This window comes from Haematobia irritans, chromosome 1, assembly GCF_050003625.1.
Source record: "Haematobia irritans isolate KBUSLIRL chromosome 1, ASM5000362v1, whole genome shotgun sequence".
NCBI classification, from domain to species: Eukaryota; Metazoa; Arthropoda; class Insecta; order Diptera; family Muscidae; genus Haematobia; species Haematobia irritans.
The window spans coordinates 98432486-98504574 of record NC_134397.1 but is presented as its reverse complement, the minus strand read 5'-3'; the positions used below and the strand labels follow the sequence as shown (position 1 = coordinate 98504574).

The following is a 72089-nucleotide window of genomic DNA, read 5'->3' as shown; positions in this document are numbered from 1 at the left end:
CACATTTGCATTTAGATAAATCTAAATCTTATGTTAGCTAATATGGCTGATGTTTTGCACTTCTACAACAAGAAAAAAGTGAACCTGCCATAAAAGGTTGTAAGAGGAAAGAAACACATTCCTGATTTACAGAAATAGTATTTAAATTAAGGAAGATATTCAATTTTTGTATTTAATCCTAGCTCTGGCACTATAAACAAATGTAAACTGTTGCCATTTCAAAAATTTTTATCCGATTTTCAGTGCCCAATATTTCGTGCTCATTCATAAAATTTATATTAAGCAATATTCTTTTTACAATATAGCAGTTTTCGATAGCTTTTTGAATTGTTTTATTTACATATGTAAATATATGTGATATAAGAAACTTTTTTAATTATTTCATTTTTGGAATTATTTCATATGAAAACTAGAAAACTCGGCGAATTCCATTCGCCGGTTTTGCTAGTTTAATTTTACGTAACATTTCGTTTGGTGATTAAAAAAAAGAAGATTTTTTTTTTATTTTGCTTTATATTTGAAAAGGAACAATTTTATTTCATTTCACAACAGTAATGAATTTATTTCGATTGCAAAAATGAAGTGTTATTTAAACGGAAGATCAGTGGGAATCATTAACCAAACATAGTTCTGATAATTCTCACTAATGTTTGGGAAAACATTTTCAATAAGAGCCAAAAACAATGGAAGATGAAGATGGGAAAATGGCAGCAGAGGGTATCAAACCATTGACGGCGTTCGATGCAAACGTGTCGTTTATGATTTTTTGTTCCACAAATTAAACTAAGAATAAAAAGAAATTTATATCAGGGAATGACGTAGAACAATCGGTCAAAAGTTTCTCATTATTATTTACACAAAATTTAACATCATTTGTGAGTTTTTAACAAAAAATATTGCAAATTAAAAATGAGCGAACGTGTATGTATCGAACACCGTAAATGCAACTTTTGGTATGACGTCGCCCATTTTCCAATCTTCCTTTTCTATTGTTTTTGATAAGAGCTAATTGAGAGTCTACAAATCAACACAAGTAGTTTGTATGTAACAGTAATTAATCCAAATGTCGCATCAACCGGGACTTTTCCATTTCCAACAGTTAACAATTATTTGGAAAATTCTGCAGCACTTTGATCATTCTGAAGTTGAACACTCATATTAGTGGTTAGCGATAATGTTTTTACGTTATTCCAGAAAGGCAAGCATTCAATTCACATGCAGGCGTTCCACGGGGAATTAATGGCAACGTCTGCCTTAAATCGTCTGTCAATAATATTATCAAGCCGCCAAAGATGTTACTTCGCCGATGATACTTCAGTGTGAAGTTAAGTGCTTGAAGTGATTTCTTATGTACCATTATGCACTCATCCCAAACAATGAGCTTGCATTGCGTCAACAATTTTCCCATTGCGTTGGATCGGGAAATATTGCATGTTGGAGTATCAATTGTGTTTAAATTGAGTGGTAATTTGAGCGCAGAATGTGCAGTAGACCGCCATTTAAAAGAGTCGCCGCAATTCCAGATGATGCTAACGTCACATCTTGATCGAATAGTGGCCAAAATCAATGAAATGACATATGTTTTCCAGGAAGCATAGACCACCAGTATTATTGTCCACCGCTTGCATTAATGATTCGTATACTTGTTTTTGCTGTGGAGCTATCATTCCTACTTCATTCAGTAGCTTGTTTGCAGTAGTCATACATTGATCCTCAATCAGAATCAATCCTTTATTGTAGATTTCATCGGCGATTTGGATGTCAGGATTATTCGATTGAATGCGCACGCGATGCAAGATATCTTCACATATGTCGTCTTTGTTTTTGTTCCATAACTGAATTGGTTGTGAGGGAAAACATGTGGAGATGATAATTGCAAACAGCGTTCGTATTTGGTGAGCATTTGATGAATCAACTGAATCCACAAGTGTTAAATCCTGATGAGAATCGTTCTCCAGCAAACCCAATAGTTTACATGATACTCGATATGTTTGGCATTGGTGGCCATTCACAGTCTTCAAATGCGCGAATGATTTTGGTCCACTTACATTTACCAACACAAGTTGCAAATAAAAACATTCATCATTTCTAAGATGAATAGTATATATGGGCCTAGTGCATCAGTGGAAAACACCTGAGGCCATTCTGGAGCGCGCACACTCACGACGGAAAAATCTTACTCACGCACGATATTGTTTGGTAGGACTCACGCACACTCACGAAACGAAAATTTATACTCACGCACGAAAATGTCGTGACTCACGAACAATCTCTTGAGTAATTTGTCTTAGCGACGTGTCTGAAAACATGAGCATTATTAAAATCGAGATCGTTATTACACCCTTCACATCCAAGGTGTCACTAAAATTGTAAAGAATTTAACTCTTAAGCGTTTTGTTGGTGAGCGGGATTTTTTTTCGCGAGCATAAATCTTTACTCACGTAAACTCACGAAGATAATATTTTCGTGACTCATGCTCACGCACGACATTTGGATTCGTTAACCACGCTCACGCTAACTCAGGCCGTTGCCATGAACGTGAGTCACGACAATTTCGTGTCACGTGCACACCTCTAGTGTAATACTTGGGCATTTCAACGTGCATCAGCGTCGCTGCGAATGGATCTGCTTCACACATTGCAAAGAAGCTAGTCAATGTTGTCGATGGCGGTCTCTCAGCTCGTTGTGCCGCATTAGCCCCAGTGAAGTAAACTCATTGGCCATTTTCCAAATTCACTGCTAAATGTACAACTGTGGGATATCTTTCATGAATTTTAAATAAGAATAATCGCCACAGTGCTTCATTAGTACTAACGTATCTGCCCATTTGGATCTCAATCTCTTGATTTTGAACTTTAACTTTGACAGTTCGACCATTATCATCTTTTGAACGCCGACGATAAACTGGATATCCATCGTTCCCTGTGACTGTTTCAGCAACTAACGTTCGCGGATATCGTTTTGTGCACTTTCCAACATCACTCAGCAGAGAACAATGAGAAGCTGCCAAACAATGTATGACGCCCCGGCGCCACGAACTTAAAATATTTGTATTTAAAGAAAGATTTTCCCGCTTTTCCGTTGAAACTTTTCTTAATTTTTCATCGCTATAAACTTCACGGAGCCCGAGACCTTTCCAACGAATGCAAAACCGTGGAAATTGGTTTGAGCGGTCTGGAGTTATAGAGTCAGGAAGGAAAACCTGATTTATTTTTATATAATAGAAGATAACACAAATAAGAGAAGAGTAAATTAAAACTCAAAATATTTATCTTTTAGGCAATTGTAGCATTTGGTTTGGACCCAGCTGTGCTACACACAGACTGGTTTTTTTACATTGCGCACACATTTTTCTTGCAGAAAACTTCTCTTCATCATGGTAGCACATCCCAGCAAAAACTAGGTAACCACATCTCATTACAATTACCATTACCAGGCATAATGCTGTCATTACACTTTATATTACATTGCTGTGAGTTATAATGACTAACTTTAATGACAATAATAAATACTTCTCGGTGATTTTCGAATTGTTATTCACAAATTTTTATTCGTTTCTATTCTCAGTAATGTTCATATTACAGCATTACTCGCCATATTTTGATCCATTGTAATCGGCGAGAGATGTCAATATTTTCGAGATTTGGTTGCCTGAGACAATAAGTGTCTATTTTGCAAGCTTTGGTATATCTACGAATAAGTGATTACATATTAGGTGATTATTTGCCTTACAAGCACTGCTTATTTCATGGCCGAAGGTTTGCTTGGGGAGAAATACTTTCCTCCTATGACATGCGTATGTAAATGTAATCCGGAGCGATGCTAATTAAAGTGGTTATTATTTTTTAAATAGGCTTACCAACAAAATTACCGGGTAATGAGAGTTTTTGCTGTGATATAGCAAGCGGCTTTTACTTTGAATACACGGTTTATTGACTTGTGCTTACAACGTGTACAACTATAAATAAACAAAAAATAGATTTCTTATGAGTTATATGTGATACATACATAGTCCACAAATTGGATACTCAAGTACATTTCATATGTTATATAGAGTTTTTGATTTAAATTTTTTAGAAAATATTATCACTTGTTAATAATTAGTGTTGAAAGACCGATAACAATTTTTTTATGTAATTAAAAACTTACAAAAACATTACTTTAATTTTTACAAGGATGAAAAAAATAAAAGAAAGATGGTAGGAGAGATAAAAAAGAGTATTTGGGTTAATTGATTATCCACCAGTACAAGTTCTTATTTAAATTTATTCTCGTATCCAGGTCTCTCTTGGAAAGGGAAGAATCAAATCGTAAATCATTGTTTAATATTAAATCGTTATTGATTGCCTTTATATTGGCTCTTCTATATAAATGGTAGACAATTGGAATACGGCGTTCATTTTGAATAAATCCATTTTGGTCTAAATATGGAAATGCTTCAGGAGGCACAAAACCTGTGTTCAAGTTTTGCAAATATAGTTATAGTCTGCATAGTATGGAGCTTTAATAAAGTTATTTGAGTCGCATTGAGTACTTTTTGCAATGTGATTTCTTATTAATTTGATTAAGAAATTGTCAATTCTCAGAATATCTGCCTTATTATACAGGGGGCTAATCACGGCATTCGATATCGAATTCATAATCGTATCGAAAAAAATTGTCGATACGATTAAAAGTTTGGATCACGGGATTCGATCGAAATTTGATGCAATTTCTCAAGCATTGCCAACAGCAAAAAACGAAGCAGAACAAAATGAAATGACAAAATTAAGTTAGCGTCACAAAATAGAATATAAGAAACTCATGTTTTTGAAGATTTCAAAGTAAAGTAAATTGCATTATATCTTATGGACCCATATCTCTTTCTACATTCCTCCGAATTCCTTCCTAATTGGAGGATGAGATGAATATAAAATAATTCGGCGACAAATAGGGAATAAAAGCGCACATTGTTATTGGTGTAAGTACATGGGTTTGTAATGGTATGCACTGTTAGAAAGTCACCTTTTGCAGGATCAATGGACGATTTCGGCTGACTAAGGAGGCGTTCAAATGGAAAATAATTTTTGGTGGCACGTCAATATATATATATATATATATATATATATATATATATATATATATATATATATATATATATATATATATATATATATATATATATATATATATATATATATATATATATATATATATATATATATATATATATATATATATATATATATATACACCGAGAAAAAAGTGACCCCTTCTTTAAGTTAAAATGAACTCATTGTGAAGAAAGTTGAACTTCGTATAGCGCCAAAGACATTTTTATTAGTTTGAACGATGTGATTTTCGTAGAAATTAGGAATAATGCATTCCATATATTAGTTAACATTTTCCTATATTTATATACCACTATACTACTGAATGAAAAAATTTAACTAATTTGAATTCATATATGGAATGATTTTATTGAAATTTTTTCATTCATTTCGACAAATCTTACACATTTGTGGTAAAACTTTTACTTCATAATTAGAACTGCTTACCTTCGTTTTTAAATACAATTTTATTTATTTCTATAAGCAATTTTATCTTCAATAAAAGACATGTTTTATTAATATATTGAATATATTTATTAAGAATCAACAGCATCGAATCTCTTTGAAATATCAGTTTATTATTCCACTATTTCCAATTTCCGTGTGATATTATCAACTGTAAAACGCACTTTTTCTTCTTCTTGTACTTTTCACTTTTAATAAGTTGCTGCCTAACGATTTTGTCCTCCTTTTACAATTTCAATACCTACAAATATAAAAAAAATCATAAAACATTTTTGTTGCAAAAGGTTAGCGTCACTGAATATTACCTGATAATTGAAGATTCCAAAATGAAGACAAATGAAAGGGTTGTTATTCTGCTGGTGTTTTCTTTCTTTATACACTATCACGAATATTGATAGATTTATTTAAAAAAACGAAATTTTTTCTCACTAATTTAAAACAACAAATATTTTATATATTTTATTTGTTATTTATTATAAAGGGTGATTTGTTAAGAGCTTGATAACTTTTTTTAAAAAAAAACGCATAAAATTTGCAAAATCTCATCGGTTCTTTATTTGAAACGTTAGATTGGTCCATGACATTTACTTTTTGAAGATAATTTCATTTAAATGTTGACCGCGGCTGCGTCTTAGGTGGTCCATTCGGAAAGTCCAATTTTGGGCAACTTTTTCGAGCATTTCGGCCGGAATAGCCCGAATTTCTTCGGAAATGTTGTCTTCCAAAGCTGGAATAGTTGCTGGCTTATTTCTGTAGACTTTAGACTTGACGTAGCCCCACAAAAAATAGTCTAAAGGCGTCAAATCGCATGATCTTGGTGGCCAACTTACCGGTCCATTTCTTGAGATGAATTGTTCTCCGAAGTTTTCCCTCAAAATGGCCATAGAATCGCGAGCTGTGTGGCATGTAGCGCCATCTTGTTGAAACTACATGTCAACCAAGTTCAGTTCTTCCATTTTTGGCAACAAAAAGTTTGTTAGCATCGAACGATAGCGATCGCCATTCACCGTAACGTTGCGTCCAACAGCATCTTTGAAAAAATACGGTCCAATGATTCCACCAGCGTACAAACCACACCAAACAGTGCATTTTTCGGGATGCATGGGCAGTTCTTGAACGGCTTCTGGTTGCTCTTCACTCCAAATGCGGCAATTTTGCTTATTTACGTAGCCATTCAACCAGAAATGAGCCTCATCGCTGAACAAAATTTGTCGATAAAAAAGCGGATTTTCTGCCACTGATTTTGGTAATAAAATTCAATGATTTGCAAGCGTTGCTCGTTAGTAAGTCTATTCATGATGAAATGTCAAAGCATACTGAGCATCTTTCTCTTTGACACCATGTCTGAAATCCCACGTGATCTGTCAAATACTAATGCATGAAAATCCTAACCTCAAAAGAATCACCCTTTATTATTTTACCATATTATTTTTTAACAATCTCTCCGTATACCAAAACAACGCGATTCCAACTAAAAAAACAACAGACGCGCAAATATATCGATTACACCCACGCGCAAACACATCGATTACGATGACAGGTATCGATTACAGGTAAACAATAGAAATTTAGGAAAATTTCCTACATTCTAACAAGTGTGTTTCCTTAAGTTTTGAAAGGATTGCATACTTCTTAGTACGAATGAACTAAAATATTTTTCTATGCCAAGTGTTGTTCGTATGTATGAAAAACTTTCTATTATAAAGGAAGTCGCAATTATCATTTTATAAGAAATTTTACTAATTTTGAGGAAACTTGGTTTTAGTTCGGTTTTTGTTTATTTTTACGAATGCTTTGTTATCGGTGAATAAAATTTTCTTTTTCAGTAGTAAATTCTTATACCCAGCGAAGAAAATAGGATGAGTAAAATTCCATGCCTTATTCTGGTTAATGAACTATTCCTAACTGCTTACAGTTAAGGATTTTTTTACTGAAACGAGTAAATTCTATTATTTTTCACAAAAATTTACCTTAATGGAAATAAAATGGATAAACTATATTGATGAAAATTTTTTCCTTTAGTTTCGAAGGCACTTTTTTCTGGGTGTATATATATATATAATTGTGCCCTGTTGGAGCCCATTGATCATTTTGAAATTGCGAGAACTCACATAATTCCCGTCGGTAACATGAAAGGTTCTACCGTCTCACATGTTGTACAATAGAGTCATGATGTACATAGGAAATTTGTACTTTCATAGCTTATAAATGAGTCCAGCAACCCACATACTATCGAACGCCTTTTGAAAATCTATTAAGCAAGCTCCAGTACACACTTTTTTTATTAAGGTTCCACTGAATAGATGACACTAGCGCATGGATCGCATGTATATTTAGTCAAATGACCGTGTTTGAAACCGAATTGATTATCGCTATAGATTGACTTATTCTTTATAAACTCCGTTATTCTGTTATTTAAATACATCTCAAATATCCTATATTCGGGAGGAGAGATAAAATTCGAAGATTTCTTGGGTTGCTGGAGTATTTCCCCTCTTAGAAATCATAACAATTTTGCTAATTTTCCAATGTACTGGAAAGTAGGAATTGTGTATTAAGCTGTTAAAGAGCCTACAATAGATAGTAATTAATTTCTCTGGAATGTTCGCCAGCACTATGTTTGGTATGTTGTCAATGCCAGCAGAAAACTTGCATCTTAAACTATTAAATATATGTGATAATTCGCTATTCGTTATCGGGTTATCGAAACATCCAAATACCAAGTTAACATCACAGGAGGAATCTACATTGCGGTTAAGATTGTTTGCGTATGAGTATTTTTCTTCTAAAAATCTTCTGAAACCTTCAATAACCTCCTTTTGAATCTCATTGTTCAAAAATCTTCTGAAACCTTCAATAACCTCCTTTTGAATCTCATTGTTCAAGTCAAGTTTTTTGTCTTCATACTCATCGACTGGGTTGCTAACTTCAGGGCCCAGTGGACGGGTAACGACTGAAGTTATAAATTTGGGCAGCGACCAAGAGTCAGGCCCAATTAGTCGACCTGTAGACGGGTCGACTGGCGATGACACTTTGGCAAGTCGAACCTTTTCTAAGGTGACGACATCAAAAGGAGGCAATCCCTCTCGAAAGAGATTCAAGGAACGAAGAAATGCTTTGTTTATCCTAAAGAAATTAGGATCAGTCGACCCAAGCACGTTGTCGGCTAAGCAAGGCGATTCCTTAAAATGGGCTCAAGGAATTCTTGAAGCTGGAAAAAGGGAACGATCACCGGATGAGCTGCCATCCTCTAAACGGGATCAAAGATCGTTTGCCTCAGTTGCAAAAGACAGCCTTGTGATGGCTATTATTAATAAAGGAGCATTGGACGGTATGATTCCAAGGCAAAAATGGGGGGAAATTGAGAACGCGATGTCTGGTGTCTACTCAGAGGTGCGAAAAAAGTTTCCCGGACCAAGTCCTCGACGGAAAGATGCTGGATGGTATCAAGGACGATATAAGTTAATAGCTTTTGCAGACCGGAGGTCTATGGATTGCTTTAAAGATGCATTGATGCTAATTTGTGAAGTTTGGGAAGGAGCCGCTTTGGAGTTAGTCGATAAAAAAGACATACCGGTTAAACCTAGAGCACATGCATGGATACCGGCAAACCCTCCTGATCCTGAGTCAATACTAGAGAGACTAAAAGAATGTAACCCAGATCTTCCAACCGCCGATTGGAAGGTTGGTCGTTTGGATGAGGTCGATGGACCAAGACGACATGCGGTGTTTATATTAAACATAGAGTCGCTGCCTCATCTAGCCCAGACCCAAGGACGCGTAAGTTATGGCTTTCATGATATCCATATGAAGGTATACAAAAGCGATCAGCCAAAGGATTCCGAAACGGACAAGCCTCCGGTAGAGTCAGCAGTGAAAACATCTCCTAGCGAAGCCGAAGAGACATAAAACCTGCAGACTATGGCGAAAATCATATGCGGGAAGTTTCTACAGGGCCAAGCCTCAACAAAGCTGAACCGCGGATTGTTGCGAGAGTCACCGAGATCTGTGAAGAGGAAGCCCTTGATGACGCAATTAAAGCGACTGATGTGACGGTGGTTGAAAATTTGGATGGTTCTACGGTTCCTCCAGATAAATCTTCACCATTGTAAGGCCGCTTGTGCTGCCTTAAAAGTTCTCCTGATGAAAGGAGACATAGATATAGTTCTTATTCAAGAACCATACATATATAAGAACAAGATCTGTGAATTAAGCACTCCGGGTTTCAAAAACTAAAAACAACTAAAAGATTACAAATATTTACTAAACTAATCTGGTAAATGCAACACTTAGTATGACGCAAGCCAATCTCCCATCTTCCTCAAATCTATAATCTTTGATGCTTGCAACCAAAGATTATAGAAGAGGAAGATGGGAGATTGGCTACTGCGCACATCAAACCATTTACCACATTAGTTTAATACTCGAACCAAACGCGTATACGACAAGTATTGACATAGCATTAAAATGCAAATAAAAAGGAATTAAGAGCACGAAATAAATTTCCATAAAGGGGAAAATGTAATTTTTTTTTCTTGTTGCCTAAAATTTGACATTGTTTCATTAAGAAAATTACATTTTTCATTAAAAAAAAATAAAATAAAAACGTCTAAAAGATTACAAACATGTATTAAACTAATCTGGTAAATGTAACATTTGGATATGCTTATTCAACCGTCGAACTGAACGGACGTGTTTTCTAATAGCGGAGTATTTCATCGTAATAAGTACTTATTACGAATTTCACGTGTGGTGGAAATAATAAACCACCATGCAGCGAAATTCAAAGTCATCCACTGGGTTGCTAACTTCAGGGCCCAGTGGACGGGTAACGACTGAAGTTATAAATTTGGCCAGCGACCAAGAGTCAGGCCCAATTAGTCGACCTGTAGACGGGTCGACTGGCGGTGACACTTTGGCCAGTCGAACCTTTTCTAAGGTGACGACATCAAAAGGAGGCAATCCCTCTCGAAAGAGATTCAAGGAACGAAGAAATGCTTTGTTTATCCTAAAGAAATTAGGATCAGTCGACCCAAGCACGTTGTCGGCTAAGCCATGCGATTCCTTAAAATGGGCTCAAGGAATTCTTGAAGCTGGAAAAAGGGAACGATCACCGGATGAGCTGCCATCCTCTAAACGGGATCAAAGATCGTTTGCCTCAGTTGCAAAAGACAGCCTTGTGATGGCTATTATTAATAAAGGAGCATTGGACGGTATGATTCCAAGGCAAAAATGGGGGGAAATTGAGAACGCGATGTCTGGTATCTACTCAGAGGTGCGAAAAAAGTTTCCCGGACCAAGTCCTCGACGGCAAGATGCTGGATGGTATCAAGGAGTTAATAGCTTTTGCGGACCTGAGGTCTATGGATTGCTTTAAAGCTGCATTGATGCTAATTGGTGAAGTTTGGGAAGGAGCCGCTTTGGAGTTAGTCGATAAAAAAGACATACCGGCTAAACCTAGAGCACATGCATGGATACCGGCAAACCCTCCTGATCCTGAGTCAATACTAGAGAGACTAAAAGAATGTAACCCAGATCTTCCAACCGCCGATTGGAAGGTTGGTCGTTTAGATGGGGTGGATGGACCAAGACGACATGCGGTGTATATATTAAACACAGAGTCGCTGCCACATCTAGCCCAGACCCAAGGACGTGTAAGTTATGGCTGTCATGATATCCATATGAAGGTATACAAAAGCGATCAACCAAAGGATTCCGAAACGGACAAGCCTCCGGTAGAGTCAGCAGTGAAAACATCTCCTAGCGAAGCCGAAGGAGACATAAAACCTGCAGACTATGGCGAAAATCATATGCGGGAAGTTTCTACAGGCTCAAACCTCACCAAAGCTGAACCGCGGATTGTTGCGAGAGTCACCGAGATCTGTGAAGAGGAAGCCCTTGATGACTCAATTGAAGCGGCTGATGTGACGGTGGTTGAAAATTTGGATGGTTCTACGTTCCTCCAGATAAATCTACACCATTGTAAGGCCGCTTGTGCTGCCTTAAAAGTTCTACTGATGAAAGGAGACATAGATATAGTTCTTATTCAAGAACCATACATATATAAGAACAAGATCTATGAATTAAGCACTCCGGGTTTCAAACTTTTGCATAATACCGGTAACGATACAAATCGAGCATGTATAATTGCTAAAAACGAACTAAACTTGTTTCTGCTTCCTTCATTGAGCAATATTGGGTATCTTCGGTCTACATGGGACATGATATGGAGATGCCACCCAGTGCTGTTAGGACCTTAGTTGAGGAGTCACTAAAAACAAAGACAAAACTCATTATGGGATGCGATGCAAATGCACATCATAGTATTTGGGGAAGTAGTGATACTAATGCAAGGGGAGAGTCGCTAATAGACTTTATTTTGCGTACTAACCTGGTAGTTTGCAATAAGGGAGATGCACCAACCTTCGTCACCAGAAACAGGCAAGAGGTTTTGGACGTCACGTTGACCTCTCCGGAACTGAATGATAAGATATCTGAGTGGCAAGTTTTGAGGGAACATAGCTTCTCAGATCATCGATACATCAGTTTCAGATTCTCTGTTCGTACTTCAAAGACCATATTTCCACAAAATGTTAGCAAAGCTGATTGGAATAGGTATAGGGAATCGTTCAATTTGATGATACCGGAAATGCTAGAGACAAATATGAGCACTGTGCAAGAGTTAAGTAATATGAGGAAATCCTGCAGGAAGCTCTTTAACAACGCAAAGTCCACAAGAGCTCCGGAGGATTGGGACACTTACAAGATGAATCTGAGAGCATATAAACGAGAACTGAGAAGGTCTCAACAAAACTCTTGGGATGATTACTGTAGCAGTATTGACAATACGTCAAAGGCTTCCAGACTACGGAAGGTACTAGCATCCACTAACAACGCTCCAGGTTTCATTAAAACATCGGAGGGAAATTGGACAACGTCCAGTGTGGAGACGTTGGAGGTACTTTTGGACACACACTTCCCTGGAAATCGGACGGTTGAACCATGTTCTGGTGGTGTAACAGAGGCTCAGCGGTCATTTCCTATCGAGGAAATTGTGTCGGAATCTATAATAAAATTGGCTTTAAATAGCTTTGGACCATTCAAATCCCCCGGACCTGATGGAATTACTCCAGCGGAATTACAAGCAGTGGCTGAAAGAATTATCCCCTGGTTGACGGTGATATATAAACGCTGTGTAAACTTAGCATATATTCCAGAAAAGTGGAGGGAAACAAAAGTCGTCTTCATACCTAAAGCAGGAAAGTCCTCTCACTCGAGTGCGAAGGATTTCCGACCAATCAGCTTATCCTCATTCCTACTTAAGACCCTGGAGAGGATGATAGACATGTATCTTAGAACTAGCGTGGATTCAAGTTTGCTCTCGAAACGACAGCATGCATACTCGAAGGGCAGGTCTACTGAGACCGCATTGCATGAACTAGTCAGATTTATTGAAAGCTCACTATCTGTCAAAGAATACACAATCGTGGCATTTCTAGACATCGAAGGGGCGTTCAATAATGTCCATCCGAGCTCGATATTAAATGGACTGACAACTTTGAATATTGATCCAGGTATACTTAGGCTGTTAGACGAACTTCTAACAAAGAGACGTATTTCAGCCACACTAGGGCAAGCAAACATACAAAGGTATGTGAACAGAGGCACTCCCCAAGGAGGAGTTCTATCACCTCGTCTTTGGAATGTTGCTATAAACAACCTTCTGGTTTCCCTAGAAAAAGAAAGGTGTTGGTGTAAATCCACCAAAGACGGAACTAATCATGTACTGCAAAGATCGCAAAACTCCCACGGTTAGGCCCATTTCCTTAGGGGGTACTGAAATTCCCTTTGGTGAGTGTGCAAAATACCTTGGCGTTATTTTGGACAGGAAGTTGAATTTTAGGCTTAATATTGAAGAGAGGGCGAGAAAAGCCACGGTAGCTTTGTACTCGTGCAAAAAGGCAATAGGGAAAAAGTGGGGACTAAAACCAAAAATTGTGCATTGGCTATACACGGCAGTAGTTAGACCTATAATGCTATATGGTGTTGTAGACTGGTGGCCGGCACTTCAGAAATCGACTTGTTTAGATAAAGTTCAGCGTATGGCGAGCTTATGTATCTCAGGCGCATTTAGTAAGATAGGAACAGACTCCCTTAATGTCTACATCTATTGCCTTTAGACATTTTGGCCAAATGGTCAGCTGCAACAACGGCTGTGCGGTTGCGCGAGCTATCGCTATGGTCGGAAAAAATGTACGGTCATAGTTCGGTCGTCAAAGTAATGCCAGATGTGCCTAACATAGTGGATTACACCCTGGCAAAACCACTTTTCGAAAAAAGTTTGAAACACTAATTCCCAACAGTGAGGTGTTGTGTGCACAGACCCCGAGGAATAAAATATATATAGATTTCTATACTGATGGCTCCAAATTGAATGGACAAGTGGGGTTCGGAGTATATTCTAAAGATCTGGAAATTCGAATAGCGAAAAGATTACCTAATCACTGTAGTGTTTTTCAGGCTGAAATATTGGCAATAAGAGAGGTGGTGAATTGGCTGAGAAGTAATGTTCCAACAAATATTGACATTAATATATACTCAGACAGTCAACCTGCAATAAAATCCTTGGACTCTGTGTTCCTTAACTCGAAAACGGCCATATACTGCCGCAAATCTCTCAACGAGATGTCTGAGCAGTACAATATTCACCTAATATGGGTGCCTGGCCTTAGGAACATACCGGGGAACTGCGAAGCAGATGTGTTAGCAAGGCTAGGAACTACCTTACATATTCCAGACAGTCATATTTTTCGATATTAGTTCCCCATATTTTATCACTTGGTAAATTTGCATAAACGCCATGGCGTAGTCGTAATTGTCAGCAAGCTTTGAAATTCCTAAATATATTGGAGCCTCTGAAACTTTCTCCCAAGATGGCTGCGACGATTTTATATAAAACGTAAATAATTTTGGGAATATTTTTTTTTAAACGGAAACCGAAACTCATATTTACTGGCATATTACTTTCGGGTTTGGCAAACAAACTTAAGCTCTGAGGTGACAATCGCTGCTTCTTTTGTAGTGGCTTTCGACTGGACTGGGAATTTGGATATCGCCATGGACATGGTTTTAGGTATATTTCGTATCCGAATTGGGGATTGTTATAGTGTCACTAAAGGGTCTATGGTAATCATAGGATAAAATCGAACTTTGAAATGATGGCAGGGAGCACAAACTTGACTTATAATTTGTTAAAATGCATTTTGCAGAAAAACGTGAATTAGATATTTGCGTATATTTTTTTTTACATTTACTACTCAAGTGACAGCTGATGATTTTGATTTTTTTCTCAAAGTAGTGAGATTAAATGAAATGGTACAAAATCGGACAAACAAATGTACATTTAAAATGTATGAAAATCCAAAACCAAAAATATTTTTGAAAGCGATTTAATTTTAGATCGTTTTCATTTTTAAGAAATGTAAAAAAAAAATTAATATATATGCCTTGAGTAATTGAAATTCGGGGATATTTGGTAAATTTTGTGAAAGATCCGGGACACTTCCTAGAGACGAAATTCCGGGACAATCCAGGCGAATCCCGGCCATCTGGCAAGCCTAGCTGACCTGGAAAACGTTAACTTAAGCAGTTTGTTAATGTTTTTGGAGCAATCTGGTTGGTTCCACAAAAGTAAATAATAGAGAAGGTTCAGTGGTTAAGACTAGAAGTGCCCATATGTAAAAGGTACTTTTAGTTAAATGTGGTATCACAATGGACTGAATAGTCTAAGTGAGCCTGAAATTTAATCGGGCTGCCACTTTAACCTAACCTAACCTAACCTACTCAGATTCAAGAAACGCACTCACAGTGTTAAGAATTCGAATCTTATTCCTAATGATAAAAAACTTCCTTCCACGCATCAAAATCTAATTTATTGGCATCAATATTAGCTCTTTCGAGAAATAAACAATCATCTTGTGAGACACGTATTTCCTCAATACCCGACGAAACATCATCTCGATAAAGTCTACGAGCTTCCGTTAGTTAGATTTTTTAATTTCCTACAATGATACTCATTCATCTTTTTATTAATATTCTCCTGAATTAGCTTGCGAACCAATTTCAGTTTAGCCTTTTGGGTAGCGAGATCCGACCCTGAGACAAAAGTCTGAAATCTATTGTGCTTTTTAATGACAGAGAGTAGTTTATTCTTCTCTTTATATAGTTTCTTGAGAATAGATGAATTGAGGGACATCTTCGATAGATCGTAAAATTATATCATCTATTTTCTTCAAGCAGATATCAATATCATCTGTAGTATGATTTGTCTCATCTGGGATAACTAACTCATCGATGGATTCATTTACCTTTCTTTTAACTAACTTCCATTTGGTATTTCTATAATTAAATTTACCGTTTTCTTCAGCCCTATACATGCGAAAAGGTGCATTATCTGAAATCTTCGATGCGAATATTTGAACTGCTAGATGATCACTATCGTATGGAAGAGTATTAAGACAATTTACAGAAGAATTGTGACGATTGATTTGTATACGATTATCGGCCAAACAAATGTCAATAAAGGACCACTTCGCGGAAATGATGGAGCGTTAGAAGCATAAATTGCTCATTTAAATGTTACTACAAAGTTGTTATAAATTTCAAATCAAAAAAGATCAATTTTGTTCCCCTGTGTAATATGTTCTAACATATTAAAATAGTTGCATAGCTTCGTTTTACGTAACATTTCGTTTTTTGATTAAAAGATGAAGAAAAGGTTTTTGTTTTGTTTTATATTTGGAAAGGACAAATTTTATTTAATTTCACAACAGTAATGAATAACCTTTATAATTGACAGTAATTAATAACCTCTATAATTGATGAGGAAAAAATAAAGGTAAACAGTTGCATCAGAGATGGCGCTGTATATAAAAACGATTTTCCCTCTTATTTTCCCGTTTATTTTTATATAGTAGAAGATAATATCTACACCCTTAAAAAAATCACTTCTCCAACATATGTTCCAATGCTTGGAAGAATTTTCTCCCAAAGAAGATTGTGCTAAAAAAATTATATTTAAATTTAATTGCATTTTCCCTCACATCATTCTCACTTCCACGAGATTTTATAAATTTGCTAAATTTTTTAAATTTTATAAATTTCCTAATTTTTGCCCTTCGCCTGGACGGAGAATCGAACCGAAGACCATAGAGTTTTTAAGCCAACACACTATATATACAATTATGGATATAAATTATATTTATATAGCATAGTTTACGGCACCCACGAGCCGATACAAACAAAACATTATTTAACAAAAACATACATTTGTTGGCCACGTGAAGCAATGATTAGCATATCCGCCTTGCATGCAAAGGGTCGTGGGTTCAATCCCAACAACACGTTTTGTTTATATCGGAACATATGCTGGAAGTAAAATAATGAAAGTAACTAATTGGCGCCTTAAAAATATTTATACACAAAGAAAATTCCATTAAAGATTGGAGAAATACTATGTGTGAATATAAACAAGTATACATTTACAAATTTGGAGTAAACATATATATGTTACGATATAAGACCGCCAAAAATTGTATATGCTTAAGTAAAAAGATTAAAATGAGTATTCGGAGCGAAAATTCATTCGGAACCAAGAGAAAAGACATTTAAAAAAAAGCATGAGTTTTGTTTATCATTTTCGCATTACGGGCACTTTTTTGTTTCGTCAAAACAAATCGGAACGTAAACTGAAATAACAGTGAACCCACCAGGAAGAAAACTTTCGGTTAATTTTAGAAAATTTTGAATATTTGTAGAACATTATAAAATTGCAAGAATGTCTTTAGTGACATACGAAGTTCACGATGGACGCATTTTTGGTAAAATTTACAAATTTAAAGAAATTCTGAACTATTTTGTGGAAGACACGAATTTAGTTAATCTTTATGCTTCATTTGAGTATATTTTTTTCCTCGGGTTTAGTTAATTTAACTAACGTACACAAAAAAGTATTAGAGTAAAGTAAACTTTCTCCAAACATAATATTTCTATGAACTAAAATAAAGTTAAATTGGCTTTAGTGAAATAGAGAGTTCACTTTTTTTGAGTGTAGGACGAGTAAGTCAAAATAATAATAGAGTTGTTACAGTAAAATGAAAACATTGGGAAACAGTGAAAAATTAAACAGTAAGATCTATAAAAACAAAGTTTAGTTCCTCTTTATTAATAAGTAGTCCAAGAGGAGTTGACGGATACTTTCGAAAATAAAAGCGGACATTGAGTTTGAGTTTTGCCACTAAAATTATTTCTCATTTTAACGGCAAAACTCGCATCGGTAAAACCAGAATAACATTATAACTTTTTTAGGCAAATTGTATTATAACTTGGTGGGGAATGATCCTGTACGATTAGGAGCTTTTTCCTAACCGGCAAAGTCTTTATTTATTAATTTAAAAAACTTTGCACAAATTAATTTAAGGGCCAGTGTGAAACACGATAAAATAAGAAGACGAGAGATGTCGACAGTTCGATTACAAAATTACAATAATTTTATTACTTAAAATTCTACCTATGCGGGAATGACGACACAAAAGGGAATCAAAAATAAATAGTATGTATGTTAATATGTATGTTTGTGCCCTCCATTGGTTGCTTCGTTTGTTTGCCTTCTAAGCGACAGTTAGAAGACAACAACAATGACAATATGTATGCTTGCCTCGATCGATGCTTTTGCTCTGCTTAAGATAACCAAAGCAGAGAAAGCATCGATAGAGGCAGAGGTAAGCAAAACAACAGGTATGTACAAATAAATATAGCGAAATAAATATATGAGAAATGAAATGAAAATAAATGAGAATAATTAAACGACAAAAAATAAACGAAAATGATTTAAAACATAAACTAATAAACAAATTAATATAAACGAAATCGAACGAAACAAATAAAATATCAATGAAAAATAACAAAATCAAAAACAAACATAGTAAAATAAATTAAAAATACGAAATGAAAAAATTAAAAATTGAAATAAATAAAAATACAAAGCATAAAGTTTATACGATGACCTAACATGCCGGCCCCATTGAAAGGGTTCTCTCAATTTAATAGCAAAGCGAGTTTGTGAATAGGTCGGCGTATAACTCCCTTTGTGGTGTTGACATCGGCGACTCGAATGCGTCCGTCTCGGCCAGGAACAGCGTTGATGATTCTTCCCATGAGCCATTTTTGAGGAGGAATGTTATCTTCGTGAACCAAAACCAAAGAACCAATAGCGATGTTTGAGACAGAGGCAGTCCATTTATTTCTAACTTGCAGTTCATTAATGTATTCATGAGACCACTTCTTCCAAAATCGTTGTTTTATTGCTGTAATCTGAGCCCAGTGTTCCAGGTTGCTAATATTGATTGATGTGACTTCACGTTCAGGTAGAGAGCGTAAGGCACTGCCAGTGATGAAGTGACCTGTAGTGAGGGCTTCAAAATCGCTGGGGTCAGATGACATCGGGGAAATCGGCCTTGAGTTTAAAATGGATTCAATTTCGACTAGTGCTGTGACAAGTTCTTCAAACGTTAGTCGAGCGTTCGAAAGGGTTCGATTCAAGTGACCTTTGGCTGATTTGACGGCAGCCTCCCATACTCCGCCAAAATGGGGCGCACGTGGCGGAATGAAATGAAAATTTACGAATTCATTGGCACAATAGTTAACTATTTCATTTTGATGATTTTGATCAAAGAGAAAAATTTTCAGGTCCTTCAGTTTTGAGTTCGCACCGACAAAATTAGTGCCATTGTCGCAATAGATGTCCGTCGGTAAACCTCTTCGACCAATCATTCTTTTGAGCGCTGCGATGAAAGCGTCTGTTGACAAATCGGAGACAGCTTCGATGTGGACTGCTTTTGTTGCGAGACAAACAAAAACAGCAATGTAAGTCTTATAAGGTATTTTACCTCGAATGCGTAAGTAAGTGTTGACAGGACCACAGAAATCCACGGCACATCTCGCAAAAACTCTGCATGGGTTAAGACGATCCACAGGCAAATTTGACATCATTTGTTGAAGAAGTTTTGGCCGATAGCGAATGCAATGGGGACATGAGTTAACGATCTTGCGGCAAAGACTTCGTAAGTTGATTATCCAGTAGCGCATTCGGGTCAGCGAAACCAAAGCCTTTGGGCCAGCGTGATAATTTTTGATATGAATATGGCGAACGTAACAAACAACAAAGTTGTTGTCCTTTGGCAAAATAATTGGATGCTTTTGTGCCTCAGGAATAACAGCCAATTCCAATCGACCTCCAACCTTCAGAATATCTATGCCACTTGAAGAGTCAATAAACGGGTTGAGACATTTTAGGGAACCTTCAGGGTCTTGTTTCTTTAATGCACGCTTTATATCATCTTTAAAATGTGTTTGTTGAATATTCCACACAATAGACAGAACAGCGCGATCTAGTTCTTGTGGTTGTAAGGTTTCAGCAGTGGCAAAAGTCGATTTTGAAGACGACAATTTGTAGAAAAAGCGAAATATCCAGGCAACAACTCGAATAATTTTTATATATGAGCTGCAATTTTCAACAAATTGTGAAACTCTGTTGGGTTGTAACTGAAGATTCAGAGTAGTTTTCCGTTTCTCTTTGTTCACGATTTCATGGTCAATTTCATCACACCTGTTTGGAGGCCATTTCTCAAACTCCTGAGTAAGAAAATCTGGACCAGAAAACCAAATTGATGATTGTAGTTCTTGAACAGTAGATCCCCTCGAGACAATATCAGCAGGATTCAAACTAGAAGGTACATGGCGCCAGTTACAACCACTCGTAGAATGTTGTATTTCAGAAATTCTGTTCCCCACGAATACAGAAAGTGTCGAAGAATGTTGCTTGAGCCAATGAAGAACTATCTGCGAGTCAGTCCACAAAAATACAGAACTTTTTGGAATGTTAAGAATATTTCGTGTTTTCATATATAATCGAGACAAAAGTTGCGCTCCACACAGTTCTAAATTCGGCAACGACTTTCGTTTGGTTGGGGCAGCTGTGTAAAGTTGTGAATGCACTTTACCAGACATAGTTTTGACTCTGATATAGAGACAACAACCATAAGCTCGAATCGAAGAATCACAGAACCCATGCAATTGGATGGAAATTGGATTGGGTGACAAACAATAGCGAGAAATTTGAAGAGCAGGGTCGAAAAGCGAAGACAAGAGGGTCGAAAAGCGAAGACCCTCTTGTCTTTTGTTACTGATCCAGGATAAGACTTGGGCGAGAACGAAAATAAGAAATTGTCTGTTTGTTGGTCCCAAGAAATGCCCAATGCACTTGTAACTGAGGACTCGTCCAAATTCAAATCTTTAACCGTTTTATCATTGCGAAAACTCTTATGATTTGAATGCCATTTATCCAATTTGAAACAAGCCATTTTCAAAATTTCAGTAACTTCAGTTCGGATAATTCTTCGATAGTTTCAGCACCTCCAACAAAATCATCACATAATATAATAGTGTGGTTCACGTAGTTTCAGATTTTTCACCAGGCTCATGTGTCCCGAATCTTCGTACTCCTTCATGAACGAGACATACTTTGCTTTCAAATCTGCATCACGGTTAAGACGCCGTTCTAGAGAAGCAAAACGTTGTAATGCAGTATTGCGAGAGTCACCAAGAGAATTAGAAGTTTCCTTGAATAGTAGCCTAACAACAATTCTACCTGATGATTCACGACCCTTCCATGTGTGTATGGACGGAGGCAGATGTATTGTTAGTGACAGCGCTGGAGGTGGATGGCGTTGGCTCTGGAGTAGTGGATCTTGGACCCAACTGGGACCGATGAAGCATGGTGTGATGCGATCGAGAACAGGTTTTGCATTTAAACGATGATGGACAATTAGTCACTTGATGACCTTTAGCAAGACAATTAATGCAAAGACCAAGTTTTTTGGCATTTTCAAACCTAAGGGGCACATCCATATCTTTAAAGCGTTGGCATTGAGCTATATAATGGTCAGATTTAGAACAAAGGGCACAAACACGTTTTGTACACGAGAAAGAATATCCTTGTTTGGATTGCTTTTGCGAAGATTTTCCAGAATGGTGCTCCGGACGACGAGAATTTGTGTTTGTGTCAAGTGATTCTAAATATTGACATCTTCTTTCAAGAACCTTGGAACAATCATCCCAAGTTGGCAATTGGCTAAAGTCGAGAGAGTCTTTCCATTTGCGTTTGGTATCGCCATCAACCTTTTGCATAACAATATGAATCAGCATTGCGTTGACAATATCTTTATCCGAACCAAGCGATTGTAATGAACTGTAAAGCGCTGAAACATTATCCACAAGGCTTCTTAATTGACCAGAATTTGGCTTTGAGACATCAGGAAGTTCAAAAAGAGTTGAAATATTTTCCATAAAAATCAATGTATTGTTGTCGTAGCGAGATTTTAAACGTTCTAAAGCCTTGGGATAATTTTCATTGGTGATTTGAAATGCTTTCACAGTTTCGAGAGCATGCCCTTGGAGGCAGTTTATCAAATGGTTGAATTTTTCGATGTTGGAGAGCCCATGTTCACGATCAATAATTTGTTTAAAAGAGGTAATGAAATTTTTGTACTCACTGTATTTCCCATTAAAGCTAGGTAATTTTAAACGAGGGAGTTTATTTGTTGGTACAGGTATGGAAAATGATGATTCAGACAATGTTGTGTTATGTCCTTCATCTGTAAGTTGTTGTTGTATGGTAGAACTTATATAGCAATACAAATCTTCAATGTCTCCACGACCACTATCATCAGGGTCAAGACTTTCAATTTTTGTTTGGGTCGAAAGAATTTGCTTAAAATATGATTCTAAGATTCCAAGGCGACACTTCAAATCCGCGACAGAAAGATTTTTATTTTTGGCATTTGCCTCAATCACTGTTTTTATACGAGAAATATTTTTCTTCGTTATGGTACGTTGTTGTTTTAATTCTTCCAAACTCATGTTTTTTCAAAATGGAGAAATTACCGCACAAATAATGTATGTAAAATTATTAGGTAACAGTGAGGAGACGACGCTTGCTACTTTTACAACAACAACATTTTATTTAAATTCTTTTGTAGTGCAATTATTGACCAATGCAAAAAAAATATGAAATAAATCAAAGGCTTGAATTTGGGACAACACATTTTTATTTGCCTTATTTGCAACAAATCACAATATTTTATGTTTGTACCACTTTTGAGAAAAATTTGAAATAATTTCTTTTGTTGAAATTGCAATGGCAGTTAAATGGGAAATGGGAGCCACCGTGGTGCAATGGTTAGCATGCCCGCCTTGCATACACAAGGTCGTGGGATCGATTCCTGCTACGACCGAACACCAAAAAGTTTTTCAGCGGTGGATTATCCCACCTCAGTAATGCTGGTGACATTTCTGAGGGTTTCAAAGCTTCTCTAAGTGGTTTCACTCCAATGTGGAACGCCGTTCGGACTCGGCTATAAAAAGGAGGTCCCTTATCATTGAGCTTAACATGGAATCGGGCAGCACTCAGTGATAAGAGAGAAGTTCACCAATGTGGTATCACAATGGACTGAATAGTCTAAGTGAGCCTGATACATCGGGCTGCCACATAACCTAACCTAACCTAACCTAAATGGGAACCCAACAACAATATTTTAAATTGCTCACAAGAACACACCCGCGAGACAAAATAGTTTTATTGGAAAATATTTCACAAATTTGATTGTTTAAAAAATGTTCCTTTTTTATACACCAATTGGAGCAGAATTAGTAATGGCAAATTTGTTTAATTTTTATTGTTGACCACTGCAACTTGATTTTGATTCACTATAGTTGGGATAGTTTGATTGTAGTTAATCGAGACAAATATTTCAATAAATTTGATTGATTTAGTTCAAAAAGTTTATTTGAGTTATTTCACTTGGGTTTATTTTTTGTTGGGAAAATGTACACTGCACTTGATTATTTAATTGTTTTTTGTTCGCGATAATACGAGAAAGTGTTTTTATTTCCAAATTGTTTTTACAATTTTTCCACGAAAACGACGAAAAAATAGAAAACTTTCCCACGAAAACGATAAATTGTTTGTAATATTTTCACACTGTCCTGTCACGGTCGCCAAAATGTACGATTAGGAGCTTTTTCTTAACCGGCAAAGTCTTTATTTATTAATTTAAAAAACTTTGCACAAATTAATTTAAGGGCCAGTGTGAAACACGATAAAATAAGAAGACGAGAGATGTCGACAGTTCGATTACAAAATTACAATAATTTTATTACTTAAAATTCTACCTATGCGGGAATGACGACACAAAAGGGAATCAAAAATAAATAGTATGTATGTTAATATGTATGTTTGTGCCCTTCATTGGTTGCTTCGTTTGTTTGCCTTCTAAGCGACAGTTAGAAGACAACAACAACAACAACAACAATGACAATATGTATGCTTGCCTCGATCGATGCTTTTGCTCTGCTTAAGATAACCAAAGCAGAGAAAGCATCGATAGAGGCAGAGATAAACAAAACAACAGGTATGCACAAATAAATATAGCGAAATAAATATATGAGAAATGAAATGAAAATAAATGAGAATAATTAAACGACAAAAAATAAACGAAAATGATGTAAAACATAAACTAATAAACAAATTAATATAAACGAAATCGAACGAAACAAATAAAATATCAATGAAAAATAACAAAATCAAAAACAAACATAGTAAAATAAATTAAAAATATGAAATGAAAAAATTAAAAATTGAAATAAATAAAAATACAAAGCATAAAGTTTATACGATGACCTAACAGATCCAAAGCAACAATTGAATAAGTTTATTTTCTTTAGAATAAATTATTAAAGAAAGCAAACAATTGTTCACACCTAAATAAATTTATGTGTTGGTTGTAAAATTATTGTTTCGAATTTAAATATAATGTGCTTTTGAATGGTTATCGTTAACTTTAGGATTCGATGGAAAAATATTTATATATTACTCGACTTCACATTCTTCCTTTGTAAGAGTTTTTTGAATTTCTTCGAAAATTTCAAACTTGTGTACAAAACCCTTTTTTGTTACAAATTTTTTTATTTTTGCAATAAAAAATAATATATGATTTGAAATCAGTCCATTTCGTTTATATCAAGCACTGTTCTTTTCTGAATTTAATAATTTTATAAGACACACTTTACAGTTTCGTAGTAAAAAGTTAATATAGTAGTATGTAATGTTGAACACCTTTTCGGGATATTCCGAACGTATTTGGAATATACGTAAAAAAATATATGTAAACAAAAAAAAAATAAAAAAATGGTGTCTGTCGAAGCAGGGATCGAACCCAGGACCCTGGCATGCAAGGCGGACGTACCAATCACTGCTCTACGTCGCCAACAAATGTATGTGTGTAAATATAACCATAGCGATAGGCGGTAGGCGAACACTTATTTACGTGTATTTCTTATGGGAAGCCCAAAATCCGCGACGGAATTTGACGGCTAAATTAAAACTTATTCTAACTCCTTGGCGAAAACTGGTATAGTTTTGCCATCGCTTATCAATTTTTTTAACTCACCACTAGGAATTGCTGTTGCCTGGACACGTGTAGATTATTTTTTCGTGAAATAACTCAACAAATAACAAGCCATTGTATGTTTTTATTCAACTTCATTGTTTAATATTGTCAAAGCGTGCTGTATTGACAACAAAAACGCTAGGAAACGTGAAAAAGGGAATTATTCGCCGTCAAGCTTATTGTATTTGCCGTTGCGGCAAAAATGTTTCGCCTACCGCCTATCGCTATGGTTATATTTACACACTATGTTTAACAATCCCAATAAACACAAACGTTTGAAAAATACTAAATTTCAACATTTTTTCAAAGGATGAGGGTAAGATTCAAGTTGAGAAAATCGCGTTCTCAACAAAAAACAGACATTACCCTCAACAGTGAAATTCAACACATTAGCAATAATATCTCAAGTGTTATCCTCAAATTGAAATGCATCGCTACTCAATAATTTGTCAAACAATTTTCGATGCGTGTCAAATTCAAATTTAACATCGTTGCAAATACTTTTCAACCTAAATTTGTATGAATGATATCCCCACTTCAAATTGAAAGTCAAAGCCAAAATTCTATGAATTTTGTATAATTTATTCATTTTCATCAAAGTAAAATATATAATAATACACTACACTACATAATACACTACAATACCAATTGATAAATAATAATCTTATTAAACATACAACAAATAAGAACAAAAAAATAAAAAAAAACAAACAACAAAACTTTAAATATCTTAAACATTATTAGTAAACACTTTTGCATTGATAATTCGATTTCCTTCCTGTTGGTGTCATAATACAGCATTAAAATTTATTAACATGCGGGCAATTTGAAATTAGGAACGTACTGTTAGAATTGATTACCGCGTGTTAGAATTGATTTCCAGCAGAAGGAATTCACAAAATATCCATTTTAAACTGATAATAGCATATGAAATAAACTGACGATGTGATGCACATTTTCATCCAGAAGTTGTTGATTTCAACAATTGTTGTTTTTAATAATTTTAATTGGTTGCACTTGTAATGTTTCTGGAAACTTTTTCTTGGCGATATGTTTGCAAGAATGTAACATCCAAAGATTTTAGTTTTCTGCAAAGAGATTTAAATTTAGTAATTTCTCTAAAGTGTTGATTTAATTTTTCATATTGACGTACTAATTATTATAAACTATTTGAAGCATTTCCAGTCAATTGTCCACCATTTTTTCATCGGTCATCTTTTTAATGTTTTCAAGAACGTAGAATCCATACTTTTGGTTTCCTGCAAAGAGATATACATTTAGTGACTTCCTTAAAGTTTTATTTCATTTTCACTTACCTATTTTTATAAACTATTTGGTTACTTGTCTAAAATTTTCCATTTTTTTTATTTCTTGCAATTGACCACGAACTTCGTTGCACAAAGAAGTATTGAAAACCACATGGTTTTATCGTTGCATTTTAGGGTAGTGTTTTGTCAAAGTTTTCTCATATTATCTTCAACACCTTTTCAAAGATTTCGTCAACATTTTGGCAAATTGGAAGTAATTCGCAAACAATTTGAAGATGTATTGAAGATGAGCTATTTCAAGTCAAGTTGAATTTATGTTGAAAATTATATTTACCCTCAAACTGAAAAGTTGTTGCATTTGAAAAACGCTCATCCTGTGTTTATTGGGATGTTATGTTGTTAAACAATGTTATGCTAGCATCGGCTCGTGGGCGCCGCAAGCTATGCTATATAAATATGACTTATAACGATAATTATCTCTTGATGACCATAACAGCTACGTAGCCCAGTGGTTAGTGTGCTGGCTTACAAACTGTGTGGTCCGCTGTTCGAATCCCCGTCCGGCAAAAGGTAAAATTTTAAAAATTATAAAATTTAATAATTTCTTCTACAATGTTTGTATTACAGAAAAAGGTGCTAAGAACTACAAAACTCATGGAAGTGAGAAAAAGGCGAGGGAATATACAATTAGGCAGAAAAAAATTTGAGCACAATCTTCTTTGGGAGAAAATTCTTCTAAGCATATAATATTTTTGGGTTCAAAATGTTTCCAAACATATTATATGTTCACATAATAACATATAGTTTTTTGGAAAGCAACATTATTGAATTTGGATGGAAAAATACATTATGTTTGGAACTTAGACTACCCAAACATATTATATTGTTTAGACCAATATGCTGTCAAACATATTATATATTGGAAGAAATCAAATATATAAATGTTTGGGCAATACCCAAAAATGTGTATGTTTGAAGCAAAATGTGTTTGGGAGTATATGTTACAGAAGCGATTTTTTTTGAGGGTGCATTTGACCAAACACAACAACGTGTTGATGATTCTGAGCGGTGTTTGCAGCTGTTAACTCGTAATACACCCGAGTTTCTCCGTCGATATGTGACAATGGATTAAATATGGCCCCATCACTACACTCCTGAGTCTAATCGACAGTCGGCTGAGTGGACAGCGACCGGTGAACCTCCGAAGCGTGGAAAGACTCAAAAGTCCGCTGGCAAAGTAATGGCCTCCGTTTTTTGGGATGCGCATGGAATAATTTTTATCGATTATCTTGAGAAAGGAAAAACCATCAACAGTGACTATTATATGGCGTTATTGGAGCGTTTGAAGGTCGAAATCGCGGCAAAACGGCCCCATATGAAGAAGAAAAAAGTGTTGTTCCACCAAGACAACGCACCGTACCACAAGCCATTGAGAACGATGGCAAAAATTCATGAATTGGGCTTCGAATTGCTTCCCCACCCACCACACGGATGAAAAAGGCTGTTTCTCATATGTTTGGCTATAAACATTATATGTTTGGAACACAAATTTTTAAACACAATATTTTTGAGTGCAAGCATATAATGTTCATAAAATAGCATAACATGTTTGGGACATATATGTTAATATGTTAGAACATATTATGTTTGGGACATAAAATGTTTGTAAATATAATATGCTTGGATGCAAACATATATTAATTTAGAAATAGCCTATAAACATATATGTGTTTAGTAGCTTGGAACGCTATTTAACAGGGAGCGATATTGAATTAAGTTGGTGGTTGTTGCTTGTTATTACAAAATTAACATTTTAACTGTGTGGTCCGCTGTTCGAATCCCCGTCCGGCAAAAGGTAAAATTAAAATAAAAAAATCATACAATTGAATAATTTCTTCTACAATGTTTGTATTACAGAAAAAGGTGCTAAGGACTAAAAAATCTCGTGGAAGTGAGAAAGATGTGGGGGAATAGACAATTGGGCAGAAACAAAATTTTGAGCGTTCAGGTCGAAAACCTATGTTGTTAGCACCTATATTACCTGTTTATTTTCATAATTCATTATGATTGTAAATATATAAATAAATAAATAAAATTTTGAGAATTTTTTTTAAGCATATAATAATTTTGGGTGCAAAATGCTTCCAAACATGTTATATGGTCATATAATAACATATTGTTTTTTGGAAGACAACATTATTGAATTTGGATGCAAAAATACAAAATGTTTGGAACTTAGACTACCCAAACATATATTGTTTAGACCAATATGCTTTCAAACATATTATATATTGGAAGATATCAAACATATAAATGTTTTGGCAAAATATATATGCTTGAAGCAAAATATGTTTGGGAGTATATGTTACAGAAGCGATTTTTTGTGAGCGTGCATATTCTCCAGATGTGGCCCCAGCGACTTTTTCTTGTTCTCAGACCTCAAAAGGATGCTCGCAAGGGAAAAATTGGGCTGCAATGAAGAGATGATCGCCGAAACTGAGACCTATTTTGAGGCAAAACCGAAGGAGTACTACCAAAATGGTATCAAAAAATTGGAAGGTCGTTATAATCGTTGTATCGCTCGTGAAAGGAACTATGTTGAATAATAAAAAGGAATTTTGACAAAAAAATGTGTTTTTCAGCCAACCTGTTATTTTGGTGGAAAAAGTTGCTTAAATTTTATTTATATAGAATCTTTTGTCAAACTTTTATTTCTGTTGAAAATTTTGTCAAAATTTTATTTCACAATTTTGGGATTATTCGTTTGGCTTGAGGTCATGGACTAATGAAAAATGCAGGTTTTGTTGTTTTTCATTACTTTTTTATTGAAATGTTGCAGTTCTCGGATATTTCGATACACCATCGGTGACCATCTTCAGCGAGATATTATCTATAAATATGTAATAATTGTAATAATTTAAATATTTAACAGTATTAAGTTTTACAATGTTTAGCAACAAAAATATAACATTAATTGTATTTACATTTTACAAAGTTATGGGCTTTCTCCTTACAAAGCTCATGTCTAACTGAGCTAACCATGTATATTTCCGCTTAGTATTCTCATCCATCGTCAGTATTTCAACTTTTTGGAAATTTGGTATGTGTCTTGTGGTTGTGAAATGTGCTGCAAGGGCCGTTTTTTGTTCTAAGGGCTTGTCTTTCATCTTTTGGTCATATTTGTGGGCAGAAAGTCTTGTTTTTAATTTGGTCCTAGTGGTGCCAACATAAGCCATTGGACATGGATTGTTTTCGTCCCCATCGCATTTTATTTTATATACTACATTCGATTTGTCTTCCATTTTTATCTTAGTTTTAGTTTTACTGAAAAGGTCATATATCATTTTGTTACACTTTTGGGCCAGTTTGTAGTTATCCTTGTTGTACACTGTTAGAAAAATATGTTTTTCATATGTTCCGATATAAACAAAATATGTTTCGGGCACAATTTTTAAACACAATATATTTAAGTGCAAACATGAGTTAGCTCCAGACACCTTCTTACTTGCCAAAAATATTTTAAAACAACAAAGTAAAAGAGAATTGAAAATAAATGAAATTTAAATGAAATTTTAATGAATTAAGCGCGTGGAACTTCCGTTCCCATAAAACAGCAATAGTTAGCTGCAACGACTTCCCGGAATAAGATGAGGTGATCATGGCGAAACACAACATAAGTTAGCTGCATTGGATTCCTGGAATTACAGCAGGTGATTGTTGGCAAGTGCATAGTTTTAAGCACTTATGAAGTTGTAGCAATTATTGAAATCAGTTCTACTTTTGAGTTTAATAAATAAAGACGGAGTTCGCTCCAAATAAAAAAGATTGATTCTTTTTTTTTAAATAAAAATTAAACAAAAAAAGTTAATTGGCGCCCGAGCAGGGATCCGATAAAGCAACGCGAAAGTGAATCAAGTAGTGTTAAAAATAGTCTATCGAGGTCCCAATTGTCCGCGCGGTTGGAACTCCCGCGAAAAAAGTTGTGAAGAACGAGGCCCCTGAGTACCTATCGAAATAGGAAAAAGGACGGTGTTGAACACCAGCCGCTTCACTGGACAAATATAAAAAATAAGAAAAATGTTAAATTAATAATTAAAAAAGAACAGTTATAATGAAAACAATATTTTGAAAAAATATATTAAAGAAAAGAATAATATTAATATTAAAACAAAAAAAGAAAAAGGACTAGTGAAGTCACATGAAAAATAAGAAAAATTTTAAATTAATAATTAAAAAAGAACAGTTATAATGAAACAATATTTTGAAAAAATATATTAAAGGAAAGAATAATATTAATATTAAAACAAGAAAGGACATACCGCTTGGTTGTGCATAAATAAACACAATAAACTACAGACGGCAGCATTCAACATTCAACACTCAACATGTTCCAGACCAGATATATTTTCTATAAGTTATAATTTTTTTTGTTTGTTGTGCATTTAATAAAATTAAATCTGATCTGATACATAACATTTTGAACTGAAACAAACGCAAAAATGTCCAATCCTAATAATTTAATCCGCCCTGCTGTCCTTTCCAATCCAACCCAAAATCCCACTGTACCAGCACCTCCCGTTCAACCAGTACAGAATCTTACACCTGACATAATTGCCCGCATGGTGCAAAACGTAATAGAGACTCAATTTCAGGGCCTATTACAGGCAAACTCTCAACAAAATACAGACTTTGCAAATTTTTCCGATCAAACCATTGACCCTAACTTAAATAACAATATTTCAGACTTTGACTAAATTCCGGATGTAGTTAAATGTTTGCGTGATTTCTCTGGAGATCCAGGAGAATTTAGCTCTTGGAAAGAAAGCGTAGATCGAATTCTTCAGATCTATGAACCCATTAGGGGTTCTCCTAAATATTATGGAATCTTAAATATTATACGTAACAAAATCGTCGGCAATGCGGACATTGTCCCTAAGAGGGACATCCGCACTTTGGAATATCAGATGATATCCTTAGTGCAAGGCAATCAAACTGTCCCAGAATTTTACGGATAGGTATATACTCAATTATCACTTATCTTAAATAAAATTGGTTGTATGGATTTACCGGATGAGTCGTTGAAGCTTTTCACACAATCATACCGAGACAAAGCACTCGATACGTTTGTTCGAGGTCTTAATGGCGATTTATCGCGACTACTAGGTATGAAGGAACCAGCCGATTTGCCACAGGCCTTGCACCTGTGCCTCAAGTTAGAAAATCAATATTTTCGTTCTGATTATGCCAATAGAAGCAAAAATATTCCTAATGGAATCTTTAACCACCAAAGTAAAGGGCAAAAACCGAGGCTCCATCCACAAAAAAATCAAAACCAGCAACAATTTTACCCTCAATTAGCCCATATACCACATCCTAAGGTGCATTCCAATAAGCACGATTATCAAGCACCATTGCAAAATCAACATGTACAGTACAATGGGAATAACTACCAGCAGAAATATTATCCTCCTCAACGACCAACAGCACCTAAACCCCAGCCAAGACCAGAGCCTATGGACGTGGATGAAAGTCTTCGGTCAAAGGAGGCCACCACCGGCATCTTCCCGTCTCCCTATGAACAAGGTGCAAAGAAACTTTCATCTAGACACTCATAATCATCCACCAGATGAAGCATATTATGGAGAACACCCACCGGAAAAAGACGAATGCGACAATTGCTCCAAAAATGGTAATCCGGACTACTCGCAGGATTATTACCAACAATTGGCTAATGAAGCACCTTATTTTGCGAACCAAGAAGAATAACTAACTGACACCAGCGATTTACATTTTTTAGGCTAACTGATTCATCGTTACCTTATGTACGATGTAAAATAGAAAATGGAAAAATTTTAAATATACTTATAGATACAGGATCAACAAAGAATTACATTCAACCATTTCTCCCAAAAAAAGTTATACCAAATCAGAACAATTTCTTTACAAGATCAGTTGCCGGTGATATAGAAATCACCAGCCACACATTTCTTAATCTTTTCAATATTAGAGACAAAAAATTAAAATTTTACATCCTTCCAAACTTAAAATCTTTTCATGGGATTTTAGGCAATGACAGCTTAAAGCAAATAGGAGCAGTTATTCATACCAGAGATGGTTACATTTCGCTCGAAAATGGGGCTAAAATAAAAATTCACCAAATGAAGTCAGAAGCAATAAATCTATTTAAAATAAAGGATGGCAACCCTAAGCCATGCAAGAATAAAAATTTAGTGCTCTGCTCAATTTATCTGTTTTTCTAAAGTATTACACGCAAAGAAAAAAAACGTTTGGAAAACGTGTACCGAAAACGTTTTTCTTTTGTTAGAGTTTTTTGAATTGCTTCGAAAATTTTAAACTTTTATCACCAAAAAAATTCGTTTGTTACAAAATTTTTATTTTTTCAATAAAAAAAGTTATTTTTGAAATAACAACACAGTCCATTTCGTTTATATCAAACACTGTTCTTTTCTGACTTTAGGTCTTTAATAACACACATTTTACAGTTCAAAATTTAATATAGTACAATGTAATGTTGAACATTTTTTCGGAATCTTCTGGAATATATGTACAAAAAAAAAAAAACAAACAAACAAAAAAAAACATTGGTCGAAGCAGGGATCGAACCCACGACCCTTGGCATGCAAGTCGGACGTAGCAACCACTGCTCCACGGTGCCAAACTAAAAGTTTGTTTCTGTTAAATGAACTTTGTTTATTCGGTTCGTGGGCGCCGCAAGCTATGCTATATAAATATAACTTATATGGATATTTATCTATTGATGACCATAACTGGTACATAGCTTAGTGGTTAGTGTGTTGGCTTACAAAGTGCATGGTCCTCGGTTCGATTCTCCGTCCAGGCAAAAGGTAAAAAAAAATTTAAAAATTTCTAAAATCGTATAATTACTTCTACATTGTTGGTACTACAGGAAAAGGTGTTAAGAACTAAAAAACCTCGTGGATGTGAGAAAGATGTGAGGGAAAAAGCAATTAGCAAGAAAACAATGTATTTTTTTTGGGTTTGTCTTTATGAAATTGTTTTTACATCCTGGAAAAGAATAAACGTTTATCACAAAAAGTATATACTTTTCTTCCAAATACACTTCCATAAAGCGAAAAGCAAATGAGAAATGAACTTTGTTTGTCTAAAATTTCGTTTGGGAGGAAAGAATTATTTTTTTGCGTGTAATAATTTTAATATAACTTAAAGTATTAAAAAGCAAATATCAAGCGTCTGCTGAATACAAAATTTATAAAATTGCGTCGACTTTGATCATCATTGCATTATTTAATTGCATTCTGAATACTCGTGCTGCCGCTGTCACCTGCTATTTTTCGTTTACGCTTTGCACTGCCGTTTGTTTACAAAATGACTTCTTGTCCTGTGTGCAGCAAAAATGTTACAAAAAGCACTGGAGGTGTTTCTTGTTGCATTTGTGAGGAATGGTTCCACCTGAAAAAGTGCTCTGGACTCAGTGACGCTGCCTGTAATGTGCTTGTAAAAAGAGGTGGAGCTGTTGGCTGGAAATGTGGAGGGTGCTCTTCTTTTGTTGCAGTTGACAATGCCGGTATTAATAACCTCACAAAAAAGATGGACGATTTAACAAATACGTTGCCAACTAAAATACGTAGTGAAATTGACCAAGCTATTGTTCCCATTATGGAGGCTATTGAAAAAAACAAAAAACACTGTGAAGAAAACAATACTGCTGTATTGGCTGAGGTACGACAGCTACGAGCGGAGAATAATATGATTCGCTACCAATTAAATAGACACGATATTCTAGTGTCAGGTTTGCCTACAAATGTCGAACCGTGTGACATGGCTGTGAAGATCCCTGAGGCACTAGGTGTTTGCACTGTTGCGACTGATATTATTTCTTCGTTCTGGCTTGGAAAACAAAAACGATCCATGTTGATTAAGTTCCATTCTTTGGTCAAACGAGACGAGATCATGAAGAAATATATGTCAAGTAAAAATTTAAAGCATTCATCAATTTTTGGATCCAATATAGAAGCCAGGATCTATCTCAATGACAACTTGCCTCCACTTGCCTTAAAAATAAAAAATCTCTGTCGCTCTTTGTTAAAAGAAAAAAAGATTAAACGTTTCCAACTTCTTCCATCTGCTGCTAAAGCCGTCATCTTCGACTCCAACAATGATAAAAAGGTGTATTCTTACGACGGCCTTCTTAAGCTTGGAAATGAAGCTGAAGCAAACTTTATAAGATCCCAACAAGGAAGTCGGTCAAATCGCCAATTTTTGGGGGATACACCGAATTTTGGAACTCCTACTGCAGCAAATTGACATATAATGTCGCGATTTTTTTTTTTTCTTCACAAGGATGGGAGGGAGGGTGAGAGTATGGGGGTTAGTCATTAGAGCGGGCTTTGATGACACCCCCGCTACATATTATTGCTTCATATTCGCTTTTTCTTGAATTTAATAAATGTTGAGCATTTTTTTGAAATTAATGATTTGTTATTTAAGTTGGATTCATAAATTATTTTTAAGTTTTCTACTAGCACACAATCTTTTAAATGCATTTTATGATTTTAGGTAACAGTATAGGAGAGATTGTCAGTGATGAGTCCTTTTTAAAACGATTTTCAGCGAATGAGCATTCTAATATTAACATCGGTTTTTGTAACGTTCAGTCGCTCAAGCCTGGTACTAAATCTACGAAGTTTGATGAATTGAAAAATATTTTGGGTGGAGGACATCTTGATATCATTGGATTTGCAGAAACATGGTTAAAACCGTATGTATCTAACAAATGTATAAGCATCCCAGGTTATAAGCTATTTCGTAATGACCGTTGTGATAGACGTGGTGGCGGTGTTGCTTTTTACATCTCTTCTAGACTTAAAGCTAGAGTTCTTAAGACAATTTCAGAGTCTGATTGCGAATTGTTATTTATTAGGATTGATACAGGTGTGGAAACTCTTATTATTGGTATCGTTTATCTACCAAACGGTCGTATTGATACTTTTGAGGGTAACATTTCTGATGTTGTGTCTATGTATGAACACGTTGTCCTAATGGGAGATTTCAATTACGATATTTTTAATTCTCGAAAGTACACTAGTTTCCGCCATTTTCTTACGAGGTGTAATTTGTCAGTACTCCACAACGACAAGCCTACACATTATGATTATACCCACAATTCTTTTTCGATGATTGATTATTTTTTGGTTAGTAATGCCTCTTCTGTACTTAAAAGCAATCAATTCTATTTTCCAGCGGTGAATTCTCATCATGCTTTTTTACTAGTGCAATATAATTTGGAGTATAGTTCTGGCTCTAGTTCTCATGTGGTATTTAGAGATTTGGAATCAGTTAATTTGGACGATCTATCAGAGGATATTCTATCTCGGGACTTTTCAATTTTATACGGAACGAATGATACTGATGTACAAGTTGGGTTTATGAACGAGATCATTAATAGTCTCTTTTTGTCACATGTGCCTGAACGGACTAGGAGAGTTAATGTAAATCAACGCAGTTGGTTTACTTCTGACGTCAAGGCTGCTATCATTAATCGGGACTTAGCTTACAGGGCTTACACTGAGGACAGAAGTCACCGGAATAAGATGACTTATAAGCACTATAGAGCTATTGCTCGAAGGTGTATTAGACAGGCCAAGCGCGCTTTTGGTGTGCGGGTCTTCTCTGGGATACGTTCTTCGCGTGATTTTTGGTCTCGGGTTGGGAATTGTGGGGCGACAAAATGTGATATTTATGACTGTGATATTGATGCTGACGAATTGAATTCTTTTTTTACACCTGTGTTGTCCAATTCATTGTCTAGCTTTAGTGATTTGACTCATATAGAAAGAGATGATGATCTCAATTTCAGAAATATCGATGAAAGTGAACTTTTTTGTGCAATAAATAGAATTAAATCCAACGCTGTTGGATTTGATTCTATTCCTATTAAATTTATAAAAATATTGTATCCATTCATCTGTTACCATATGGTTCATATATTTAACACTATTCTTATGACAGGTAAATTTCCAGTTGATTGGAAGCTTGCAAAAGTTCTTCCTCTTCGAAAAAAAGGAACTTCTGGGTCTGCATGTTCAGATTTCAGACCTATCTCCGTCTTACCTGCTCTCTCTAAAGCGTTTGAAATAGTCTTGAAGGATCAAATCTGTTCGCATTTGGACGCACGCTCATTGGTAGACTGTCGCCAGTCTGGTTTTAGGAGACATCATGGTACGACCTCTTTGATGGTTCACTTGACCGACACGATAAGACGGTCACTAGATGCTAGGTATCCGGGAATTCTTGCAATATTAGACTTAAGTAAAGCATTTAATTCGGTGGATCACACTATTCTTATCGATAAATTATTCGGACAATTTTATTTTTCTTACTCGTCTTGCAAGTTGATATCATCATTTCTGTCTTGTCGATCACAGTTTGTTTTGTCCAATGGTCGTGTGTCGTCAACCCGCGAGGTACTTTGCGGTGTACCTCAGGGTTCTATACTTGGTCCAATTTTATTTATGCTCTATGTTAATGATCTTCGTGACTGTATTTTGAATTCTGAACTGACTATATATGCTGATGACATTCAATTATTTTGTTCATCTGCCTCTGTTCATGATTGCATCAGCGATTTGGATGCTGATATAGGTCGGATCTGTGACTGGTGTGTTGTGAATAAGATAAGTATTAATGTCGACAAAACTAAATGTGCTGTTTTCCATGGATCTCGTGGATCTGCTTCCACCCCATCAATTATTGTTCAGAATACTGAAGTGTCTTGCTTGGAATGTGTATCATGTTTAGGGTATGAAATTGATTGCGATCTCAATTTTACTACTCATATATCTCACGTATGTTCCAAGGTGAATATGACTCTTAGACGTCTTTATAGTCTTAATGTTATTTTGCCTGAAGATGTAAGATGCAGGCTTGCGCATGCGTTGCTTATGCCAAACATATTGTATGGCTTAGAGGTTTATACAGGCACGAACTTGGCCAATATACGGAAACTTAATACTTGTTATCATAGCATTTTGAGATTTGTATTTGGGAGACGCGCTTGTGATAACTATGAACATTTTTCATCGCAGTTTTTAGGTTGTTCGTTTGAAAATTTTTTACGTTTTAGGTGTTTATATTTCTTCTTCTGCATTGTTAAGTATGGTCTTCCGTTGTATCTTGTGAATTCTATCACCTTTTTGTCCACCAGTAGAAATACTCAAGTTCTTCTTGAGCATTTCTCCCATTTGGTACTTGAACGGTCATACTCGGTGCGAGTGGCAAGATTATGGAATTCGCTGCCACATCACCTGAAAAATTTTTCAATTAATCCTTCATTATTCAAGCGCAAATTACTTTTATATTTCTCAGACATGGAATGAACTGTCTAGGACCATCATACTGACAATCGATTTTCTTGCTGTACCAATCTTTTGTATATAATACTTAATTTTTATTAAAAGATTGTGTGCTAGTATAGGTTTAATAGTTAGTTTTAAGTCAATTTTTCCTGAATTGTACTAAATTCTATCAACATGTTGTCCTATAGGGCGTTGGTTGATTAAATAAATGAATAAATAAAATAAATGACCATATGACAGACAAGCAGCGCAAAATAATTAAAGCACTAACAGAAAAAATACCTAACCTATTCGCAGAGCCCGATATGAAATTAACATATAGAACTAGGGTAATAGGTGAAATTCGAACAAAGGACAATGCACCAGTATACACTCGATACTATCCTTACCCCATGGCTTTGAAATCTGAGGTAGAAAAGCAAATTCAAACGATGCTTAATGATGGTATAATAAGACCATCTCGTTCGCCGTACAACTCGCCGGTATGGATTGTACCAAAAAAGCCAGATTCAGCTGGTAATAAGCAGTATAGAGTTGTGACGGATTACAGAAAACTAAATGCGGTGACCATAGCGGACAAATATCCGATCCCGAATATCAGTGAAGTCCTTGCGCAGCTAGGAAATAATCAGTATTTCTCAGTACTTGATCTGAAGAGCGGATTCCATCAGATTCCGTTAAAAGAATCTGATATAGAAAAAACAGCCTTTTCCATTAACAATGGAAAATACGAATACACAAGACTACCGTTTGGCTTAAAAAATGCCCCTTCAATTTTTCGATGATATATTACGCGAATGTATAGGAGTGTGTTGTTTCGTTTATATCGACGATATAATTGTTTTTAGTCGCAACGAGGACGATCATGTCCACGATTTAGTCAAAGTTTTCAAAACACTTGAAAGTGCAAACATGAAAGTCCAATTGGACAAATGTCATTTCTTTAAAAATTCGGTTGAGTTTCTAGGATTCGTTATTTCTTCTGACGGAATAAAAACAAATCCAAAAAGGACAGAAGCTATTGCTAAAATTCCACAACCTAAAACATTAAAAGACTTAAGATCATTTTTAGGTATGACGGGTATTATCGTTGTTTCATTCAAGATTATGCGAAACTCGCTAAGCCCCTGACATCCCTTTTAAGGGGGGAGGAAGGACGCGTGTCCAAAAATAAATCCTCAAAAATTAAAATAAATTTAAATTCAGAAGCCATGTCAGCTTTTAACAAATTAAAATCAACCCTTGTTTCCGAAGATGTAGTGTTGGCATATCCAAATTATAATAAAGATTTTGAGTTAACTACAGACGCATCAAATTTTGCTCTTGGTGCAGTCCTTTCCCAAGAAAAAAAACCGATAATTTTCATATTTAGAACGTTGAGCAGGACGGAAGAAAACTATGCCGCTAACGAGAAGGAAATGTTAGCTATTATATGGGCATTAGATTCTCTGCGAAATTATCTATATGGTACTGCCAAAATATTTACCGACCATCAACCACTTACTTACGCGTTAAGTAATAAAAATAACAACACTAAAATGAAACGCTGGAAAGCAATTTTAGAAGAATATAACTACGAGCTTCATTACAAACAAGGAAAAACTAATGTGGTAGCCGATGCATTGTCAAGAATTCCACCAGAGATAAATACGCTAACATCAAGTGAGCACAGCGACGAAAGCTCATCTCATTGCCTGATTCATTCGGTAGATGCACCGATTAACGCATTCAGAAATCAAATTTTTCTCAACCAAGGTCCCAATCAGTCATATGAATTTCAAATAGTTTTTCCAACATACCACAAACTTATAGTAACAGAAGAATCGTATGATTCAGACAAATTGGTCAATATTTTAAAACGTTACCTAAACCCATCCGTCGTTAACTGCATTAAAACTGATGAACGCACTATGGGGAAAATTCAAGAAATATATCCCTTACATTTTAGAAGCTATAAAGTAAGGTTTACTCAAATTCGACGTGACTAGCGAAGAAGAACAGGATAATATAATTTTGAGAACACATAATCGAGCTCACAGAAATGCTCGTGAAAATAAAATTCAGATAATCAGAAATACTACTTTCCATCTATGAACAAAAAAGTGACTAAAGCAATAAAGAATTGTGTGGTCTGCAAGGAAAACAAATATGATCGTCATCCTGCTAAGCCGGAAATTCAACCAACTCCTATTCCGCAATTTCCTGGGCAAATTGTCCACCTTGATATCTTTATTACAGATAAACACTCTGTTCTGACAGCCATAGATAAGTTTTCCAAATTTGCTATAGCAAAGGTAATAAAAACAAGAGCTGCTGAAGATATTAAACAACCTTTGAGAGACATTCTCTTCTTTCTTATTCCCGAAACAATAGTTTTTGATAATGAAAAATCTTTTAGTTCAGTTTCCATTAATCATATGATAGAGAATGAATTCGGCATTCAAGTTTATACAGCCACCTTATACAGGTTGCTCTAACGGACAAGTGGAACGTTTCCACTCGACACTTCAAGAGATCATGAGATGTCTCAAGACTGAGAAAGCCCACCGTACTTTTGAGGAATTATTAGAAAGGTCAGTCAAGGAATATAATTTGTCAGTTCATTCGACAACAAATAAGAAACCTGTTGAAGTTTTATTTGGCCGAAATGTCAGTAGCGATCCAGAGATGCTTGAAAACTTTCGAAAAGAGACAATACGTAAATTACAAGAACAGCAAGTATCCGATCTCAGTTACCATAATAAGGAAAAGGAGCCGATGAAAACTTACTCAGAGGGTGATGTTATTAATGTCAGAATTGATAAGCGACGCGGAAACAAACTTACCCCGAAGTATAAAAAGGAAATAGTAGCTAGTAACCAAAACTCTACTGTTAAAACCTTATTCGGAAGGACTGTTCATAAAAGCCTTATCAAAACTTAAATTTTGTATATCTTTTTTCTCTTTCAGATCAATTATAATATTTTGTAAAGCAGAATTTCAAATTATTGACTACACATCTGCTCATGTTATAATAATTAATGATGGACAAAGTAAAGTCCAAGAAGGAATCTTCAGAATAATTCATCCAATAGACATAAAGAAATATGACTCTTTTGTGACAGAGACAAAAGTATTCGTTGAACGACATATCCCTAAAACCAATTCCTTTTTTCCTATCCTAAATGAAGAAATATTGCAAGCTTTGGATTTAATTCAAAGTATTGTCCCTCAGTATAATAATAATAAATATAACAATATAAATAATAACTATGAAAATGAGAGTATTAATAATGAAAAAAATAGTTTTAAGAGGAATAAAAGATCATTCAACATAATTGGTACTGCATGGAAGTATATCGCTGGAACTCCAGACCACGATGACTTCGAAATGCTAGAATATAATATAAATGAAATAAATCAAAATAATAATAAGCAAGTCGTTATTAACCAAGTGCTAAATGATAGACTAAATAATGTAACGAAAATAGTCAATGAAATTTCCAATGCGATAGGCAAAAACAATTATTTAAATACCGAAATAGTTTTAACTTTACAAAGCCGCATAAGACTCATAAAAGAGCAGTTAATTAATATACATTATGCGATTCAATGGGCAAAGAGCGGAGTAATAAACTCCATAATTTTGGATAAATTTGAAGTCAAATTAGCTTTGGAAAAATTAAGTAAAGAAAATATGCCCTTTGCAACAAATGAAGAGGCAATGGAATATGCCACAGTAAATGTTTTATATCGAAATACAATTATATTATATGTTACAAAAATTCCATTGACTAATGAAAAAGTATATCAAAATTTGTTATTGTACCCCGTAAAGAAAACAAAAAAATTGTAAAGTTGTCTTTCAATAATATAATAAAGAATTTAAATGAAATTTATGGACTAAAAAGTAATTGCTCAAAATATAATAATATTAAAATTTGTAATAACAACCAATTACTAGATTTAGGAAATAATACATGTATAAATAATATTATAAAAAGCTTATCATCGTATTGCACTTACACCAACAGTCAACATATCCCGTTAACCGAAAATATTTTCCCTGGAGTAATCCTGCTTAACGACTACAATGATACCATATACATCGATGAAGTTGCACACCATTTATCCGGCACGTTTTTGATAAAATTTTCAAACTCTACGATAGTGGCACAGAAGAAAATTTACCGCAACCTGGAAGCCCCACAAATAAAAACCATCCCTGCTGTATTGCAACCTACGCCATTAGAGAAGAACTTAGAAAATATTCTGACTATTGAGAGAATCACATCTTAATAACACCCACAACATTAGAATATTAAGAGTGGGAACAATTGTTAACGGAGTATCAATCATGGCCTATTTAATAATCCTTGCAGGTTCCTGGATTCTTCACCTCTATAGAATCTCGCGAAGAAGAAGCATAGAATATTTAAATACACAGAATTCATATTTACCGCCAGAGCCAGGAGCAATATTAACATATATCCAACCAACAAATAACATCTCATCAGCAGTTCGAATAAACAACATCCCATATTTCTGAAGTAAAAAAAAAAAACAATTGGGGACAATTGTAATTAAGAGGGGAGGAGTTAAATCCAGACACCTTCTTACTTGCCAAAAATATATTAAAACAACAAAGTAAAAGAGAATTGAAAATAAATGAAATTTTATGCTGACGATATGTCTGCCGAATTAAGCGCGCGGAACTTCCGTTCCCATAAAACAGCAAAAGTTAGCTGCAACGATTTCCCGGAATAAGATGAGGTGATCATGGCGAAACACAATATAAGTTAGCTGCATTGGATTCCTGGAATTACATCAGGTGATTGTTGGCAAGTGCATAGTTTTAAGCACTTATGAAGTTGTAGCAATTATTGAAACCAGTTCTACTTTTGAGTTTAATAAATAAAGACGGAGTTCGCTCCAAATAAAAAAAGATTGATTCTTTTTTTTTAAATAAAAATTAAACAAAACAAGTATATACGGCCGTAAGTTCGGCCAGGCCGAATCTTATGTACCCTCCACCATGGATTGCGTAGGAACTTCTACTAAAGGCTGTCATCTACAATCGAATTACTTGGGTTGCGATAACACTTGCCGATGGCAAGGTATCGTAAAACTTTTTAACACTGTCTTCTAAATTGTAAGTTAGCCCATACGGGGTATATATTAAACAAAAAAGGCCGATTAAATACGTATATAATCTAGTTTGACAAAATTTTCTATAGAAATAAAATTTTGACAAAATTTTCTATAGAAATGAAACCTTGACAAAAATTTCTATAGAAATAAAATTTTGACAAAATTTTCTATAGAAATAAAAATTTGACAAAATTTTCTATAGAAATAAAAACTTGACAAAATTTTCTATAGAAATAAAATGTTGACAAAATTTTCTATGGAAGTAAAATGTTGACAAAATTTTCTATGGAAATAAAATTTTGACAAACATTTGTATAGAAATAAACTTTTGACAAAACTTTCTATAGAAATGAAATTTTGACAAAACTTTCTATAGTAATAAAATTTGACAAAATTTTCTATGGAAATAAAGTTTTGGTAGATTATTTTTGGCGATATGGACCAATTTTTGTGTAATAAGTCATCGGCTATATATAACTAAAGACCGATATGGACCAATTTTTACATGGCTGTTAGAGGCCATATATTGACAAAATGTACCAAATTTCAACCGTATCGGATGACTTTTGCTCCTCCAAGAGGTTCCGGACGTCAAATCTGGGGACGGTTTATATGGGAACTATATATAATTATGGACCGATATGGACCAATTTTTGCATGGTTGTTAGAGACCATATACTAACACCATGTACCAAATTTCAACTGGATCGGATGAATTTTGCTCTTCCAAGAGGCTCCGGAGGTCAAATCTGGGGATCGGTTTATATGGGGGATATATATAATTATGGACCGATATGGACCAATTTTTGCATGGTTATTAGAGGCCGTAAACTAACATCAGGTACCAAATTTCAACCGGATCGGATGAATTTTGCCCCACCAAGAGGCTCCGGAGGTCAAATCTGGGGGATCGGTTTATATGGGGGCTATATATAATTATGGACCGATATGGACCAATTTTTGCATGGTTGTTAAAAACCGTATACTAAGACCATGTACTAAATTTCAACCGGATCGGATGAATTTTGCTCCTCCAAGAGGCTCCGGTGGTCAAATCTGGGGATCGGTTTATATGGGAGCTATATATAATTATGGACCGATATGGACCAATTTTTGCATGGTAGTTAGAGGCCGTATACTAACATCAGGTACCAATTTTCAACCGGATCGGATGAATTTTGCCCCTCCAAAAGTCTCCGGAGGTCAAATCTGGGGATCGGTTTATATGGGGGCTATATATAATTATGGACCGATATGGACCAATTTTTGCATGGTTGTTAGAGACCATATACTTACATCAGGTACCAAATTTCAATCGGATCGGATGAATTTTGCCCCTCCAAGAGGCTCCGGAGGTCAAATCTGGGGATCGGTTTATATGGGGGCTATATATAATTATGGACCGATATGGACCAATTTTTGCATGGTTGTTACAGACCGTATACTAAGACCACGTACCAAATTTCAACCGGATAGGATGAATTTTGCTGCTCCGGGAGGCTCCCCAAGCCAAATTTGGGGATCGGTTTATATGGGGACTATACGTAAACGTGGTCCGATATGGCCCATTTTCAATACCATCCGACCTACATCAATAACAACTACTTGTGCCAAGTTTCAAGTCGATAGCTTGTTTCGTTCGGAAGTTAGCGTGATTTCCACAGACGGACGGACAGCCGGACAGCCGGACAGACGGACGGACGGACGGACATGCTTAGATCGACTCAGAATTTCACCACGACCCAGAATATATATACTTTATGGGGTCTTAGAGCAATATTTCGATGTGTTACAAACGGAATGACAAAGTTAATATACCCCCATCCTATGGTGGAGGGTATAATAATTCATGTAATGCTCCTAAACTAACATTAAATGTTTGGGACGCATATGTTAACATGTTAGAATATATTATGTTTGGGGCATGAATGTTTCATGCAAATAATATGTGTGAATGTAAACATATATAAATTTACAAATTTCGAGAAAACATATATATGTTGTGATATTTTATTCAGAAAGCGACAGAGAGAGAATAGAGAAAGAAATAGAGACGGAAACCGGGAGAGTTGACGAAATATATCAACATAACATAGCGAGAGCATCAAAAGAGAGAAATTTCCGTGAAACCGCTTGTATGTTGTTTCGGAAAACTGTTTTTGATATTCTTAAGTCTAAATATTATTTAATTTCAATATTAGAATGAGCATTCGGAGTAAAGATAATAGACATTCGGAACCAAGAGAGTAGACATTTGAAAAAAAAATAGCATGTGTTTTCGCCTTGAGAGTAGCATTTTATGTATGTGTGGACATGTGTTTGTTTATCATTTTGGCATTATGGGCACAAGTTTTTTCTTGATTCGTTAAAAGAAATCGGAACGTACGAGGAGTAAGTCACAATAGTCAGGCAAAGGAATTAAAAAAAAAAAAAACGAGTATATACGGCCGTAAGTTCGGCCAGGCCGAAGCTTATGTACCCTCCATCATGGATTGCGTAGAAACTTCATCTAAACACTGCCATCCACAATCGAATTACTTAAGTTGCGGTAACGCTTGCCGATGGCAAAGTATCTTAAAACCTCCTAACACCATCTTCTAAATTGTATGTAAGTCCATACGTGGTATATATTAAATCAAAAAAGATCGATCCAATACGTATATAATTCAGTTTGACAAAGTAGACATGAAATTTTGACAAAATTTTCTACAGAAATAAAATTTTAACAAAATTTTCTATAGAAATAAAATTTTCACACAATTTTCTATAGAAATAAAAATTTTGACGAAATTTTCTATAGAAAGAAAATTTTGACAAAAATTTCTACAGAAATAAAATCTTGGTAGATTATTTTTGGCTCGAGTGGCAACCATGATTATGAACCGAATAAAATTTGAACAAAATTTTCTATAGAAATAAAATTTTGACAAAATTTTCTATAGAAATAAAATTTCTATAGAAATAAAATGTTGGTAGATTATTTTTGGCTCTAGTGGCAACCATGATTATGAACCGATATGGACCAATTTTTGTGTGATTGGACCAATTTTGGTATGGTTGTTAGCGACCATATACTAACACCACGTTCCTAATTTGAACCGGATCGGATGAATTTTGCTCCTCCAAGCGGCTCCGGAGGTCAAATCTGGAGAATGTTTTATATGGGGGCTATATATAATTATGGACCGATATGGACCGTGTTTGTTAGAGACCACATTCTAACATCATGTTCAAAATTTCAACCGGATCGGATGAATTTTGCTCCTCCAAGAGGCTCCGGAGGTCAAATCTGGAGAATGTTTTATATGGGGGCTATATATAATTATGAACCGATATGGACCAATTCTGGCACGGTTGTTAAAGATCATATACTAACACCATGTTCCAAATTACAACCGGATTGGATGAAATTTGCTTCTCTTGGAGACTTCGCAAGCCAAATCTGGGGATCGGTTTATATGGGGCTATATATAATTATGAACCGATGTGGACCAATTTTTGCATGGTTGTTAGGGACCATATACCAATATCATGTACCAAATTTCAGGCGGATCGGATGAAATTTGCTTCTCTTTGAGGCTCCGCAACCAAAATCTGGGAATCGGTTTATATGGGCGCTATATATAATTATGGACCGATGTGGACCAATTTTTGCATGGTTGTTAGAGACCATATACCAACATCATGTACCAAATTTCAGCCGGATCGGATGAAATCTGCTTCTCTTTGAGGCTCCTCAAGCCAAATCTGGGGATCGGTTTATATCGGGGCTATATATAATTATGGACCGATGTGGACCAATTTTTGCATGATTGTGAGAGACCATATACCAACACCATGTACCAAATTTCAGCCGGATCGGATGAAATATGCTTCTCTTAGAGGCTCCACAAGCCAAATCTGGGGATCGGTTTATATGGGGGCTATATATAATTAAGGACCGATATGGACCAATTTTTGCATGGTTGTTAGAGACCATATATCAACATCATGTATCAAATTTCAACCAGATCGGATGAAATTTTCTTCTCTTTGAGGCTCCGCAAGCAAATCTGGGGATCGGTTTATATGGGGGCTATATATAATTATGGACCGATGTGAACCAATTTTTGCATGGTTTTTAGAGACCATATACCAACACCATGTACCAAATTTCAGCCGGATCGGGTGAAACTTGCTTCTCTTTTAGGCTTCGCAAGCCAAATCTGGGGATCGGTTTATATGGGGGCTATATATAATTATGGACCGATGTGGACCAATTTTTGCATGGTTGTTAGAGACCATATACCAACATCATATACCAAATTTCAGCCGGATCGGATGAAATATGCTTCTGTTAGAGGCTCCACAAGCCAAATCTGAGGGTCCCCTTATATGGGGGCTATACGTAAAAGTGGACCGATATGGCCCATTTTCAATACCATCCGACCTACATCGATAACAACTACTTGTGCCAAGTTTCAAGTCGATAGCTTGTTTCGTTCGGAAGTTAGCGTGATTTCAACAGACGGAAGGACGGACATGCTTAGATCGACTCAGAATTTCACCACGACCCAGAATATATATACTTTATGGGGTCTTAGAGCAATATTTCGATGTGTTACAAACGGAATGACAAAGTTAATATACCCCCATCCTATGATGGAGGGTATAAAAAAAACAAGTATATACGGCCGTAAGTTCGGCCAGGCCGAAGCTTATGTACCCACCATCATGGATTGCGTAGAAACTTCTTCTAAACACTGCCATCCAGAATCGAATTACTTAAGTTGCGGTAACGCTTGCCGATGGCAAGGTATCTTAAACCCTCCTAACACCATCTTCTAAATTGTATGTAAGTCCATACGTGGTATATATCAAATCAAAAAAGATCGATCCAATACGTATATAAGGCAGTTTGACAAAGTAGACATAAAATTTTGACAAAATTTTCTACAGAAATAAAATTTTCACAAAATTTTCTATAGAAATAAAAATTTTGACAAAATTTTCTATAGAAAGAAAATTTTGACATAAATTTCTACAGAAATAAAATTCTAACAAAATTTTCTATGGAAATAAACTTTTGACAAAATTTTCTATAGAAATAAAATCTTGGTAGATTATTTTTGGCTCGAGTGGCAACCATGATTATGAACCGAATAAAATTTGAACAAAATCTTCTATAGAAATACAATTTTGACAAAATTTTCTATAGAAATAAAATTTTGACAATGATGAACATTTTATTATGAACCGAATAAAATTTTAACAAAATTTTCTCTAGAAATAAAATTTTGACAAAATTTTCTAACAAATAAAATTTTGGTAGATTATTTTTGGCTCTAGTGGCAACCATGATTATGAACCGATATGGACCAATTTTTGTGTGATTGGACCAATTTTGGTATGGTTGTTAGCGACCATATACTAACACCATGTTCCAAATTACAACCGGATTGGATGAAATTTGCTTCTCTTGGAGACTTCGCAAGCCAAATCTGGGGATCGGTTTATATGGGGCTATATAATTATGAACCGATGTGGACCAATTTTTGCATGGTTGTTAGAGACCATATACCAATATCATGTACCAAATTTCAGGCGGATCGGATGAAATTTGCTTCTCTTTGAGGCTCCGCAACCAAAATCTGGGGATCGGTTTATATGGGGGCTATATATAATTATGGACCGATATGGACCAATTTTTGCATGGTTGTTAGAGACCATATACTTACATCAGGTACCAAATTTCAATCGGATCGGATGAATTTTGCTCCTCCAAGAGGCTCCGGAGGTCAAATCTGGAGAACGGTTTATATGGGGGCTATATATAATTATGGACCAAATCTGCCACGGTTGTTAAAGATCATATACTAACACCATGTTCCAAATTACAACCGGATTGGATGAAATTTGCTTCTCTTGGAGACTTCGCAAGCCAAATCTGGGGATCGGTTTATATGGGGCTATATATAATTATGAACCGATGTGGACCAATTTTTGCATGGTTGTTAGGGACCATATACCAATATCATGTACCAAATTTCAGGCGGATCGGATGAAATTTGCTTCTCTTTGAGGCTCCGCAACCAAAATCTGGGAATCGGTTTATATGGGCGCTATATATAATTATGGACCGATGTGGACCAATTTTTGCATGGTTGTTAGAGACCATATACCAACATCATGTACCAAATTTCAGCCGGATCGGATGAAATCTGCTTCTCTTTGAGGCTCCTCAAGCCAAATCTGGGGATCGGTTTATATCGGGGCTATATATAATTATGGACCGATGTGGACCAATTTTTGCATGATTGTGAGAGACCATATACCAACACCATGTACCAAATTTCAGCCGGATCGGATGAAATATGCTTCTCTTAGAGGCTCCACAAGCCAAATCTGGGGATCGGTTTATATGGGGGCTATATATAATTAAGGACCGATATGGACCAATTTTTGCATGGTTGTTAGAGACCATATATCAACATCATGTATCAAATTTCAACCAGATCGGATGAAATTTTCTTCTCTTTGAGGCTCCGCAAGCAAATCTGGGGATCGGTTTATATGGGGGCTATATATAATTATGGACCGATGTGAACCAATTTTTGCATGGTTTTTAGAGACCATATACCAACACCATGTACCAAATTTCAGCCGGATCGGGTGAAACTTGCTTCTCTTTTAGGCTTCGCAAGCCAAATCTGGGGATCGGTTTATATGGGGGCTATATATAATTATGGACCGATGTGGACCAATTTTTGCATGGTTGTTAGAGACCATATACCAACATCATATACCAAATTTCAGCCGGATCGGATGAAATATGCTTCTGTTAGAGGCTCCACAAGCCAAATCTGAGGGTCCCCTTATATGGGGGCTATACGTAAAAGTGGACCGATATGGCCCATTTTCAATACCATCCGACCTACATCGATAACAACTACTTGTGCCAAGTTTCAAGTCGATAGCTTGTTTCGTTCGGAAGTTAGCGTGATTTCAACAGACGGACGGACGGACATGCTTAGATCGACTCAGAATTTCACCACGACCCAGAATATATATACTTTATGGGGTCTTAGAGCAATATTTCGATGTGTTACAAACGGAATGACAAAGTTAATATACCCCCATCCTATGATGGAGGGTATAAAAAAAACAAGTATATACGGCCGTAAGTTCGGCCAGGCCGAAGCTTATGTACCCACCATCATGGATTGCGTAGAAACTTCTTCTAAACACTGCCATCCAGAATCGAATTACTTAAGTTGCGGTAACGCTTGCCGATGGCAAGGTATCTTAAAACCTCCTAACACCATCTTCTAAATTGTATGTAAGTCCATACGTGGTATATATCAAATCAAAAAAGATCGATCCAATACGTATATAAGGCAGTTTGACAAAGTAGACATAAAATTTTGACAAAATTTTCTACAGAAATAAAATTTTCACAAAATTTTCTATAGAAATAAAAATTTTGACAAAATTTTCTATAGAAAGAAAATTTTGACATAAATTTCTACAGAAATAAAATTCTAACAAAATTTTCTATGGAAATAAACTTTTGACAAAATTTTCTATAGAAATAAAATCTTGGTAGATTATTTTTGGCTCGAGTGGCAACCATGATTATGAACCGAATAAAATTTGAACAAAATCTTCTATAGAAATACAATTTTGACAAAATTTTCTATAGAAATAAAATTTTGACAATGATGAACATTTTATTATGAACCGAATAAAATTTTAACAAAATTTTCTCTAGAAATAAAATTTTGACAAAATTTTCTAACAAATAAAATTTTGGTAGATTATTTTTGGCTCTAGTGGCAACCATGATTATGAACCGATATGGACCAATTTTTGTGTGATTGGACCAATTTTGGTATGGTTGTTAGCGACCATATACTAACACCATGTTCCAAATTACAACCGGATTGGATGAAATTTGCTTCTCTTGGAGACTTCGCAAGCCAAATCTGGGGATCGGTTTATATGGGGCTATATAATTATGAACCGATGTGGACCAATTTTTGCATGGTTGTTAGAGACCATATACCAATATCATGTACCAAATTTCAGGCGGATCGGATGAAATTTGCTTCTCTTTGAGGCTCCGCAACCAAAATCTGGGGATCGGTTTATATGGGGGCTATATATAATTATGGACCGATATGGACCAATTTTTGCATGGTTGTTAGAGACCATATACTTACATCAGGTACCAAATTTCAATCGGATCGGATGAATTTTGCTCCTCCAAGAGGCTCCGGAGGTCAAATCTGGAGAACGGTTTATATGGGGGCTATATATAATTATGGACCAAATCTGCCACGGTTGTTAAAGATCATATACTAACACCATGTTCCAAATTACAACCGGATTGGATGAAATTTGCTTCTCTTGGAGACTTCGCAAGCCAAATCTGGGGATCGGTTTATATGGGGGCTATATATAATTATGAACCGATGTGGACCAATTTTTGCATGGTTATTAGAGACCATATACCAATATCATGTACCAAATTTCAGGCGGATCGGATGAAATTTGCTTCTCTTTGAGGCTCCGCAACCCAAATCTGGGGATCGGTTTATATGGGCGCTATATATATATATATATAATTATGGGCCGATGGGGACCAATTTTTGTACGGTTGTTAGAGACCATATACCAATACCATGTACCAAGTAAGTAAGTAAGTATATTTTTATTGAGGCTTATTCATTTCGATTACAAAGTTGATGTGTACTTATCGATAAGTTATGGTAAACTTAGAACTATATCTGTCTTGTTCTAATACACGATTTATAATGTAAAATAGCAGCTTGCTTCATAAAAAATATTTCGATTGTGCGTATATTGCACATTAGATGAATGAAAATAAGGCTTGCTCTTGACCTTTACTTTTTCTTACAGAGCGTGGATGTCTGCGTTATTATAATAAATAATTAGTAGTCTACAACTAGAAAACACTTAAAAACGAGATAACAATTTTTGTTAGCGACGAATGCTAATACAGTTACATTTAGAAAATACAAATTAGTAAATTAACATTAATATCACAGTTAAATCGAATATGCAGGAGCATAATACAGGTACTTTGTGTTTTGATGTTCATGAAAATAGTTTCTATGACTAGATTAAAAGAAGAAGAAAAAAAATGTATATAATTATTAATTATCCTCTGTGTGTTCCAGGTGTTGTTTTCTGGAAGAATTGCGGCAAAGTGTGACTGGCTGATTCATTGTCAGAGATTTCATTGATGATGGCAACGGATGAAAGATATTTAAAATTAGACCAGTTAGAATATTTTTCTATGTTATAGATTGTGCTCAGCAAATCATTTTCGTGTGTCGCTAGTCTCTCAATAAACTTTCGCTGGAGGCTGAAAGCGTATCTGCATAGTGGTTGAATTCCCGATGTTTCGTAAATATGGGAATTCGAGAATTTTTTTTCGCGGTTTTGATAATGTTTATTGACGCATTTCCTCAAGATTTTCCTTTCAAGTATCTCCAATTCGTTGGCTACTGTCGGAGAGATAGTAAACCAGATTGGAAATCCGTATATCAGCATTGGTCGTATGGCAACTTTATAAAGTAGAAGTTTTGTCTTTTGTGGTAAATGCTTGTTTCCCAGAATGTAAGAGAATGATCCAAGTACACGTTTTGTCTTTCTCAGAGTTTCTCGTGCATGCGTGTTGAACTTTAGCAAGTTGTCGAATGTTACTCCAAGATATTTTATTTCCGTCTCGAATGGAATTTCGATATCATTTAGTGTAAGTTTGAGTGTTTTGCTCTCAGGGACTACAAACTTTGGGCACTTACCAGATGCGTTTCTAATGCATATTGCTTCGGATTTTGAAGCATTTATTGTTATACCCCATTTAAGGTAATAATCAGTTATGATGTTGAGGTGTCTGGTTGCTTTGCTAAGTGCATCCGCCGGAGATATGCTATGGGCGTAGACAGTCGTTAGACAGTCGTCCGCGTACAGTATTGCTTGGGAGCCAGCATGGATATGTGGAAAGTCATTTAAAAAAATATTTAATAGGTAAGGAGCCAGAACGCTGCCTTGCGGCACCCCGCTGTTGACGTCCCCATAAATTGAAGAAGTCCCTTGGATATCAACTGTAAATTTTCGGTTGGTGAAAAAGCTGGTGAGTATTTTCATTATATATGGATCAGTTTCCAGTTCGACTAGCTTATACAAAATTCCCATATGACAAACAGAATCAAATGCCTTTTGGATGTCAAGGGCGATGGCAACAGTACAGTTTTGGTTCCTGAGATTTGAAGTGATATCGTTGTGGAATTTGAAAAGTGCGTGTTGAGTGGAATGATTTTTTTTGAACCCAAATTGGAAAATTGATATGGGATCGAATATGAACTCATTTTCAATTCTTTCTTTTATGATATGTTCAAAAAGTTTTCCTATATTGGAAAGAAGTGAGATTGGACGAAAGTCTGCCGGCTCAGAACTAGTGGCCTTTTTCTTGATGGGCAATATCTTTGCCACCTTCCAGGCTGAAGGAAAGTATCCATTATTAATGCAGTGGTAAAATACACAGGTAAGTAGGTTTATCGTACTAATGGGGAATTTTTATACCCTCCACCATAGGATGGGGGTATATTAACTTTGTCATTCCGTTTGTAACACATCGAAATATTGCTCTAAGACCCCATAAAGTATATATATTCTGGGTCGTGGTGAAATTCTGAGTCGATCTAAGCATGTCCGTCCGTCCGTCCGTCTGTCCGTCTGTCCGGCTGTCCGTCCGTCTGTGGAAATCACGCTAACTTCCGAACGAAACAAGCTATCGACTTGAAACTTGGCACAAGTAGTTGTTATTGATGTAGGTCGGATGGTATTGAAAATGGGCCATATCGGACCACGTTTACGTATAGTCCCCATATAAACCGATCCCCAAATTTGGCTTGGGGAGCCTCCCGGAGCAGCAAAATTCATCCTATCCGGTTGAAATTTGGTACGTGGTCTTAGTATACGGTCTGTAACAACCATGCAAAAATTGGTCCATATCGGTCCATAATTATATATAGCCCCCATATAAACCGATCCCCAGATTTGACCTCCGGAGCCTCTTGGAGGGGCAAAATTCATCCGATCCGATTGAAATTTGGTACCTGATGTAAGTATATGGTCTCTAACAACCATGCAAAAATTGGTCCATATCGGTCCATAATTATATATAGCCCCCATATAAACCGATCCCCAGATTTGACCTCCGGAGACTTTTGGAGGGGCAAAATTCATCCGATCCGGTTGAAAATTGGTACCTGATGTTAGTATACGGCCTCTAACTACCATGCAAAAATTGGTCCATATCGGTCCATAATTATATATAGCTCCCATATAAACCGATCCCCAGATTTGACCACCGGAGCCTCTTGGAGGAGCAAAATTCATCCGATCCGGTTGAAATTTAGTACATGGTCTTAGTATACGGTTTTTAACAACCATGCAAAAATTGGTCCATATCGGTCCATAATTATATATAGCCCCCATATAAACCGATCCCCCAGATTTGACCTCCGGAGCCTCTTGGTGGGGCAAAATTCATCCGATCCGGTTGAAATTTGGTACCTGATGTTAGTTTACGGCCTCTAATAACCATGCAAAAATTGGTCCATATCGGTCCATAATTATATATATCCCCCATATAAACCGATCCCCAGATTTGACCTCCGGAGCCTCTTGGAAGAGCAAAATTCATCCGATCCAGTTGAAATTTGGTACATGGTGTTAGTATATGGTCTCTAACAACCATGCAAAAATTGGTCCATATCGGTCCATAATTATATATAGTTCCCATATAAACCGTCCCCAGATTTGACGTCCGGAACCTCTTGGAGGAGCAAAAGTCATCCGATACGGTTGAAATTTGGTACATTTTGTCAATATATGGCCTCTAACAGCCATGTAAAAATTGGTCCATATCGGTCTTTAGTTATATATAGCCGATGACTTATTACACAAAAATTGGTCCATATCGCCAAAAATAATCTACCAAAACTTTATTTCCATAGAAAATTTTGTCAAATTTTATTACTATAGAAAGTTTTGTCAAAATTTCATTTCTATAGAAAGTTTTGTCAAAAGTTTATTTCTATACAAATGTTTGTCAAAATTTTATTTCCATAGAAAATTTTGTCAACATTTTACTTCCATAGAAAATTTTGTCAACATTTTATTTCTATAGAAAATTTTGTCAAGTTTTTATTTCTATAGAAAATTTTGTCAAATTTTTATTTCTATAGAAAATTTTGTCAAAATTTTATTTCTATAGAAATTTTTGTCAAGGTTTCATTTCTATAGAAAATTTTGTCAAAATTTTATTTCTATAGAAAATTTTGTCAAACTAGATTATATACGTATTTAATCGGCCTTTTTTGTTTAATATATACCCCGTATGGGCTAACTTACAATTTAGAAGACAGTGTTAAAAAGTTTTACGATACCTTGCCATCGGCAAGTGTTATCGCAACCCAAGTAATTCGATTGTAGATGACAGCCTTTAGTAGAAGTTCCTACGCAATCCATGGTGGAGGGTACATAAGATTCGGCCTGGCCGAACTTACGGCCGTATATACTTGTTTAATAATAAAATTGGAAATCCCATCAATGCCACTTGATTTTTTATTGTTTATGCGCTGGATAATAGATTCGATCTGCCTTGTATTAGTAAAATAAAAATTGTCGGAGCTTTGAGATGCGTTGAAGCCTTCATTGAATGTATATATATGAGGAGTTGTGTGCCCGATATATGCGGGTACTTTTGTGTTGAGGTCCGGTACGGGATTGAGAGGAATTGTACGTCGAAAGACTGTAGAATAATATTTCTGGAAGTGATTCGCTATATCGTAGGGAATAGTGGAGACATCATTATTGATTGTAATTTGATTACAAAATGGTGATTTTGTTTTCCCCGTTATCTGATAAATTTCTTTGAAGGCGGACGGACCAGGCTTTATAGTTTGTAGTTTTTGTTTAAACTTTTCAGTCTGCTCAATATTGACCGATTCTTTTATTATAATTTTTAAGAGCTGTATTTGCTTAGAAATAATAATGTACTCACTACTTCTTCTATTCCCAGTACGATGGAAGATGTTTTTCAATTGCTTCTGCCAGTTGTGTTTCACTTTGAATAGCTTTTTCGTCCTTTCTGACAGGGGAACTTATTGTTGTTAATTTGTATTTGTTGAGAGTGAGCATCATGTATTCTTTGAAAACTTTTGTTGAACTCGTCTATTAAAGAATCAATTTCAATATTTTCCAGGTTGTTATTATGCTGAGGTAGCAGACGGCGTGAAGCTGAATTCATGTCATCACGGAAATTGTCCCAATTGGTAGTTTTGTATGATGTAATTTTAGCTGGAGTTCTTAAAAGAAGGCCAGAGTGTTCCAGTTTTAAGGCAAGTTTTATTGGAAAATGATCTGAAAAGGATGGCAAAGTTGATATCAGGTAGTCTGATGAGTTTCTATTTATTAGATGTGGGCTGATTAAGAAATGGTCAAGATATGAGGGACCATTAGGATATGATGGCGAAGAATCACAAAGTCTGACAATTTCCAATGAATGATTTTCCAGCCAATTGAGAAGAAATTTTCCATTTGCATTCTCGAGGGTATCGCCCCAGTGTGGATTTTTTGAGTTGAGATCTCCTCCAAGAATGAAGGCATCAAAACTTGTGCATATTGCAATAATTTTTCCATGTCGGATTGTAACATTTGTAACATGATTGCATGGTATATACACTGAACCAACCAAGAATCTTTTTCGGATGTTATTATAAAAGAATTCAATTTTAACTAATGATTAACTTTAATTCCCACGTCGTTTAAAAAGACTCTATCATAGTGGATTGTATTTTTATGACAACAGCGACATCTATTGGTGAGTTGTCGTATATAAAATTGTATCCTTCTATTTTTACCCTTTTTCGTTTCAGATGGCATTCCTGAATAAATCCAAAATCTATTTTGTTGTGAAACAGCGTATTTTTAAGATCTATTTGTCTACTAGTATCAACCAGTGACCGTACGTTGAATGTTAATAAATTTATAGATCTATGGTCCATATTTAGATTTTATTTTATTTAGGATACGAAGGAATTCAGTTTTCGCTTCAGTTTTTGGCATTTTTGTATATTCAGAGAGGAATATATTCACCTCTTGCTCAATTGTCAGTTCTTCTGGCTCGAGAAAAAAGGAACTCAATTTCGGTTTTGGTATTGCTACGCTATGTTGCACTGGGCGTGATTGGAATAGATCAGCAAAACATAGATCAGGGATCACATTGGATGTACGTATAACCTTTTGTACATTACTCTTGGCAATGGTGCGTTCTTCTGCAGCCTTGGCGATTCTTTGCTTTCTAGCTGCGGCGTATTTTTTGTACGTTGGACATCCACGCCAGTTAGCGGGGTGTCCAGCTTCTTCGCAATTATTACAATATGGTTCCATGTTGTCCTCTCGTTTTCGTTGACATTCGCCAGGGTTATGCTTTTGGTCGCATTTCACGCATCTGTAACCACACGCTCACAAAAAATCTCTTCTGTAACATATACTCCCAAATATATTTTGCTTCAAGCATATACATTTTTGGGTATTGCCCAAACATTTATATGTTTGATCCCTTCCAATATATAATATGTTTGAAAGCATATTGGTCTAAAAAAATATATGTTTGGGTAGTCAATTTCCAAACATTTTGTATTTTTGCATCCAAATTCAATAATGTTGTCTTCCAAAAAACAATATGTTATTATGTGACCATATAATATGTTTGGAAGCATTTTGCACCCAAAAATATTATATGCTTAAAAAAATTCTCCCAAACAATATTGTGCTCAAAATTTTATTTATTTATTTATATATTTACAATCATAATGAATTATGAAAATAAACAGGTAATACAGGTGCTAACAACATAGGTTTTCGACCTGAATGCTCAAAATTTTGTTTCTGCCCAATTGTATATTCCCCCACATCTTTCTCACTTCCACGAGATTTTTTAGTTCTTAGCACCTTTTTCTGTAATACAAACATTGTAGAAGAAATTATTCAATTGTATGAATTTTTTAATTTTAATTTTACCTTTTGCCGGACGGGGATTCGAACAGCGGACCACACAGTTTGTAAGGATCAAAGAAGTAGCTGATCAATTGCCCAAGGAAAAATAAAATGTTAATTTTGTAATAACAAGCAACAACCACCAACTTAATTCAAAATCGCTCCCTGTTAAATAGCGCTCCAAGCTACTAAACACATATATGTTTATAGGCTATTTCTAAATTAATATATGTTTGCATCCAAGCATATTATATTTACAAACATTTTATGTCCCAAACATAATATGTTCTAACATATTAACATATATGTCCCAAACATGTTATGCTAGTTTATGAACATTATATGCTTGACCTCAAAAATATTGTGTTTAAAAATTTGTGTTCCAAACATATAATGTTTATAGCCAAACATATGAAAAACAGTCTTTTTCAACCGTGCAGAATTACAATTACGTGAAATGTGACCCCATCTTTGACATCTGCGACATTGAATTTCAGTTCCTTTTTTCTTAGGTTTTTCCCATTCAATAATTTGATTTTGTAAGCCGGTGACTTTGGAAACATCGCTTAAATTTTTCCCTGCACCCTCATAAAAAATCGCTTCTGTAACATATACTCCCAAACATATTTTGCTTCAAGCATATACATTTTTGGGTATTGCCTAAACATTTATATGTTTGATCTCTTCCAATATATAATATGTTTGAAAGCATATTGGTCTAAACAATATATGTTTGGGTAGTCTAAGTTCCAAACATTTTGTATTTTTGCATCCAAATTCAATAATATTGTCTTCCAAAAAACAATATGTTATTTTGTGAACATATAATATGTTTGGAAGCATCTTGCACCCAAAAATATTATATGCTTAAAAAAATTCTCCCAAACAATATTGTGCTCAAAATTTTATTTATTTATTTATATATTTACAATCATAATGAATTATGAAAATAAACAGGTAATACAGGTGCTAACAACATAGGTTTTCGACCTGAATGCTCAAAATTTTGTTTCTGCCTAATTGTATATTCCCCCACATCTTTCTCACTTCCACGACATTTTTAGTTCTTAGCACCTTTTTCTGTAATACAAACATTGTAGAAGAAATTATTCATTTTTTTTATTTTAATTTTACCTTTTGCCGGACGGGGGTTCGAACAGCGGACCACACAGTTTGTAAGGATCAAAGAAGTAGCTGATCAATTGCCTAAGGAAAAATAAAATGTAAATTTTGTAATAACAAGCAACAACCACAAACTTAATTCGATATCGCTCCCTGTTAAATAGCGCTCCGAGCTACTAAACACATATATGTTTATAGGCTATTTCTAAATTAATATATGTTTGCATCCAAGCATATTATATTTACAAACATTTTATGTCCCAAACATAATATGTTCTAACATATTAACATATATGTCCCAAACATGTTATGCTAGTTTATGAACATTATATGCTTGCACTCAAAAATATTGTGTTTAAAAAATTGTGTTCCAAACATATAATGTTTATAGCCAAACATATGAAAAACAGTCTTTTTCATCCGTGTGGAAGGAGTGAAACAAGAAAAAGACCGGTGTCAATTTTATTCTTTATAGAATTTGCTGTTGTAAATTTGACTATATTTGCCACTGTGTCTGGAACTAGGGTGTCTAATTCAGATTTTATATTTTCGATCTCAGTATTTGGAGTGAGTCCTCTCAACACCAATGCAGTTTGTTTCATCTCCTTTGGGGTGCATGAATATGAATGGATGTTTTTTTCTCTTAATATTGCCATCATTGAAGAGTTTTAATGTCGACATTATAAATAAAGATGGGTGGGCACCATTTTGGTTTTCCTAAGTTGGTATGATCATCATTCTTGTTGTTTTTTCTATTTGGTGGAGGTTGAGAGCTGTTGCTGGCGCTTTCAATATTAACGTCGGCTAATACCTCTAAAATGCCTAACCTGTTATGATCCGTTGGTTTATATATTTTTAATTTTTCTGATAAGTCAGGAATTACGATGTCTGCGATAGATGCATTTTCTAATCTTTGTCTCTTACGTTCATTTACTCGGGCATTCAATTGGTCATATTTGTTGTTGCCGGCAGGGCATACTTGTTGATGTTGGTTTGATGTGGGAATTTCTTCCCCTGCCACGTCACATTCCATATCTCAAGGAAATCGTCCAGGCGTATTCTTTGCAGCTTCTGCAGTAGAAATGCCTGGGACAGTTGGTAATAGTAAATTCTCCAAATATAAGAAATTTTTTTCCGCGAATAAAAAATACGTCTCTTTGAAATGCTGACTCTTCTTCTTTTCACCACCATGTACCAAATTTCAGCCGGATCGGATGCAATTTGCTTCTCTTTGAGGCTTCGCAAGCCAAATCTGGAGATCGGTTTATATGGGGTCTATATATAATTATGGACCGATGTGGACCAATTTTTGCATGGTTGTTAGAGACCATATACCAACATCATGTACCAAATTTCAGCCGGATCGGATGAAATTTGCTTCTCTTTGAGGCTCCGCAAGCCAAATCTGGGGATCGGTTTATATGGGGGCTATATATAATTATGAACCGATGTGGACCAATTTTTGCACGATTGTTAGAGACCATATACCAACACCATGTACCAAATTTCAGCCGGGTCGGATGAAATATGCTTCTCTTAGGGGCTCCACAAGCCAAATCTGGGGATCGGTTTATATGGAGGCTATATATAATTAAGGACCGATATGGACCAATTTTTGCATGGTTGTTAGAGACCATATACCAACATCATGTACCAAGTTTTAGCCGGATCGGATGAAATTTTCTTCTCTTAGAGGCTCCACAAACCAAATCTGAGGGTCCCTTTATATGGGGGCTATACGTAAAAGTGGACCGATATGGCCCATTTTCAATACCATCCGACCTACATCGATAACAACTACTTGTGCCAAGTTTCAAGTCGATAGCTTGTTTCGTTCGGAAGTTAGCGTGATTTCAACAAACGGACGGACGGACGGACATGCTTAGATCGACTCAGAATTTCACCACGACCCAGAATATATATACTTTATGGGGTCTTAGAGCAATATTTCGATGTGTTACAAACGGAATGACAAAGTTAATATACCCCCATCCTATGATGGAGGGTATAATAACAACTATAGGGTGAATAAATAAACTATATAAATCATTATCTTTCTTATAATAATAACCATGTCAGCATGTTCCTTCTAATATGTAGATGTGCCTAGATTTCCAATAAATCAGCAGCTAATAAATAAGTTTTTCTGAAAGTAAACAAATAATTCGAATTTAACTTTGTTCAATTAAAAGTTAATTTTGTTAAACATTACCTGCATAGAATATCAAGTTCAATTCTTAGTTCCAGGTTGCATATTTATAATCTTCTTATGTAGTTGTAGTCTTTTAGCATAAAAAGGTGTACTAAGGAGCTCGGTAATTTAATTTTAGTAACAATTCCTTTCCAAAATTTCCACACATTGAAATCGTCTATTAAAATTTGAACCAATCAAAGACAAAAACAAGTATATACGGCCGTAAGTTCGGCCAGGCCGAAGCTTATGTACCCTCCATCATGGATTGCGTAGAAACTTCATCTAAACTCTGCCATCCACAATCGAATTACTTAAGTTGCGGTAACGCTTGCCGATGGTAAGGTATCTTAAAACCTCCTAACACCATCTTCTAAATTGTATGTAAGTCCATACGTGGTATATATTAAATCAAACAAGTATATACGGCCGCAAGTTCGGCCAGGCCGAATCTTATGTACCCACCACCATGGATTGCGTAGAAACTTCTACGAAAGACTATCATCCACAATCGAATTACTTGGGTTGTGGTATCTTAAAACTTCTTAACATCGTTTTCTAAATTGTGATTTAGTCCATACATGGTATATATTAGACAAAAAAGTTATGTATAGTTAAGTCTACAAATAATTACGAATCGATATGGACTTTTTGTACGTAGAGAGCCAGAATTGAAATATGGGGGTCGCTTATATGGGGGCTATATACAATTATGAACTTGATATGGACCAATTTTTGTGTGATTGGGGATAGATTTATCTGAGGGCCATATATAACTATAGACCGATATGGACCTAGTTAAGCATGGTTGTTAACGACCATATACTAGCACAATGTACCAAATTTCAACTCACTCGGATGAAATTTGCTCCTCCAAGAGGTTCCAAAACCAAATCTCGGGATCGGTTTATATGGGGCTATGTACGATTATGGACTAATATGGACCACTTTTGGCATGGTTGTTAAATATCATATACTACCACCACGTACCAAATTTCAAGCAGATCGGATGAAATTTGCTTCTCCAAAAGGCACCGGAGGTCAAATCTGGGGATCGGTTTATATGGGAGCTATATATAATTATAGACTGATAGGAACCAATTCCTGCATGGCTGTTGGATACCACATACTAACATCACGTACCAAATTCCAACCGAATGGGAAGAATTTTGCTCTTCCAAGGGGCTCTGGAGGTCAAATCTGGGGATCGGTTTATATGGGGCCTATATATAATTATGGACCGATATCGACCAATTTTTTCATGGGAGTTTGAGGCCATATATTAACACCACGTACCAAATTTCAACTGAATCAGATGAATTTTGGTCTTCCAAGAGGTTCCGGAGGTCAAATCTTGTGATCGGTTTATAGGGGGGCTATATATAATTATGAACCGATGTGGACCAATTTTTGCATGGTTGTTAGAGACCATATACTAACATCACGTACCAAATTTCAGCCGGATCGGATGAAATTTGCTTCTCTTAGAGGCCTCGCAAGCCAAATCGGGGGATCGGTTTATATGGGGGCTATATATAATTATGGACCGATGTGGACCAATTTTTGCATGGTTGTTAGAGACCATATACTTACACCATGTACCAAATTTCAGCCGGATCGGATGAAATTTGCTTCTCTTAGAGGCCTCGCAAGCCAAATTTTGGGGTCCGTTTATATGGGGGCTATACGTAAAAGTGGACCGATATGGCCCATTTGCAATACCATCCGACCTACATCAATAGCAACTACTTGTGCCAAGTTTCAAGTCGATAGCTTGTTTCGTTCGGAAGTTAGCGTGATTTCAACAGACGGACGGACGGACGGACGGACGGACATGCTCAGATCGACTCAGAATTTCACCACGACCCAGAATATATATACTTTATGGGGTCTTAGAGCAATATTTCGATGTGTTACAAACGGAATGACAAAGTTAATATACCCCCCATCCTATGGTGGTGGGTATAAAAAGATCGATCCAATACGTATATAATTCAGTTTGACAAAGTAGACATAAAATTTTGACAAAATTTTCTACAGAAATAAAATTTTAACAAAATTTTCTATAGAAATAAAATTTTCACACAATTTTCTATAGAAATAAAAATTTTGACGAAATTTTCTATAGAAAGAAAATTTTGACAAAAATTTCTACAGAAATAAAATCTTGGTAGATTATTTTTGGCTCGAGTGGCAACCATGATTATGAACCGAATAAAATTTGAACAACATTTTCTATAGAAATAAAATTTTGACAAAATTTTCTATAGAAATAAAATTTCTATAGAAATAAAATGTTGGTAGATTATTTTTGGCCCTAGTGGCAACCATGATTATGAACTGATATGGACCAATTTTTGTGTGATTGGACCAATTTTGGTATGGTTGTTAGCGACCATATACTAACACCACGTTCCTAATTTGAACCGGATCGGATGAATTTTGCTCCTCCAAGAGGCTCCGGAGGTCAAATCTGGAGAATGTTTTATATGGGGGCTATATATAATTATGGACCGATATGGGCCGTGTTTGTTAGAGACCACATTCTAACATCATGTTCAAAATTTCAACCGGATCGGATGAATTTTGCTCCTCCAAGAGGCTCCGGAGGTCAAATCTGGAGAATGTTTTATATGGGGGCTATATATAATTATGAACCGATATGGACCAATTCTGGCACGGTTGTTAAAGATCATATACTAACACCATGTTCCAAATTACAACCGGATTGGATGAAATTTGCTTCTCTTGGAGACTTCGCAAGCCAAATCTGGGGATCGGTTTATATGGGGCTATACATAATTATGAACCGATGTGGACCAATTTTTGCATGGTTGTTAGAGACCATATACCAATATCATGTACCAAATTTCAGGCGGATCGGATGAAATTTGCTTCTCTTTGATGCTCCGCAACCAAAATCTGGGGATCGGTTTATATGGGCGCTATATATAATTATGGACCGATGTGGACCAATGTTTGCATGGTTGTTAGAGACCATATACCAACATCATGTACCAAATTTCAGGCGGATCGGATGAAATTTGCTTCTCTTTGATGCTCCGCAACCAAAATCTGGGGATCGGTTTATATTGGCGCTATATATAATTATGGACCGATGTGGACCAATTTTTGCATGGTTGTTAGAGACCATATACCAACATCATGTACCAAATTTCAGCCGGATCGGATGAAACTTGCTTCTCTTTTAGGCTTCGCAAGCCAAATCTGGGGATCGGTTTATATGGGGGCTATATATAATTATGGACCGATGTGGACCAATTTTTGCATGGTTGTTAGAGACCATATACCAACACCATGTTCCAAACTTTCAGCCGGATCGGATGAAATATGCTTCTGTTAGAGGTTCCACAAGCCAAATCTGAGGGTCCCTTTATATGGGGGCTATACGTAAAAGTGGACCGATATGGCCCATTTTCAATACCATCCGACCTACATCGATAAAAACTACTTGTGGCAAGTTTCAAGTCGATAGCTTGTTTCGTTCGGAAGTTAGCGTGATTTCAACAGACGGACGGACATGCTTAGATCGACTCAGAATTTCACCACGACCCAGAATATATATACTTTATGGGGTCTTAGAGCAATATTTCGATGTGTTACAAACGGAATGACAAAGTTAATATACCCCCATCCTATGATGGAGGGTATAATAATGGGAAAGCAATGTAATATTTGGTATTATATTGATGATACTTTGCAAATTCTGGAAATAGAAAAAAATATAAATGGAAGATACATATTTTTATTATTTTCATATGTTTAAATCTAAAAGAAAGAACTTTTTTACCATTACATAATTCAGCTCATTAGTTTAGTATCAGATATACTGCTTTCTACTTGGGTTCAAACTGAAAAAAACAGGTAAAATAAAAATGGAATTTAATGCCAACGCTACTTCGCAACTTCAAGGTGAAGCTTCCAACAAACACATACCGCTCTTGGTTTTAAAAAAACTAGGAGTGAAAAAAATTTATAATTTTAAAAGATTAATACGGTACCCACCTTTTGATTGTATACATGTTCTTATATATTTGATAAAATGATGAAGTTGATGGAATTGATTGGTCAATTTCACGAAATAAAATTGACCACTAAAAGAAATGAATAAAAAATATATTATTTTAGTCCGTTTAATATAAACAGGATTCAATGGAAAACGGTATTCACATTTCATAATTTCTTACCTTCAATAATTGTTTTCCATTTTTACAATACCACAAAACACAAAAACAGGTAATTTCAAATGCGTTCTCTCATATATTTTTTCAAACCTTTATCACGTGACCATTTGTTGTTGCACACTTTATTTATTTCAACCCTATGCTATGATTTGTTTTTGCGTTCAAAATATTTATGCACACATTTTGAATGCAGCAGACAGTCACGCCAATCATGTTTTTCAATTTACGCGAAAAACAAAAACCCAACCGTTCGTTACGAGTTACTTCCACAGACTGATCTCTCCATCATACGTTGTTGAATAAATACCCATTCTCTTGTTCTCTTTTCGCTCTTTCCATCGCTCAAAATTATTCAATTTCAATCACAAAGGTGATTGGATCAATCACATGTGTAATTAGAAACGGAAAAATAAATCACGTTTGTAATTTAAAATTATTTCAGAATTGATTAACAAATTGATCGAATCAACTGATATTTTAATTGGAAACGTAACAAATATCAATTATTTTTTAATTGGTTTTCGGATTTGATTAAATAATTAATTGAATCAATTAACATATTAATTGAATCCGTTTCCAAATTCAATTAAGTGTTTAATTGAAAATTGAAGAAATTTTGTTGGAGAATCCGTCGTATTTTCTTCTCGTTAGCCCTATGAAATCTTACGTCGCTTATGTTTAAAACCCTGTTAATAAAATTGGTAGCAGTGTTGATCTTAATACGTCGAGGATGATTGGAGTGAAAGTTTATTAGTCTTCCTGATGCTGTGTTCTTTTGGTACCATTTTAATCTTAGTTGATTGTTGTGTCTTTGAACCACTGTGTCAAGATAAGGCAATTTTCCTTCGTTTTCACATTTCATTGTGAATTGAAGTTGTCGATTAAATGCGTTAAGAGTCGTCAATGTGTTGTCTACTTCATCTTTGTCTATGATGCAAAATATGTCATCAACATATTTAGTCAGAAATCTTGTTTTTTTGAGAGTTTATTCATTGCGTCGTCTAATAATTCCTCCATTATGATATCTGCGATTATGGGAGATATAGGAGATCCCATCAGCATTCCATTTGTTTGTTCAAATATCTTATCGTCATATGTGAAATATTTGGAGTCCTTGATGCATAGGGTCACTATTTCTAAAAATAAATCCATTGGTATTTTGGTGACTTCTTGTATTATAGTCCTTTTTTATACCCTCCATCATAGGATGGGGGTATATTAACTTTGTCATTCCGTTTGTAACACATCGAAATATTGCTCTAAGACCCCATAAAGTATATATATTCTGGGTCGTGGTGAAATTCTGAGTCGATCTAAGCATGTCCGTTCGTCCGTCTGTTGAAATCACGCTAACTTCCGAACGAAACAAGCTATCGACTTGAAACTTGGCACAAGTAGTCGTTATCGACGTAGGTCGAATGGTATTGAAAATGGGCCATATCGGTCCACTTTTACGTATAGCCCCCATATTAAGGGACTCTCAGACTTGGCTTGTGGAGCCTCTAACAGAAGCATATTTCAACCGATCCGGCTGAAATTTGGTATATGGTGTTGGTATATGGTCTCTAACAACCATGCATTGGTCCACGTCGGTCCATAATTATATATAGCCCCCATATAAACCGATCCCCAGATTTGGCTTGCGGAGCCTAAAAGAGAAGCAAATTTCATCCGATCCGGCTGAAATTTGGTACATGGTGTTGGTATATGGTCTCTAACAACCGTGCAAAAATTGGTTCATATCGGTCCATAATTATATATAGACCCCATATAAACCGATCTCCAGATTTGGCTTGCGAAGCCTCAAAGAGAAGCAAATTGCATCCGATCCGGCAGAAATTTGGTACATGGTATTGGTATATGGTCTCTAACAACCGTACAAAATTGGTCCACATCGGTCCATAATTATATATAGCGCCCATATAAACCGATCCCCAGATTTGGGTTGCGGAGCCTCAAAGAGAAGCAAAGTTCATCCGATCCGCCTGAAATTTGGTACATGATATTGGTATATGGTCTCTAACAACCATGCAAAAATTGGTCCACATCGGTTCATAATTATATATAGCCCCCATATAAACCGATCCCCAGATGTGGCTTGCGAAGTCTCCAAGAGAAGCAAATTTCATCCAATCCGGTTGTAATTTGGAACATGGTGTTAGTATATGATCTTTAACAAACGTGGCAGAATTGGTCCATATCGGTCCATAATTATATATAGCCCCATATAAAACGTTCTCCAGATTTGACCTCCGGAGCCTCTTGGAGGAGCAAAATTCATCCTATCCGGTTCAAATTAGGAACGTGGTGTTAGTATATGGTCGCTAACAACCATACCAAAATTGGTCCAATCACACAAAAATTGGTCCATATCGGTTCATAATCATGGTTGCCACTAGAGCCAAAAATAATCTACCAAAATTTTATTTCTATAGAAAATTTTGTCAAAATTTTATTTCTAGAGAAAATTTTGTTAAAATTTTATTCGGTTCATAATAAAATTTTCATCATTGTCAAAATTTTATTTCTATAGAAAATTTTGTCAAAATTGTATTTCTATAGAAGATTTTGCTCAAATTTTATTCGGTTCATAATCATGGTTTCCACTCGAGCCAAAAATAATCTACCAAGATTTTATTTCTATAGAAAATTTTGTCAAAAGTTTATTTCTATAGAAAATTTTGTTAAGATTTTATTTCTGTAGAAATTTTTTTCAAAATTTTCTTTCTACAGAAAATTTTGTCAAAATTTTTATTTCTATAGAAATTTTTGTGAAAATTTTATTTCTGTAGAAAATTTTGTCAAAATTTTATGTCTACTTTGTCAAACTGAATTATATACGTATTGGATCGATCTTTTTTATACCCTCCACCCTAGGATGGGGGGTATATTAACTTTGTCATTCCGTTTGTAACACATCGAAATATTGCTCTAAGACCCCATAAAGTATATATATTCTGGGTCGTGGTGAAATTCTGAGTCGATCTAAGCATGTCCGTCCGTCTGTTGAAATCACGCTAACTTCCGAACGAAACAAGCTATCGACTTGAAACTTGGTACAAGTAGTTGTTATTGATGTAGGTCGGATGGTATTGAAAATGGGCCATATCGGTCCACTTTTACGTATAGCCCCCATATAAACGGACCCCCAAATTTGGCTTGCGAGGCCTCTAAGAGAAGCAAATTTCATCCGATCCGGCTGAAATTTGGTACAGGGTGTTAGTAAATGGTCTCTAACAACCATGCAAAAATTGGTCCACATCGGTTCATAATTATATATAGCTCCCATATAAACCGATCCCCCGATTTGGTTTGCGAGGCCTCTAAGAAAAGCAAATTTCATCCGATCCGGCTGAAATTTGGTACATGGTGTTAGTATATGGTCTCTAACATCCGTGCAAAAATTCGTCCACATCGGTCCATAATTATATATAGCCCCCATATAAACCGATCCCCCGATTTGGCTTGCGAGGAGCAAATTTCATCCGATCCGGCTGAAATTTGGTACATGGTGTTAGTATATGGTCTCCACCAACCATGCAAAAATTGGTCAATATCGGTAAATAATTATATATAGCCCCCATATAAACCGATCCCCCGAGTTGGCTTGCGAGGCCTCTAAGAGAAGCAAATTTCATCCGATCCGGCTGAAATTTGGTATATGGTGTAAGTATACGGTCTCTAACAACCGTGCAAAAATTCGTCCACATCGGTCCATAATTATATATAGCCCCCATATAAACCGATCCCCCGATTTGGCTTGCGAGGCCTCTAAGAGAAGCAAATTTCATCCGATCCGGCTGAAATTTGGTACATGGTGTTAGTATATGGTCTCCAACAACCGTGCAAAAATTGGTCCATATCGGTCTATAATTATATATAGACCCCATATAAACTGATTCCCAGATTTGGCTTGCGGAGCCTCTAAGAGAAGAATATTTCACATGATCCGACTGACATTTGGTACATGGTGCCAGTATATGGTCTTTAACCACTATGCAAAAATTGGTCGAAATCGGTCCAATCATATATAGCCCCCATATAAAATGATCCCCAGATTTGACCTCTGGAGCCCCTTGGAAGAGCAAAATTCACCCAATCCGGTTGAAATGTGGTACGTGGTGTTAGTATATGGTCTCTAACAACCATGCACAAATTTGTCCATGCCGCTCTTAGAGGACCAAAATTCATCGGATCCGGTTAAGATTTGGTACGTGGTGAAATTTTGTACATTGTGCAGTATACGGCCGCTAACAACCATGCCAAAATTGGTCCATATCCGTCTATAGGTATATATAGCCGATCCCCAAAAGTAATCTAACAAAATTTTATTTCTATAGAAAATTTTGTCAAAATTTTATTACTATAGAAAATTTTGTCAACATTTTATTTCGATAGAAAATTTTGTTAAAATTTTATTTCTATAGAAAATTTTGTCAAAATTTAATTACTATAGAAATTTTTGTCAAAATTTTATTACTATAGAAATTTTTGTCAAAATTTTATTTCTATAGAAAATTTTGTAAAAATTTTATTTCTATAGAAAATTTTGTCAAAATTTTATTTCTATAGAAAATTTTGTCAACATTTTATTTCTATAGAAAATTTTCTCAAACTGAATTAAATAGTATTTAATCGACCTTTTTTGTTTATCTATACTCCGTATGGACTAACTTACAATTGAGTAGACGGTGTTAAGAAGTTTTAAGAAACCTTGCCATTGGCAAGTGTTACCGCAACCCAAGTAATTCGATTGTGGATGTCAGTCTTTACTACAAGTTTCAATGCAATCCATGGTGGAGGGTACATAAGATTCGGCCTGACCGAACTTACGGCCGTTTATACTTGTTTGATTTGATATATACCACGTATGGACTTACATACGTGGGATATCGTTTTAGCCTGCGGCATGTGCACATATCACTTAATATAGTTTTCATTTTATAGTCGTAGTCATCTTTGTCTGCACTCAGGATTAATATGTCCTTGTTTGATTTTAGAAAATGTCTCACTTCCCGCACTGTGTCTAATATGAATTTGTCTCTTTTATTCAGTTTCTCTCTTCGTAGATGGTCATCTATCAACGTAACTAGTTTTATTCCAGCGTTCTCTTGTTGCTCTTTACTTTCTAATGTTTGAACACACTCTTCTCCATCCGCTATTACATTAAACATTGGGAAAGTTGTTCTTGTCGTAGGGAGAATTTTGGTCCCAACGAGAGCAACCATTGAACGTTTGGTGGTACGTGTTTGCCTGTGTTATTGACGAACCAATCGCCATTGCGCTTTAATTTGAGTTCAGCATGTTGTTGTTGGTTTAGTGTACACTGTTAGAAAAATATGTTTTTCATATGTTCCGATATAAACAAAATGTGTTTCGGGCACAATTTTTAAACACAATATATTTAAGTGCAAACATGTAGTGTTCCTAAACTAACACTAAATGTTTGGGACACATATGTTAATATGTTAGAATATATTATGTTTGGGGCATGAATGTTTCATAAAAATAATATGTGTGAATGTAAACATATATAAATTTACAAATTTCGAGTAAACATATATATGTTGTGATATTTTATTCAGAGAGCGACAGAGAGAGAGAGAGAGAGAGAGTATAGAGAAAGAAATAGAGATGGAAACCGGGAGGGTTGACGAGAGATATCAACATAACACAGCGAGAGAATCAAAAGAGAGCAATTTCTGTGAAACTGCTTGTATGTTGTTTCGGAAAGTCTAAATATTATTTAATTTGAATACTCGAGTAAAGAGAATTGACATTCGGAAGCGGGCATTAAGTTCGAGTTTTGCTAAAAAATTGAAAAAGGTTATTTTCTTTAAAATGAATTATTAAAGAAAAGTAAAAGGCAAAACAGGGTCATTTTAAAACGACAATGCCAACTTAATACCGGCCTTAAGGGTAAAAATGAAATTAAGTACAAAACACGATAAGTTTTAAATGCATTTAAAATGGTGTTAAATGCTAGTAAAAAACTGTTCACGGCTAACTAAGTTTATGTGTATATTATAAAATTATTTATGTATGTTTATACTCGACTCCACGTTCTTCTTTTGTTAGAGTTTTTGAATTCCTTCCAACATTTTAAGCTTTTATACCAAAAACAGTTTTTTGCTACAAATTTGTTATTTTTGCAATAAAAAAAATTATCCAAAAGCTCAGTCCATTTCGTTTATATCAAGCACTGTTCTTTTCTGACTGTAAATCTTTAATAACACACATTTCGAAGTTTCATTGTAAAAATTTCATTTAATAATATAAAAATATAAATACAAAAATTAAAAAAAAAAAAATTGGTGTTCGGTCGGAGTAGGGATTGAACCCAGGACTTTTTGCATGCAAGGCGGACATGCTAACCACTGCTCCACGTGGCCAACAAATATATGTTTCTGTTGAATAATGTTTTGTTTGCATCGGCTCGTGGGCGCTGCAAACTATGCTTATAACGATATTTGTCTATTGGTAACTATAACAGCTACGTAGCCCAGTGGTACAAATTGCATGGTTCCCGGTTCGATTCTCAGTCCAGGCGAAAGGTAAAATTATAAAATTGAATAATTTCTTCAACATTATTTGTATTACAGAAAAAGGTGCCAAGAACTA

The 72089-nt window shown here is 35.5% G+C and overlaps 2 protein-coding genes across 2 annotated transcripts; both read right to left on the bottom strand.

Annotated features, from left to right (window-relative positions):
- Positions 1-15772: 15772 nt before the first annotated feature.
- Positions 15773-20974, bottom strand: LOC142228976 (uncharacterized). Its single transcript, XM_075299506.1, has 3 exons — positions 20875-20974; positions 18864-20812; positions 15773-16144 (listed from the first exon to the last, which is right to left on the bottom strand). The coding sequence occupies exons 1-3, from the start codon at positions 20972-20974 to the stop codon at positions 15773-15775; spliced, it is 2421 nt and encodes an 806-aa protein (XP_075155621.1).
- Positions 20975-21269: 295 nt separating this feature from the next.
- Positions 21270-22532, bottom strand: LOC142228967 (uncharacterized). The gene has a single exon (XM_075299495.1). It carries the CDS (start codon positions 22530-22532, stop codon positions 21270-21272), a length of 1263 nt encoding a protein of 420 aa, XP_075155610.1.
- Between the last annotated feature and the right edge of the window lie 49557 nt (positions 22533-72089).

Bases quoted from the DNA above. Each gene is read 5' to 3' on its own strand.
- LOC142228976 (XM_075299506.1), bottom strand. From the start codon at position 20,974: ATGGCTTGTTTCAAATTGGATAAATGGCATTCAAATCATAAGAGTTTT. The intron at 20,813-20,874 runs GTGCATTGGGCA...TTCTCGCCCAAG, and splicing joins GGACGAGTCCTCAGTTACAA to TCTTATCCTGGATCAGTAAC. The intron at 16,145-18,863 runs GTTAGAAATAAA...ATTTCCGCGAAG, and splicing joins AATACATTAATGAACTGCAA to TGGTCCTTTATTGACATTTG.
- LOC142228967 (XM_075299495.1), bottom strand. From the start codon at position 22,532: ATGAGTTTGGAAGAATTAAAACAACAACGTACCATAACGAAGAAAAAT.